The 72,089-nt window shown below is 46.9% G+C and overlaps 1 pseudogene; it reads right to left on the bottom strand.

Moving 5' to 3' along the window:
- Window positions 1-30,908: 30,908 nt before the first annotated feature.
- On the bottom strand, window positions 30,909-63,716 carry LOC136789546 (zinc finger CCCH domain-containing protein 11A-like; annotated as a pseudogene).
- Between the last annotated feature and the right edge of the window lie 8,373 nt (window positions 63,717-72,089).

Below are 72,089 nucleotides of genomic sequence, written 5' to 3'. Positions count from 1 at the left end.
TTTGGCTTGACATTCTCGTCTCTGAAGAGCTCTCTCACGACGGATTTCCTCCAGTGTTTTCACATGGATCTCTCCCTTTGGCTTAGCAGCCTTCCCTGTCATCATCAAGAAATGAGAAGCACCAACATTTAAAGAGAGTCCAACAATAGTTTAAGTCTCCAAAATTTGTCACAGTACTAAGGAAAACTAAGCCTGAGCGTTCCCAATAACGCATCTTAGGACAATAGCCTAACATTCTCCTCCTCCTCTGAGCCACTTGTTGTATTTTGAAGACCAGCCCTATCCAGAGAGAGTTGCTACACAGAAATGCTAGTTTACTTGATTACTTTTTCAGACTGCATTTCAAATTCCTGCTCCCGGCAGTGGCTCTATTCTAATTGTATATGATGGTTCACAGAAGCAGCTTAAAACCTTGACAAGGCACAAGCGGAAAATAAACACACACCTAGAGCCAGATTTCTGATAGTGGCTGTCAGAAGAGCTTCAGCACTCAAGCAAGAGGAATCAGTTCTTTGTTTTCATTTGAATTCCTTTTTAGGGCTGTATGGAAACGGTCTAAGTTCACGGAAAGGAAGAAGGAGAAAGTATATTTAATAGCCAGTTGTTACCTTTCGCAGTACTAGTCCGTTGAGAAGGTAATCCTAGCCTCTCCTTCACAGACTTGGGAACTTGAACTGCAAAACAGAAAAAGACCAAATTAGGGAGGCTGCATAAACGTCAACTTTGTCTTCACATTCGAAAACAAGGCAGGAAAGGTAACTTTGAATCCCGGCGATTAAGACCTCAGCCAACATGCAAAAAGAAACATCGCAGGAAAAGGACAAACAGAAAGCCTAAATACAAAACCCGTGAATCACATCCAGATGCCTGTTTAGTAGCTGTACCTCTCTTTGGTGCTTTGTCAGCATTTCCCGGAACCTCCACCTTCTTCCCCAGCCTTTCAGCAAGGCTGCGCTTCACCGGAAGGGCGCTTACATCAGCTTCAGACAGAGAAAACAAGGAATATTTTAAGAACATTTCTTTGCAGGAAGATTTGAGAACAGTCAACCACAAGCTTCTATTTTTCAAGCATATTTTCATAAAATTGCCTTTCAGCTGCTAAATGGTTTTTTTGCCATTTCTGCAGTCAACACAGATCTCCACTGCAACGCATTTTCCTCTCATACGTCAAAAATACTCTTCAATGCAGTCATATAGAGAAGGCGGCACCTAAATAACAGCTCATAAAAAGTTCTTACCCACGGAGGCTTTCCGTTTTCCTTGTTTCTCAGCAAGATCTAGTCGAACCACAGGTTCCTCCCCTAAAACAAAAGTAAAATTTTTCTATTTCATAGAAACCAGTAGCCAATAGAAATAGTATACTGTTAGCCCATGTCCAAAAAAAACCCAGCAAGGCACTGTTTTGACAGCTAAACCACACAAACTCATATTTCAACTATAATTAACTTAGAAAAAGTATCCATAGTCTCAGTGTTTGCCTCAAATTCCAGCTGAATGTAGTCGAGAATGAATCTGAGTCTGCTTGACAGCTATACTTTGTGCAGAACAGAGCTGCATAAGCAAGCAGAATATTATTAGGTACAAATGCTGAGAAATATTCCTTTCTAAGGTGAATGTCTATGAGTAGAAGTTCTTCTTCACTTCTTTCCCTTTCAAAGGAATTTGCACAACTCTAAACAATATAATTTATACACAGACTCCTATCGCACTACTGTCCACACGTGCCACTGTCAGCCTCTTTAAAGCTTCAGAAATTGCTTCTTACATAGCACTGTCCTCTAGAGCTCTTTCTTCTCGTTACTCTCCTGTTTTTCAGTTATCCCCCTATTTGCATACTGACACATTTTTTTCTTTCTCCTGCTACTGCACTTAACCTGAGCACCAAAGCTTTCCAGTACAACCAGGGACTTTCAGCATAAAAGCATGTTTTGAACAGAAGGCGGCAGCACCAGGAGGCTAACAGGGGTGAATTGCCTTCCTTCTTGCTTAACCTTCCAGTTTAGGAGTAATGAAATCAAAACAAAAGCATGAATTATTACCTTCCTCTGTAGACAGTGTCACAGTTCTCACCACTGTCCGGACATTTTCCTTTTCCGGAGCAGGAAAAATCATAGAATCGACGGGAGGAAGAGAAGATCTTGAAGGACCTTCTGCTCAGAGCAAGCAAAACATAAGGAAGTTTACCAAACAGAAAAAACTATCACGAAGAACAAAAAACTTTAATTATTCATTACTGTCAAACATACAGTGACCAGAGCATGCAAATAAGAGAGGTGACTAGTTTGCCTCTGGTTGCCCTTGGAATTCCCATCTAGAATACCAGCTGGCTGAGAATCAGGTTGCTCGATGCCCCCAGCTAAACATGGAAGTCTATCCCTCAAGCAGCTCCCAGCCACCATCACCTGCCATTCTGAAGCCAATCAAATTTCACTTCTTTGGCAAAATAGTTGGATTCACCAAAGCATAGCCAGCTACCCGGTATTACTGGAAGAGTTTTTTTTTGAAAGAAAAATCATCACACAGGATGAAGGTGAACAGGGTAAGGAAGCAGGGAATATTAACTCACCACCGTGTCTCTTAGTTTTTTCCTTCATTTTCTGCAATTTGATTTCTTCAAGTGTTTTTATTCCAAAATTCAGACCGTCCTCTGAAAACAGAAAACAGTTAATGAGACTAAGGCTTAGAGGCACTCACTGAGGACCACAGATCCTCAGGCTTCTTAGTGCTCAGGAACTTTCAGAAGTATTTAGAATAAAGCCTGTCAACACTCCTCACAAGTGAAACAACCATAGAATCAATGGCATTTTGCCCCTCCTTTCACCCTTCAGGGTAAAAACTGTAGTTTTAATTTTAATCCATTTACGTGATATTAGATCCCTCTATCGTTAGATATGGCTTTCAACAGTGGTTGCCAGGCTGCACGTGCAGCCATTTAAACTCCATGCTGTGACCCTGTTTTGTTCTCCAAAAGGAAAGAAAAGGAGTTCAACTTTCTGACCCAATGGGCACATGATGGTATCAGGGAGAAATGAGATCATGGAAATAACCGAGTCCATTCAGCACCCCTACATTCTGTTGTGTTTTTACGCCACATTGCTTTTGAGTTAATTGTCAAGTTCTCCTGCCGATTTATCCTACTACAGGTGCTGGAATACCTTGTTTAGCAGTAGTAGCACTGGCTTTCCGAGTGGAAATCATCCGTAATCCATTTTGGCCTTCCTCAGCTGGTTGCTGGACGGGAGTTTTAGTTTCTTCTCCTTCCGCAGAAAGCTGGTCTGAAGGGGAAAAATCTATTCAGTTATGCATAGGCCAGATTGTTCGTGATTATGTAGCTCATGCAATGACACTTCAGTCCATGGTTCCTATAAAAAAGTTGGGTTTTTTTTTTTTTTTTTTGTTTTTTTAATACAGCTACACTGACCTGATGAACTCGTAAGTAGACTACCCTAGGACAAAACATCTAGGACTCTAGATTCTCTCTGCAGCTTTAACTACTACACAACATATTACTCTTCAGACAAAAAAAAAGGAATTTCCTTCCTAGTTTCACATAGAGCTTTACACAACAGACCAGCTAAAGCCAAGAGTGGTTCTAAGCTTTCCTCCAACATTTCAGGTTCTGTCCACTGACTGCCAGACAAAGCCACCAGTGACCTGAGCGGACTGCCTGCCCTATCGCTAGTCAGACCTCAGGTCATCTGTGATTTATACATTCATTTACAGCACAAATTCCTTCCAAGAACCAAAGACTTACACAATCATTTACAGCACAAATTCCTTCCAAGAACCAAACCATGCTCACCATCATCATCTTCATCATCATCTGCAGCATTGATTACAACTGGAGGGTGTGTAGGGCTTGGGACATTTTCCGAGTTTTCCACTTTCATCACCCGCCTTAGCTATGGAGAGGGATTGGACTGGACAGAAAGTTTGTTTTGCTGCAGTGACATCTGAGCCACTTTCAAATCATCGTCCGCGGACTCAGGCGGACTTGGCAGTGTAGCTAGAGGAAGAGGAGGATCATCAGTAATATGGCAGTTTAAAACTTTGACCACAATGCACGAAGATGGTAGCTAAGGCAGATAACCTGCACAGGCAATGAATGCAGCATCTCCTTTTGCCCATCCCGCCACTGTTTACACCGTGAACAATGACTTGCCTTCAAACAACAACACATCTCCCTACCACCCAGCAGAAGACGAAACAACAGAAAGCAAACTGCAAGGCAAATATCACACAAAGCAGAGAGAAGCTGAGCATGAAAGCAGAAAACAAATACCAGCAGTACAGCAGCAGTACACTCGGTTTAGCTGACCACCTAGGACTGCAGACCTTTTCCTGCACTCACAAATGAACGGTTACCTGATGTCTCCTACACTATTGGCACCCACTAAGTAATATGCAAAATTAATTCTTCAATACTTAAAGAAAAAGGACCTAAACTCACTCTTGCTTGGTGGTAAGAAGACGCCATCGATGTAACGTCCCTTTGCGTGATGAAAAGCACAGTTGGCTTTCTGACAGCCTACTGGCTGCTTCTCCCAGTAGCAGGGAATCTCAGCGCGCTTTTTCTGAAGACAGAAAGAAAGACAAGCTCGTGATAACATGCACCTAAGGTTTGCAAAGAGATGCACAGTTCCAGGTCACGACAGCGATAGGGCTGTCACAATACAGTGCTGAAACATCATTCCAAAGGTCAGTTTATCACGGAAGTATAGTATTTCCGGGCATATTCACAAAGTTTGCAGAAGCTGTAACCACTATGCACGTTTAGCCTTGTCATCATTCAGTTTGAGAAGACAGGCACTCTCAGACATCAGTTTAGGGTGGGTTAAACTAATACACCTAGGATTATACTAGGATTATTCAGAGGGAAAAAGAACATCTTAAATTGCCTACGTTAACTCTATCCAGAACTACTTCTCGGAGACTTCGTTCTTCTGCACCTTTAACTTTCCCCACTGCTTCCTAGCCCAGGCAGCTAGAACAGCATTATCTGAAGGACTCCGGGACACAAGAGACCTGATAGATCATTATCAAGCCTGCTCTCAGGAGGCTAGTACAGCCTGTTTATTACCCCCCTGCTCCAGCAGGTTTTAGCAGTCTAGTTAGCGGTTATTCTGCATCTGTTGAGAAAATACTGTCGGCGTCTAATAAAAGAAAATCTTGCTAAGACATACCTAAGGCATTGATTTTATTTCCCTCTCCTTCCTCCCACCCCCTCCCCTGCTAACAGAAACCAGTGTAATTCCAAAGCAAAGGACTCTATCCTGCAAAAGCACAATCAGCACACCTACAGCACTGAAAAATGCTTTTGTTGATTTATTTTGAGAACACATCTTTAGGCACTCACATCGATTTCCATGTGTCTGAATCGGCAGACATTCCTGAAACAACGACCCTCCTGCCACAGCGTGCAGACTGTCTCGTTCCCCAGAGCAGCTTCACAGTGGCGGAAGGAACAGTTGTCTCCCTGTAACCAAAAGGAAACCAACAAGGAAAATATAGTACAGCCTCAAAAACGTCCATGCTACTGCTTCAGGTTGCTACGATTGAATTCAGAATCTATCTGGTTATCACGTTAACCAAAGACCAGTGTGCCTCCTCCTCCTACTCTACCCCTTCCTGAAAAAAATGAAAAAAAAAAAAAAAAAAAAAAAAACAAAGCAAAGCAAAGCAAAAGAAACCCAGCCATACCTTGGTACAGGTAGAATAGAAATAGAAGTAGCAATCGTCTCCTTGTTTAGACATGCCGACAAGTTCTGATAACAAGCTCGGGTTCTCTCCACAGGGACTTCCTCTGCTCTTGGAGAGAGCTGTCTTCACCCTTGCTTGGGCTGAAAGTCTTCCACTGGCTTGTGATCAGTGAAATCTTCTTTTTAAAAGTAACCCTAAAGAAAGTACCAACAAGTGAAAAATAATGAGTAACAAGCATTTTTCCAGCTTTCTTCTGTTCATCAAATTAGTCTCTTGAGGAGAGCAATGCCTTGAAATCAGCTGTTACAGGTACTAACACAATATTAAACTAAAGTTCTGTAAAGCTGCCAGGAGCTTTGTCAGCAAGTGTTCTCTTCCACGTCCTCAATAATATGCCTTGGAGCACATCCGGAAGCCTGAAAATGGAGTCACTTCTTCAAAAACCACCTGATCATACATGCAAGGCAATGATCAACTATGGCTACGAGTAACTTCTACAGAACGCAGTATGACGCATTAAATAGCACGTTCCAGTCACTGTGGGTCTTCGAGTTCACCTACCTGGACAACCTCAGCAAAGTTATCGATCTTCAAAGACTTCCAGTTAACTTCTCCTGGAGGCCGAACCAACACTGAATCCGTGAATTAATGATAAAGGGGTAGGAAGAATTTGCCTCCTCACTTTGCCAAGGGAGCCTCTCATCCACAATTCAAACATAGGATGTGCTTTTAAACAGCTTATAACTAATGGAGGAAGCAAGTCCATCTGAACACTCTCTCAGACTGGAGACAGCCAGGGTTAGTTAGCTCTTCAAAAAATAAAAACCAAAAAAAAAAAAACCACAAAACAAAACAAAAACAAAAAAACCCAGTGCATTTAGAGATGAACTCGTGATTCAAAGTGGCTGCAAAAATGAGGCTCCATCTTCCACAGCCAGAAAATTTGACTTTTTTTTTTTTTTTTAATTCAAAATTCAGTATGTTCCAATCTCTGGTCTTCAAGATTTCTTCACCTATTAAGAAAACACTAAAACCTTTCCCCGTCTTTATTACCTGTACAGCAAAAAACACACCAGTGCACAGAAATACACAAATGTGCATACGCATACACACATATGTGTTTAGACACACACACGAGGAGTGAGTGATAGAAAGTTAGCGAGAGCGACAGTGGAAATCAGAAGTTTTGCCTTTTTGACACAGAGAGCGCGTAAAAACTCTCTCATTTTGAGGGAACTAGAAAAAAATGGAGGATCTACCAAATATTTTGATGAGTATGCCTTCGAGGCCAATGCTTTATACCATGAGTGATCTGGGGGCCAGCACACAAATATGCATACATATGTATCACACAGTATCACAGATTTCTAGGTTGGAAGAGACCTCAAGATCATCGAGTCCAACCTCCGACCTAACACTAAGTACTCCACTAAACCATATCGCTAAGCTCTACATCTAAACGTCTTTTAAAGACCTCCAGGGATGCTGACTCCACCACCTCCCTGGGCAGCCCGTTCCAATGCTTAATAACCCTTTCGGTAAAGAAGTACTTCCTAACATCCAACCTAAAACTCCCCTGTCGCAACTTTCGCCCATTCCCCCTCGTCCTGTCACCAGGCACGTAGGAGAACAGACCAACCCCCACCTCTTTACAGCCTCCTTTAAGGTAACTGTAGAGAGCGATAAGGTCGCCCCTGAGCCTCCTCTTCTCCAGGCTGAACAAGCCCAGCTCCCTCAGCCGCTCCTCGTAAGACTTGTTCTCCAGACCCCTCACCAGCTTGGTCGCCCTTCTCTGGACTCGCTCGAGCACGTCCATGTCCTTCCTGTAGCGAGGGGCCCAAAACTGAACACAGTACTCAAGGTGCGGCCTCACCAGAGCCGAGTACAGGGGCACAATCACTTCCCTAGACCTGCTGGCCACACTGCTTCTTATACAGGCCAGGATGCTGTTGGCCTTCTTGGCCACCTGGGCACACTGCTGGCTCATATTCAGCCGACTGTCAACCAACACTCCCAGGTCCCTCTCGGCCAGGCAGCTTTCCAGCCACTCATCTCCCAGCCTGTAGCTCTGCTTGGGGTTGTTGCGCCCCAGGTGCAGGACCCGGCACTTGGCCTTGTTGAACTTCATACAGTTGACCTCAGCCCATCGCTCCAGCCTATCCAGATCAAATATGTACATGCCTACAGGATAAACATATCTATACACACAAGCGTGCACAGTATATGTCGTATGGTATCCATATGGAGAACAACTCGTAGCCCTGATCAGACACGTAGAGTTGCAATCAATTAACAGCAGGAAGACAGCAGATCAAGGATACAGCAAGCTTTGAGAGGCAGGGCAATGCTCACTTTGCCAGTGGCATGGCTGCATGATACCAAGAATTTTGAATTAGTTTGATTTTTTGGAAGCAATTTGTTTTCTTTCTGCGCTGTAGCAAATACCACAGGTTTGCCATCACGTGCTGTTCCCTAATCCATATATCCATCATCATCCATTGCTGCAAGATCATGAAAGGTTAGAAAAGATGACTTAGGTCCAATTTAACAGCCAATGATTTTTCAATGACCAGAGCTGCAACAGATTTTATTTAGCCACAAGCAGGTTTTTTTTTCTGATGTGAACTCAGATATTTTGATTTTTTTTTTAAGACACTAAATGTCATAAAACCTGCAACCAGACCAGATAAAGTTCAAATTAGAGTGATTCTGAAGCCTTTCATTAAAATGCTGCACATTTCTGTGCAAATTATTTCTGACTCTTCTGGACAAAAGCGGATGAAATAGTTCTTACAAATTCATAATAAAAGGTTGGAACCTTTTACTCACACAAACACTAGTGAATTTTCCAGGAAGTATTATTTTGGCAGGGAATTTTCCCAAATCTAAAGTAAAGAGGGGAAAAGTTGGGTTCCCGTATTAGTTGTTGGTTTTGACTGCTTGACAAAGGGAATAAAAACAGTAGTTAAGTGCAAGGTTTCCTTCTCTTCTTTAGTATTGAGAGGAATCGTCACTTCTGACCTTTAGCACCTTCAGAAACACACTTAGTGCCATGCAGATTCCTCTGCATCTACTTCTAAAAATTACTGGTGCTCCTTAGCATGGAAGTTGGACTTGAAATCTTTTCCAGACTGAGCTCTTTTGAATGCCCAAGGAGCTCATCATTTTGCTTGTTGCCTTCCATTTTCCTGAACAGACCCAGAACGCTGTTCAGGATATGAATGGATCTGGTCTAAGGAATGGGAAGAAAGCAAAAACCAAGGATACCTCACAGCCCTAAATGCCATAAAAAGCAGTCACATTTTAAAAAAGATCTCCAAAGCTTTTTTTTTTTTTTTAAACTGACATCTGCCAATATGGCGATCCAAGTGCTGAACAGAAACCAACTGAACTAGCCCCTGAAAGCCTGAATAAAAATGAGTAACTCTGGTGCACTCAGCAGGTCTGTAATAGAAGTTGGCAAGATTTTTAGATTTCTTTTTTCTCCAGGGTGCTAGTAAAGTTTTTGCGTTACGAGATTTTGAACTCTTTTTGTACAAAAGAATTACAGATGCACTACAGTCACGGTAGCTGGGGGTCTGGAAATACATGCCAACAAGTGTCATAAACTTTGCCTTTGCTGAAGGAAGATAACTAGTCCAAAGAAAACCTGCCTAGTTTGTTTTACAGGCTTGTCTTTCTCAGTATGGAACAAACTGACCTCCCTGGTCTAACTTTCCAGTTGGCTATTCTGCCTTTGTCCTGGAGAGAAGAGCAAGAAGGGAACAAAATATTTTTGCACTCCAAAAAATGCATTAGGGAAGGATTATCACACCTACCTAAGGGTAATTTCTTGTTTGTTTATAAAGCACAAAGTCTTTCTCTTGGACAGTCTCTGTTGCTGGCCTGTTTTGTGCCTTCCATTTATAATAAAGGTATTAAAGATGCTTACCCCGTTTTGGTGGTTTTTTATTTTTAGAACAGTGTAAGCAGACAGTCGGATGACAAGCAAGAAAGAACAGCATAAACTCCTTGTTGTGACCCTGCTTTTTAATCACCCAGCATCAGCCTTGCTGCAAAACAGTCTCCGCTGATTTACCTGCTTGTTAAAGCACCCCACAGGCTGCAAGTGTTGTGTGCTAGGTGTCAAATTATATTTAACGGTGCATAGGTAAACCATTCATCTTCCCATGGTCAAAGCACAGAACAGCCTCCTGCTAACACAGCTCATCCTTGCTGTAACTGCTTTTAAACCTATTTGTTGGTAAGAAAAGAGCTCAGTACACCACCTTCACAGGGCAAAAATTCACATGGAAGAGCAGAAAAACCCAGAAGTGCTTCCTGAACTTCACGTTACCAACAGCACCATCGGATTTAGATCCTTGCCTGGCATCCAGGATGCACGGCCTGCAAGCACTGCTGCGATGTGGAAGTGCCAAGGCAGGTTTTTGGCCTGCCCTAAAACACTTTTTTTTTTTTTTCTTTTACAAACAATACAAAGAGTGTGCCAGGTATGCTGTAATGCCCGTGTGCCAGGTCAATAGAGGATATCCAAACAACAGAGGCGCTTCTCCTAATTTCTGGCGTGAAAACACTTTCACAGCATTCTTTTCACGAAGAAACCCCTCTCTATCTTCTCCAATGCTCCAGGACCTGCTGCAGCTGCAGCGGCTGCGCTGGTACCAGCCGCATCTTTGACAAATCTTTTCAACGGTTCTGCTTTACCTCGGCACAGTTGAGGTCACTCCTCTTCCTCTTCCAGCTGAGGAAGCAGCTTGCGGGCTCTGCCACACGGTCGGTGCAGAAGCGAAAGCTGGGAACACAGCAGTCAAACTCTCACTGCTAACGAAGCCACCAGGGCAGAGGGCTGACACAGACCCGCCAGAGGCGAACCGTACCCGCTCTCCCTCCCGGCTGCAAGGCTCGCCACAGCAGCCCCGACCCCGAAGCGCTCACAATGCTTTGCTTGGTGATGTCACCGATGAGTCAGAGTCCCCAGATGAGCATCTGCCTTGCCACTCTTTAATGTTGGTGTTGTTTTTTGGTTGGTTGCTTGCTTGCTTTTGAAACTTATGTAGGTTATGGTAAACCTTCAGGTAAACCACAGATCAATGGGGAAGAAGTCCCACACGAGGGAAGGCCGTGCATTTCTTCCAGGCAATGGCGCATTCTTTAACATGCTGCATTCGACAAAGAAGCTCTCTCCATTTTGCGCAGTGGCAACAGGCACGACTGCAACACACGCACGTGTAGGCAGCACCTGCAGGTCCCAAACCGTTAACCAATTTTTAGATAGCACCAATTTTTTATGTAGTTGCTTTCCCTTCATCCATAACCCCTTTTTTCCTTTCTTTATATCGGGTGGCTCTCCTCCATTGTTCTGTCATTTTACTCCCCAGTGTCTGAGCAGGCACTGGGAATCGTTTCCAGAGGAAGGGTACTGCTGAAGCTACAACATTTACTCTCAGGGAAAAGAGAGTATGTGAAAGAATACATACTTCCTTTCTTTTTCCTGTTTTTTTTTTTTTTTAAATCTCTGAAATCAACGCTGCGGCCTGGCAGCAAATAACTATGGGAGTAAAGATGATTCCTCATCCTCACTGTAACGTTGTAGTTAATGTCATAAAGAAGCAATTTCCCCAGGCAGTGGCCATTTGAGATGGGAAGGGGCAGTAAGAGGAAGTTTTCCTTAGACTAGCTCTTCCCCCAGAACACCTCGCCATCCAGCAACAAATTCAATTCACCTGCTCCGCCTGATCAGTCAAACGCGCGTCCGACTCCAGCACACGTCACAGCGGTGGTTCTGACGTGGTTTGAGAATCACCTATCCGCAGAATATCTCGGGTTTGTACACTCAAATAACGCAGTCTTTTCCAAATAAGGCCCAGAGCTCACACTCCGAGTGCAGCCTAACAGCACCAGAGGGCCGGTAGGCTAAACATTCCCATCCTGGCAACAGGACTGACCCGGGCAACAGTAAGCATCCCTTCTGCACTTTCGTCGTGAACATCAACATAAGGAAACAGAGACCTCCTCGATCCAAGTTTGAAGAAACAAACACAAAGGTCACCCAAGCGGGTTGTTTTCAGCAAACTAACGGAGAAATTAAGGTGACAACCGCGTGCATCCAGAGTTAGTCAGATCCCGAAGGCAGTTCCTTTGGGAAACGCAGGAGCAGCGCGCCAGATGACGGCTACCTTACAGCGCACCCCTCAGAGGCACTGCTACGAAAGGAAGGCAGAAGGTTGGAACTCAAAATAACTCGCAAGGCGCCCGTTAAGGGGGAAGCTTTAATTTCCTGAGCAGAACCTCCCCCCTGAAGGCAGCCCAGGGACTCTTTGCTTCCCTAGGGAGACGGCAGGGACGGGGCAGGGCGGTGGGACGGGGGGACACAGGGCCAGATGGACGGCCAGACAGCCGGATGGATGGACAGACGGCCAGATGGACGGCCAGACGGCCCAAAAGGCCTGAGCAAGGGCTGAGGAGCGGGAGGGAAGGGCAGGGCGAGGGGAAGGGGAAGGGCGGCCCTGGGCCTGACAGGGCACCTTGGGCCTAACCCCGGGCAGCAGCTCCCCATCTCACAGGGCCCGCGGGGGGCTGCCTGTAACAGGAGATGCGGGCAGGTAAATTTTACAAGCACTGCATCACAAAAACCCTGCAACACCTGAACTATTCACTGGGACAGCCTCCTTCCTCACCTCCTGAAAGCTCCAGCTGGCAAACCAAGGACAAAATGAAAGGCAGATGTGGAGGACCTCGTAAGATACTGTTTTGTTCCCTACGTGCCCACTGCTGGTGACACGTAATGCCTCCTGTTCCCAAACGACATCGGCACGTTACATCTTTACTACATGCTGAAAGGAACTCAGCAACTTGAACACAACTTAGAATTACCCATCCCGGCAGCAGGCTGTCCAGCTGAAGCTGCTTTAGCCAATCAAGTGTGTCATGCTGCCCCTCAAAGGTTTCTTCCTGGGAACGTCTGCTGTGACACTCCTGACGTATTACTTCTCGGAATGGCAGAACTGCGCTGGGTAGGCCCCACAGCAAGACTCGTATTTCTGTCCTTCCCTTTCAGGAAAGGATCTCCCACCTTGAATTTATTAATTTTCATGATGATGATACACAAATTGAAGTTTTGAAAAACTGAATGCTGATTAACAGATTTCTAGCACAGCCTGTGCATCAAAATTCATTTCTCTCCATTTAGGTAATCTTAGTTTCTGAGTTACAGTTACAGTCAAAATTTTTCTTCTTCGATTTTTTTCTTTTTCTTTTTCTTTTTTTTTTTTTTTTGTGATCAGAAAAACGAGGGGACTGGCTGTCCCAAGTCAGCCGGGGAACTTCTCTTTGGTCGATGCATCAAGCAACTCAGCTCTCTTGGGGAAACTTAAATAGAAAAGACAGATCTCCAAACGGATAAAAAAAATAAATCAAATGATAAAAACCCAACCGACACATCTGATACCCCAGCTTATTGAACAGCACAAGGGTTTAATCTACAGGCTCTGTCCAAAGCAGCAAGAAGTGACAGATTTAATCCAAACCAGTTGCCCGCTCTCACTCTCTGATCTGGAGACGTTATTGGACAAGCATGCATAGCAGTAACACTTGTAAACACTGGGTTACTGCACCACAGCCCCAAATCCCTCACGGGCCCACTAAGATACTTTTACTGACTGATCCACAATAAACACTCCCAAAAAGATTCTCAACAAGCTAAACCCTGTTTAGAAAGAATCTGAGGAACCTGTCACTGCAGCAACAAAGGGCTGCAATTGTATGCAAAATCTCCAACACCCTCCTTAGCACCCTGCTAGCTCAAGGACTGTGTGGGGCTTCCGTGCCCTGAACGAGTCCACCCTGGCCACATAACGCAGATGTAATGGTCAAGAAAGCACATAGCGTTATCGAAACTTATCAGATCCACAGCAAAAAGAAAAGCCCACGCTTCTATATTTCTCCTCCTTCTCCATTCACAGAAGGAAGAGACTGAAAACAGGCAGATTTGTGGTTTACATTTACAGTTAATGTGAAAAATGGTTATTTGTGAAATACATCACGTATTGTTTCAAGCTACAAACAACTCGCTCCCACAAAGGAAAGACTTTTGACCTCAGCATGCAACCCCAGTTACAAATAACTTCCTATCTACCAGCGGGCCGCGTTCCCCTGGCACTCAGTCACTCCGCAGCACGGCAGCCACCTTTGTTCTAAGGATGGCAAATTCTACTTAGAAACGCTCTGTAGAAGAGTGATGTTGTCCCCTTTTAACACGATCCGGCCTGCAGCACAGAGAAGGGAAAGAGGGGATTAGAGAGAGCCCAGAACCTGAGAATAATCTCGTGTTTTCAGAAAGTGTTTCGTGTGGTTGAGCAGGGTTTTGCCCATCACGCAGAGTGCAGGCCGCCTGGTATTACACGTTTCAAAGACCAGAACTGGTCTCAGGCAGGGACAGATTCTCCTTCATTCAGCAAAATCAGCAGCTCAAAAATCATCAGGGACAGAGATGTAGCCAGGAATTGCTCACTGAACTTCAACAGCAAGGCTCGTCACACGGTTGGTACGTCTCAGTGCTGCTACCTAGAAGGCTCACCCGGGCAGGTTTCAGACCGCGCGTCACTCGGGTTGCACAGACACACGACACACCCAGCTGTTTCCTTGATTTTGTCTTGGAGTGAATCTCCTCTGCGTCGTCCAGCGCCAAATTCACGTACTCGTCAAAGCCCTAGAAATCGGCAACAGTGGCAATTAGTTCAGCAACAACACGAACCATCGTCAGCTGTGCTGACCCAGGCTGGACAACGAAGACTAATTGTTAGAGAAGCACGATTTCTTTTTTCCCTTGGGCTAGTTTTTCTTGACAAGAAAAAATAGGATTGTGAATGAGGGAAAACAAACTAACGATGTAACGTGGGGTCGTGCTGACACTCACGATGATGCAGCCTTCTATCCGCACGTTCACTTGCTCAGCCACACCTGGATCCTCGAGCTCTGCAGAACGAAGGAGGAGAGTAAATTGGAACACAAACACCGCGAGCAGTTTTGTTCTCTCTCGTGTGTTCAGAAATACCCGCTAACCATAGCCGCTAGAGCTCCCAAACACTCCAAGGAGCAACTCTCAGGGGCAGTTTCAATTAACAGTCTGACATTTTAGAGTCTTATATGACTGGGTGAATACTACACGTTTGCTGAAGGACACGTTTCCAGTCACAAGGGAACACTCCTGCACGCCCGGCTGCACGATCCCACTCCCGTTAACACGAGGGGGAAACGCCGGGCTGCGCAGCAGCTCCTTGTACCCACCAGCACGCCGCACAGCTCTCCATTCCCCACAAACCTGCCCCGAGCAATGGGTGGGAGCCGAAAACTCAGCGAGGGAGATCCCCGGACCCTCCCCGCTCCCCCCACCCCCCCAAATCCCCATCCCCATCCCCTCCCCGTCCTCTCCCCGCGCTACTCACGCTCTGCAGGTAGCGGAAGATGAGGTTCTGGGGCACTGCGTGAAGGGCTCAGCACGGGGACAAGAGCTCCAGGCCCGGGACAAGGCCTCAAGACAAGGCCTCAAACCCTGCAACGAGGCCCCAGGGCCCCGGGACAAGGCCTCAAGGCCCGGGCCGAGACCCCTGAGGCCCGGGCCGCCCCCCACCCGCTCCCCCGTCGCTCCCCAGCCGCAGGAAGGCTACGATGGGCTGCACCATCACCGTCTGCACCTTCTGGTCCTGCCCGCGGTACGCCATGGCTGCCGCCGCCTCGCTGCTCCCGCCGTCCCTGCTGGGACGCCTCCGGAAGCCCCTGAGGCCGGGCGGGAGCGTGCAAGGGACGCTGGGATGCTGGAGGAGCGTGGGGGGCCGCTCTAGCAGGCCGGGAGGACCGCGTCTCTATGGTCGCAGGCAGGAGTCCCTGCGCCAGCTTTATTGGTGAGCAGCGAGGCTGGGGGGGGGAGGGGGGCAAGACAGCCTTAAATAAAATACAAATATAAAAAGTGTTATAAATGGCTGAGTCCCAAATAGGATTACAATCAAAGTTTACAATTTATTAAACGAATAGAGGCAAGCAAGCAGCGCTGGGTGCGCCGGGAGTCTCTGCTCCCCCAGGACGCACACCTGTTACGTAAGGCGGCTGGTTTTGATGCTCCCAGGCTAATACATATTCATTACTACTTCGAGAAGAGGCAGGGTTATTAGAATTGGTTTCCGGAATCCGAAACCCCTCCCAGGGGCGCCTGCGTATCAGTCTCTGGTGGTCTCTCGGGGCTTGCTCGGGCTGAATGCTGGTTGTCTTCCTCTCAGGCTTTTGTCCTTCAATTGTCCTTCAGCTCCCCCTTCCTCCTCGTTTGGGAGCCTCTGCGCCGGATTTCAGAAACTCTAGCAACATCCCCTGCAGTAGTCAGCACTTTTCCCTAAAAACCCCTTTGTTCTCTTATCACCTAGACCCGGGCCTCGATGTTAACCCTTCAAATCCCTTAGTGACACGAATTGCTGGACCATTCCTTACAAAAGGAAGGATAAAATATGTAGAGGAGCAATGGCACACGCGAAAGCCCAGCGCCGCGGGCAGAGGCAGCGAAGGTTGACGGCAGAACAGTGCTCGGTTTGAACACGGAGAGGGAAAGCGAGGGGAAGGTGGCCGAAGCCGGCCGCAGTCTCTGAGCTCTCCTCCTCCTGATTGTTTTCTCTCAAAGCCATTTCTGTCTGTGTGCGGGCACCCGGAGCCGGCAGAAGTCCCCGTGAAGTCCTTCGGCAGGACGGAGGGCTGCGTGGGCTCCAGTGAGAGAGGGAGTTAGGAGAATCTTATCAAGTAGAGATAGAGCGCTGACAGCGTTAAACTAGGATGCTACTTAGCGTCTTTGCTAACTATGGTGCATTGTGCCAATTAACTAAAGCAAGAAGCCTTGGGCCCCTTACCAAGGTCAGTCTCCTAATAAGAGAGTGAGCCTGTCTTAAGAAACTGGGAGAAACTGGTCCTGCAGGTGGACAAGAGCCAAGGAGCAACTGAGTCTGTGCAAAGACAAGAGGTCAACTAGCGGTGACGAGGAAGAGTCATCAATCTTCATGCCCACGACCTCCCGTGCTGCCCAGCGCTGAATAAACATACCTACTTTACAATCTCACTGATTGTGGAGTCCCTTTTCCGCAAGTCGCCAGCAGCAGTTTCTTCCGCAGAGGTTTTCCCAGAGCCGCTTCAAAGCTTCCCTCGCGGAGCTGGGGCGTCGCAGGGGGTCGTCAAAGCACGCACGCGCACACACACACACGCACACACACACACACACACAGGCGTTGTTGTCCAAACAGAAAGTATTTACAACAAATTCGACAAGCGGTTTTCCTCTGCCAGCAGCAAATGCCTGAGGGCCCCTACAGCTTCACAAATCATAGCACAAAGAGCCTAAAGTTCCTCTAAAATTTAGGGAAATGATTCAAAATAGATCTGCTAGGGGAAAACGATCACTGGCGGCAGGGTACACAATACACGCGAGCCTCAGCTCTCCTCCGCAGGGTCAGTGCCCACGCCCAAGTGCGACGCTGATGGCACCCGAACATTTGCTGTAGCAGGCAGCAGAGCCAGCAGCTCAGGGGAGCAATTTTAAAAACCAGGAGGCACTTAAACCAACCCTTAATTGACCCAGTTACTGCAGGAGAGTCCCGACTACTCGCCCTGGAGTCCTACTGTCTCCAGCAAAAAGCACCAACCAAAGCTTGGGGGAACTTTGGTACAGCACAAGAGAAGGGAGTGGGGGTAGCGTAGCCGTATCGCAGAGCTGCTGCTTTTCACACCATTTTATCATCCCTGATAATTGAAAGTAAGGCCGGGTGGGCTGACCCCACCACCACCACTCCTGGCAGCATGTTTGGTCCACAACGCTAGAATAATTATTCTGCTCCCTCCCGCCCCTACAGCTTCATCATCTGAAAAGATTACAGTCAAAACAATGGCATACACAAATAAAAGTCAAGAGTTGACATAGTAACTCCGGGATTTGGGTATCAACTGTCCGAGAAATCAGAACACCCAGGCTTCACAATGTGCCCAACATCGAGCTGTGCCAAGGCGGGGGGGAAGGAAGAAGCTTTCCGTTTAAGCCTTCAGAGCATCGCTCCATCACTACGTCAATTCACAGCCACCGCAGCGTGCCGATGGACATCTTTCTGTGCCAAAAGAAACAAGTGCTTTGTCCTCTTGATATCAAAGGTAGCCACCTATAGTTACGGAACCATGCACAAGACCTTAACTCTGACCAGCAGGGAAACTTAGGACAACTGAGTGCAGATCCTGCCAATTTCTACCAGTTCCAACTGTGCTTTAAGTCTCATTGCAAAGCCTCAGTTAGAAAAAGGATCACCTCGGGGTATCCAACAAGAAGAAGAGTTTTTTTTTTTTTTTTTTTTTTTTTTTTTAATATACCATAGGACTATGCAGTTCAATCATCAATCATCTTGGAAAGCTCAAGGAGGAGGTCATCCTCATCCTTCCCTGGGTCCAAGTCGAGCTCGGCTTCCAGTATGCCGTCTGAGAGTTCCCAAAGTAGCGTCTCTAAATCCTCGTCTACAGATACGGGCGCGTTGCCTGTGGAACTCAGCCGGCGTGTCCTTGCTTCTTCTAGCTGGGAAGAAGCTGAAGTCGAGCTTGAGAACTCCATTGGCTCCACAGATTCTGCCTGGCTTCCAAGATGTGCTTCAGGTCTTGGCAGAGCAAGGAAGAGAACAATCAGTATATGCCATTTCTTAACGGGAAATCCCTTTTCTGCAAACCGGCTCTTAAAACCGTAGCCAACCCCTCCTGCACTTCAATCTTACCCAGGGATTGTTATTCAATTAACCCAGGTCTACATTTAGAGCCCAATATATTAGCAGGTACATTTTTCAGTTTGGGGGTTTCTCTGTGAAGCCAGAGCACCTGGAGTCTAGCAAAGATGGTTCAATTTTTGTAGCAAGAGGCACTTTGCCACCTTGCTTAATTTTCCTGTTAAAATGTTAAGAAGTCTCCATCTGCAAATATCTGTTTGCTAAGTTAGTCATTTTTCCCACGGCACACTCAGCAGAGTTTGCTCCCCACTACAGGAAGCTGATCTGCAGCCATCACTTCCCTCTGCTCTCCCTGCACTCTTGTCACCTTGTATGTTTGTTCGGGTGGCTTTCTTGAGGACCAAAAGGCAGAGGACACTACTCATCATTTATCACCTCACGAGGAAGTAGGAGAACTTCACCTCATCCTCATTTAGGTATTCAGACAGAGCAAGAAGTCACTGGAAAGCTGTACCGACTTGCAGCATTTAAAGAAAGTAAGTCTAATTAAGCATTCCTGCTAGCTGCTAGAAAGTCATTTCACGTGACTTATTCCTCTGATGGATTTGGGCTTTAATTATCTCAGAACCCTCCTTTTTTCCCCACGTGTGACAGAACTTATGTTTCACTGGGGATATACACCGATTGAGAAAAAGAACAAGTTGTGGTCATCACCTGTTTTGGGGATTTTCTTCAAGTCTGGTGGCTGGGACGTGCTCCAGCGTGGCTGGAACAGCCTAGAAAGCAGCAAAACAGTATTTAGGACTCATGGGTAAAAGATTCCTTACTAGCTTTTTCCTCCATGCTGCTTCTCCTCTGGCATTGCGGAGCCTTAGCCAAAATACAAAACCAAGGTGCTCCTGAAGAAAGTTAATATTCACTTGGAGGTTACTAATGATCTTGTGTCTTTTAAGAACACAGCATTAATGGACAAAATCCTCCACACCAGAGAAATCACAGAATCACAGAGGACTAAGTAAATAGTGCCATTAATCTAATAAATATGGAAGGGTACTACAAGAATTCTGTAGGCAGCTACTGGATTTAAAAGGAAACAGAAAGCCTGTAGAACTTTTGAGTTTTCCATCTTTTCTCCTAGAGGAGGGTGTAAATTTTACAAGGGATCCATTTCTGCATTAGCCCCTGTCCTTACCATAGCTGCTTTTTTGGCTGGAGGTCCCATTGTGTCAGCGTCAGAGGCAGTCCGTGGCTTCACAGCTGCTACAGCAGAGGGAAAACTGCCAGGTGCCTTACGTTTCAGTGCCTTCTTCTTGGGGGAAGCGACTTTCCCATCCCAAGGCTTCGCAAACATGTTAAAGTTGGCTAGAGTAAAAGGAAGAGAGAACTGATACAGTCTTGCTCTGCCTCATGAAAAATCCACGTTCTCTTCCTCATTTCCACGGCCCGTCTACACAGTTAACTGTATTTGGCCAGCAGAAGTACACTGCCATTGCCTGGATTCTCAGCAATATCTTCCACATAGTAAACTCCGTCTACCAACAATCCATACAAAGGAACAAAGGAACTGAATAGCTACAGTAAATCATAATCCAGGACGAGGGAAACTCAGACACAGAGCGATCCCAAGTGCAAGCAATACTCTAAGACGTTGTATGAAGTCTAGTAAGATTCACAAATGTTGACAGCTTTTGTATTTAAAGTCTTGCTCCCTCTAGGAAAGGAAAAGCAGCAGGTATAGTAAGACAAGAGAGTGTATGCAACTGTTGTACCAGCTTCCTCTCCCCTGCAGTGATGTCCCACAAAATCTATTAAGTTGTTCTACAAAATCCAAATTTGTAGAGTCATATTCTAGTCTCCCATTCCTGACCTAGCATCTGGCTGGCAGGAGAAGAAACGAAAGAAAGCTGGGTACTTGTTTTCTTTGTGTGTTTATTTCCTCGTGTCCCATGAGACAGAGAGAAAGGCTACAATGTGCAGTGCATGCAGCCTTTAAGCCCTCCTTATCTCCCTCACACAATCTCATTTTACAAAGTTGATATAATCTTAACAACGAGGCCTTTGATCCTCTGTCATTTTTGACAGAAACTGGCCCCCCACATTAAGACGCTGATGCATGCTTTACAAACACATACACGTGTCAAGTTAAGCAACACATGCCAAAGAGGAAGGTGAACTTGAACTCAACGCAGGGAGGACTTCATACCATAAACAGATGGCAGAAAAAAACAGAATACCAAAATTAGACTAAAAAGCCCCTCAATGTGTTAATTTTCTAGTGGGAAATACAGAATACCATCACGTAATTAACGAAAACAGACATGGTTGCACGTTCTGGCCCTTCTTTGCCTTTGAACTTTGTAGCCTTAAACTCTTTTATCCTCCGCATTGAAGGAAAAAGCAAAGCAGATCCTGAGCAAACGGAACTTGCTCAATATGGGAAGCACCTCACCGAGGCAGGTATTAAAGCATCTTATTACCTGATAGCTTTGTGTTCCATAACGATTTCTGCCCGGCTGGGGCAGGTCCAGGTTGTGCTGGGGGAGCTGGCACATTTCCTCCACTCTGCTGCATCCGCAGAGCTTTCTCGCGCTTTATTTCTTCCAGGGTTTTAACACGCACTTCTCCTTCTGGCTTGGCTTTACCTGCCGGCTCCTTCGACTGCACTTTGCTGGGCCCGGAAAGAGTGAGCACGCTCTGCTTCTTGGGCTCACCCTCAATTTTTGCCCCTGCGCTGGGATCTTTGGTTTTACCATGCCATTCAGCCTGGGCTTTGGCTTGACATTCTCGTCTCTGAAGAGCTCTCTCACGACGGATTTCCTCCAGTGTTTTCACATGGATCTCTCCCTTTGGCTTAGCAGCCTTCCCTGTCATCATCAAGAAATGAGAAGCACCAACATTTAAAGAGAGTCCAACAATAGTTTAAGTCTCCAAAATTTGTCACAGTACTAAGGAAAACTAAGCCTGAGCGTTCCCAATAACGCATCTTAGGACAATAGCCTAACATTCTCCTCCTCCTCTGAGCCACTTGTTGTATTTTGAAGACCAGCCCTATCCAGAGAGAGTTGCTACACAGAAATGCTAGTTTACTTGATTACTTTTTCAGACTGCATTTCAAATTCCTGCTCCCGGCAGTGGCTCTATTCTAATTGTATATGATGGTTCACAGAAGCAGCTTAAAACCTTGACAAGGCACAAGCGGAAAATAAACACACACCTAGAGCCAGATTTCTGATAGTGGCTGTCAGAAGAGCTTCAGCACTCAAGCAAGAGGAATCAGTTCTTTGTTTTCATTTGAATTCCTTTTTAGGGCTGTATGGAAACGGTCTAAGTTCACGGAAAGGAAGAAGGAGAAAGTATATTTAATAGCCAGTTGTTACCTTTCGCAGTACTAGTCCGTTGAGAAGGTAATCCTAGCCTCTCCTTCACAGACTTGGGAACTTGAACTGCAAAACAGAAAAAGACCAAATTAGGGAGGCTGCATAAACGTCAACTTTGTCTTCACATTCGAAAACAAGGCAGGAAAGGTAACTTTGAATCCCGGCGATTAAGACCTCAGCCAACATGCAAAAAGAAACATCGCAGGAAAAGGACAAACAGAAAGCCTAAATACAAAACCCGTGAATCACATCCAGATGCCTGTTTAGTAGCTGTACCTCTCTTTGGTGCTTTGTCAGCATTTCCCGGAACCTCCACCTTCTTCCCCAGCCTTTCAGCAAGGCTGCGCTTCACCGGAAGGGCGCTTACATCAGCTTCAGACAGAGAAAACAAGGAATATTTTAAGAACATTTCTTTGCAGGAAGATTTGAGAACAGTCAACCACAAGCTTCTATTTTTCAAGCATATTTTCATAAAATTGCCTTTCAGCTGCTAAATGGTTTTTTTGCCATTTCTGCAGTCAACACAGATCTCCACTGCAACGCATTTTCCTCTCATACGTCAAAAATACTCTTCAATGCAGTCATATAGAGAAGGCGGCACCTAAATAACAGCTCATAAAAAGTTCTTACCCACGGAGGCTTTCCGTTTTCCTTGTTTCTCAGCAAGATCTAGTCGAACCACAGGTTCCTCCCCTAAAACAAAAGTAAAATTTTTCTATTTCATAGAAACCAGTAGCCAATAGAAATAGTATACTGTTAGCCCATGTCCAAAAAAAACCCAGCAAGGCACTGTTTTGACAGCTAAACCACACAAACTCATATTTCAACTATAATTAACTTAGAAAAAGTATCCATAGTCTCAGTGTTTGCCTCAAATTCCAGCTGAATGTAGTCGAGAATGAATCTGAGTCTGCTTGACAGCTATACTTTGTGCAGAACAGAGCTGCATAAGCAAGCAGAATATTATTAGGTACAAATGCTGAGAAATATTCCTTTCTAAGGTGAATGTCTATGAGTAGAAGTTCTTCTTCACTTCTTTCCCTTTCAAAGGAATTTGCACAACTCTAAACAATATAATTTATACACAGACTCCTATCGCACTACTGTCCACACGTGCCACTGTCAGCCTCTTTAAAGCTTCAGAAATTGCTTCTTACATAGCACTGTCCTCTAGAGCTCTTTCTTCTCGTTACTCTCCTGTTTTTCAGTTATCCCCCTATTTGCATACTGACACATTTTTTTCTTTCTCCTGCTACTGCACTTAACCTGAGCACCAAAGCTTTCCAGTACAACCAGGGACTTTCAGCATAAAAGCATGTTTTGAACAGAAGGCGGCAGCACCAGGAGGCTAACAGGGGTGAATTGCCTTCCTTCTTGCTTAACCTTCCAGTTTAGGAGTAATGAAATCAAAACAAAAGCATGAATTATTACCTTCCTCTGTAGACAGTGTCACAGTTCTCACCACTGTCCGGACATTTTCCTTTTCCGGAGCAGGAAAAATCATAGAATCGACGGGAGGAAGAGAAGATCTTGAAGGACCTTCTGCTCAGAGCAAGCAAAACATAAGGAAGTTTACCAAACAGAAAAAACTATCACGAAGAACAAAAAACTTTAATTATTCATTACTGTCAAACATACAGTGACCAGAGCATGCAAATAAGAGAGGTGACTAGTTTGCCTCTGGTTGCCCTTGGAATTCCCATCTAGAATACCAGCTGGCTGAGAATCAGGTTGCTCGATGCCCCCAGCTAAACATGGAAGTCTATCCCTCAAGCAGCTCCCAGCCACCATCACCTGCCATTCTGAAGCCAATCAAATTTCACTTCTTTGGCAAAATAGTTGGATTCACCAAAGCATAGCCAGCTACCCGGTATTACTGGAAGAGTTTTTTTTTGAAAGAAAAATCATCACACAGGATGAAGGTGAACAGGGTAAGGAAGCAGGGAATATTAACTCACCACCGTGTCTCTTAGTTTTTTCCTTCATTTTCTGCAATTTGATTTCTTCAAGTGTTTTTATTCCAAAATTCAGACCGTCCTCTGAAAACAGAAAACAGTTAATGAGACTAAGGCTTAGAGGCACTCACTGAGGACCACAGATCCTCAGGCTTCTTAGTGCTCAGGAACTTTCAGAAGTATTTAGAATAAAGCCTGTCAACACTCCTCACAAGTGAAACAACCATAGAATCAATGGCATTTTGCCCCTCCTTTCACCCTTCAGGGTAAAAACTGTAGTTTTAATTTTAATCCATTTACGTGATATTAGATCCCTCTATCGTTAGATATGGCTTTCAACAGTGGTTGCCAGGCTGCACGTGCAGCCATTTAAACTCCATGCTGTGACCCTGTTTTGTTCTCCAAAAGGAAAGAAAAGGAGTTCAACTTTCTGACCCAATGGGCACATGATGGTATCAGAGAGAAATGAGATCATGGAAATAACCGAGTCCATTCAGCACCCCTACATTCTGTTGTGTTTTTACGCCACATTGCTTTTGAGTTAATTGTCAAGTTCTCCTGCCGATTTATCCTACTACAGGTGCTGGAATACCTTGTTTAGCAGTAGTAGCACTGGCTTTCCGAGTGGAAATCATCCGTAATCCATTTTGGCCTTCCTCAGCTGGTTGCTGGACGGGAGTTTTAGTTTCTTCTCCTTCCGCAGAAAGCTGGTCTGAAGGGGAAAAATCTATTCAGTTATGCATAGGCCAGATTGTTCGTGATTATGTAGCTCATGCAATGACACTTCAGTCCATGGCTCCTATAAAAAAGTTGGGTTTTTTTTTTTTTTTTGTTTTTTTTTTTTTAATACAGCTACACTGACCTGATGAACTCGTAAGTAGACTACCCTAGGACAAAACATCTAGGACTCTAGATTCTCTCTGCAGCTTTAACTACTACACAACATATTACTCTTCAGACAAAAAAAAAGGAATTTCCTTCCTAGTTTCACATAGAGCTTTACACAACAGACCAGCTAAAGCCAAGAGTGGTTCTAAGCTTTCCTCCAACATTTCAGGTTCTGTCCACTGACTGCCAGACAAAGCCACCAGTGACCTGAGCGGACTGCCTGCCCTATCGCTAGTCAGACCTCAGGTCATCTGTGATTTATACATTCATTTACAGCACAAATTCCTTCCAAGAACCAAAGACTTACACAATCATTTACAGCACAAATTCCTTCCAAGAACCAAACCATGCTCACCATCATCATCTTCATCATCATCTGCAGCATTGATTACAACTGGAGGGTGTGTAGGGCTTGGGACATTTTCCGAGTTTTCCACTTTCATCACCCGCCTTAGCTATGGAGAGGGATTGGACTGGACAGAAAGTTTGTTTTGCTGCAGTGACATCTGAGCCACTTTCAAATCATCGTCCGCGGACTCAGGCGGACTTGGCAGTGTAGCTAGAGGAAGAGGAGGATCATCAGTAATATGGCAGTTTAAAACTTTGACCACAATGCACGAAGATGGTAGCTAAGGCAGATAACCTGCACAGGCAATGAATGCAGCATCTCCTTTTGCCCATCCCGCCACTGTTTACACCGTGAACAATGACTTGCCTTCAAACAACAACACATCTCCCTACCACCCAGCAGAAGACGAAACAACAGAAAGCAAACTGCAAGGCAAATATCACACAAAGCAGAGAGAAGCTGAGCATGAAAGCAGAAAACAAATACCAGCAGTACAGCAGCAGTACACTCGGTTTAGCTGACCACCTAGGACTGCAGACCTTTTCCTGCACTCACAAATGAACGGTTACCTGATGTCTCCTACACTATTGGCACCCACTAAGTAATATGCAAAATTAATTCTTCAATACTTAAAGAAAAAGGACCTAAACTCACTCTTGCTTGGTGGTAAGAAGACGCCATCGATGTGACGTCCCTTTGCGTGATGAAAAGCACAGTTGGCTTTCTGACAGCCTACTGGCTGCTTCTCCCAGTAGCAGGGAATCTCAGCGCGCTTTTTCTGAAGACAGAAAGAAAGACAAGCTCGTGATAACATGCACCTAAGGTTTGCAAAGAGATGCACAGTTCCAGGTCACGACAGCGATAGGGCTGTCACAATACAGTGCTGAAACATCATTCCAAAGGTCAGTTTATCACGGAAGTATAGTATTTCCGGGCATATTCACAAAGTTTGCAGAAGCTGTAACCACTATGCACGTTTAGCCTTGTCATCATTCAGTTTGAGAAGACAGGCACTCTCAGACATCAGTTTAGGGTGGGTTAAACTAATACACCTAGGATTATACTAGGATTATTCAGAGGGAAAAAGAACATCTTAAATTGCCTACGTTAACTCTATCCAGAACTACTTCTCGGAGACTTCGTTCTTCTGCACCTTTAACTTTCCCCACTGCTTCCTAGCCCAGGCAGCTAGAACAGCATTATCTGAAGGACTCCGGGACACAAGAGACCTGATAGATCATTATCAAGCCTGCTCTCAGGAGGCTAGTACAGCCTGTTTATTACCCCCCTGCTCCAGCAGGTTTTAGCAGTCTAGTTAGCGGTTATTCTGCATCTGTTGAGAAAATACTGTCGGCGTCTAATAAAAGAAAATCTTGCTAAGACATACCTAAGGCATTGATTTTATTTCCCTCTCCTTCCTCCCACCCCCTCCCCTGCTAACAGAAACCAGTGTAATTCCAAAGCAAAGGACTCTATCCTGCAAAAGCACAATCAGCACACCTACAGCACTGAAAAATGCTTTTGTTGATTTATTTTGAGAACACATCTTTAGGCACTCACATCGATTTCCATGTGTCTGAATCGGCAGACATTCCTGAAACAACGACCTTCCTGCCACAGCGTGCAGACTGTCTCGTTCCCCAGAGCAGCTTCACAGTGGCGGAAGGAACAGTTGTCTCCCTGTAACCAAAAGGAAAACAACAAGGAAAATATAGTACAGCCTCAAAAACGTCCATGCTACTGCTTCAGGTTGCTACGATTGAATTCAGAATCTATCTGGTTATCACGTTAACCAAAGACCAGTGTGCCTCCTCCTCCTACTCTACCACTTCCTGAAAAAAATGAAAAAAAAAAAAAACAAAAAAAAAACAAAGCAAAGCAAAGCAAAAGAAACCCAGCCATACCTTGGCACAGGTAGAATAGAAATAGAAGTAGCAATCGTCTCCTTGTTTAGACATGCCGACAAGTTCTGATAACAAGCTCGGGTTCTCTCCACAGGGACTTCCTCTGCTCTTGGAGAGAGCTGTCTTCACCCTTGCTTGGGCTGAAAGTCTTCCACTGGCTTGTGATCAGTGAAATCTTCTTTTTAAAAGTAACCCTAAAGAAAGTACCAACAAGTGAAAAATAATGAGTAACAAGCATTTTTCCAGCTTTCTTCTGTTCATCAAATTAGTCTCTTGAGGAGAGCAATGCCTTGAAATCAGCTGTTACGGGTACTAACACAATATTAAACTAAAGTTCTGTAAAGCTGCCAGGAGCTTTGTCAGCAAGTGTTCTCTTCCACGTCCTCAATAATATGCCTTGGAGCACATCCGGAAGCCTGAAAATGGAGTCACTTCTTCAAAAACCACCTGATCATACATGCAAGGCAATGATCAACTATGGCTACGAGTAACTTCTACAGAACGCAGTATGACGCATTAAATAGCACGTTCCAGTCACTGTGGGTCTTCGAGTTCACCTACCTGGACAACCTCAGCAAAGTTATCGATCTTCAAAGACTTCCAGTTAACTTCTCCTGGAGGCCGAACCAACACTGAATCCGTGAATTAATGATAAAGGGGTAGGAAGAATTTGCCTCCTCACTTTGCCAAGGGAGCCTCTCATCCACAATTCAAACATAGGATGTGCTTTTAAACAGCTTATAACTAATGGAGGAAGCAAGTCCATCTGAACACTCTCTCAGACTGGAGACAGCCAGGGTTAGTTAGCTCTTCAAAAAATAAAAACAAAAAAAAAAAAAAACCACAAAACAAAACAAAAACAAAAAAAACCAGTGCATTTAGAGATGAACTCGTGATTCAAAGTGGCTGCAAAAATGAGGCTCCATCTTCCACAGCCAGAAAATTTGACTTTTTTTTTTTTTTTTAATTCAAAATTCAGTATGTTCCAATCTCTGGTCTTCAAGATTTCTTCACCTATTAAGAAAACACTAAAACCTTTCCCCGTCTTTATTACCTGTACAGCAAAAAACACACCAGTGCACAGAAATACACAAATGTGCATACGCATACACACATATGTGTTTAGACACACACACACGAGGAGTGAGTGATAGAAAGTTAGCGAGAGCGACAGTGGAAATCAGAAGTTTTGCCTTTTTGACACAGAGAGCGCGTAAAAACTCTCTCATTTTGAGGGAACTAGAAAAAAAAGGAGGATCTACCAAATATTTTGATGAGTATGCCTTCGAGGCCAATGCTTTATACCATGAGTGATCTGGGGGCCAGCACACAAATATGCATACATATGTATCACACAGTATCACAGATTTCTAGGTTGGAAGAGACCTCAAGATCATCGAGTCCAACCTCCGACCTAACACTAAGTACTCCACTAAACCATATCGCTAAGCTCTACATCTAAACGTCTTTTAAAGACCTCCAGGGATGCTGACTCCACCACCTCCCTGGGCAGCCCGTTCCAATGCTTAATAACCCTTTCGGTAAAGAAGTACTTCCTAACATCCAACCTAAAACTCCCCTGTCGCAACTTTCGCCCATTCCCCCTCGTCCTGTCACCAGGCACGTAGGAGAACAGACCAACCCCCACCTCTTTACAGCCTCCTTTAAGGTAACTGTAGAGAGCGATAAGGTCGCCCCTGAGCCTCCTCTTCTCCAGGCTGAACAAGCCCAGCTCCCTCAGCCGCTCCTCGTAAGACTTGTTCTCCAGACCCCTCACCAGCTTGGTCGCCCTTCTCTGGACTCGCTCGAGCACGTCCATGTCCTTCCTGTAGCGAGGGGCCCAAAACTGAACACAGTACTCAAGGTGCGGCCTCACCAGAGCCGAGTACAGGGGCACAATCACTTCCCTAGACCTGCTGGCCACACTGCTTCTTATACAGGCCAGGATGCTGTTGGCCTTCTTGGCCACCTGGGCACACTGCTGGCTCATATTCAGCCGACTGTCAACCAACACTCCCAGGTCCCTCTCGGCCAGGCAGCTTTCCAGCCACTCATCTCCCAGCCTGTAGCTCTGCTTGGGGTTGTTGCGCCCCAGGTGCAGGACCCGGCACTTGGCCTTGTTGAACTTCATACAGTTGACCTCAGCCCATCGCTCCAGCCTATCCAGATCAAATATGTACATGCCTACAGGATAAACATATCTATACACACAAGCGTGCACAGTATATGTCGTATGGTATCCATATGGAGAACAACTCGTAGCCCTGATCAGACACGTAGAGTTGCAATCAATTAACAGCAGGAAGACAGCAGATCAAGGATACAGCAAGCTTTGAGAGGCAGGGCAATGCTCACTTTGCCAGTGGCATGGCTGCATGATACCAAGAATTTTGAATTAGTTTGATTTTTTGGAAGCAATTTGTTTTCTTTCTGCGCTGTAGCAAATACCACAGGTTTGCCATCACGTGCTGTTCCCTAATCCATATATCCATCATCATCCATTGCTGCAAGATCATGAAAGGTTAGAAAAGATGACTTAGGTCCAATTTAACAGCCAATGATTTTTCAATGACCAGAGCTGCAACAGATTTTATTTAGCCACAAGCAGGTTTTTTTTTCTGATGTGAACTCAGATATTTTGATTTTTTTTTTAAGACACTAAATGTCATAAAACCTGCAACCAGACCAGATAAAGTTCAAATTAGAGTGATTCTGAAGCCTTTCATTAAAATGCTGCACATTTCTGTGCAAATTATTTCTGACTCTTCTGGACAAAAGCGGATGAAATAGTTCTTACAAATTAATAATAAAAGGTTGGAACCTTTTACTCACACAAACACTAGTGAATTTTCCAGGAAGTATTATTTTGGCAGGGAATTTTCCCAAATCTAAAGTAAAGAGGGGAAAAGTTGGGTTCCCGTATTAGTTGTTGGTTTTGACTGCTTGACAAAGGGAATAAAAACAGTAGTTAAGTGCAAGGTTTCCTTCTCTTCTTTAGTATTGAGAGGAATCGTCACTTCTGACCTTTAGCACCTTCAGAAACACACTTAGTGCCATGCAGATTCCTCTGCATCTACTTCTAAAAATTACTGGTGCTCCTTAGCATGGAAGTTGGACTTGAAATCTTTTCCAGACTGAGCTCTTTTGAATGCCCAAGGAGCTCATCATTTTGCTTGTTGCCTTCCATTTTCCTGAACAGACCCAGAACGCTGTTCAGGATATGAATGGATCTGGTCTAAGGAATGGGAAGAAAGCAAAAACCAAGGATACCTCACAGCCCTAAATGCCATAAAAAGCAGTCACATTTTAAAAAAGATCTCCAAAGCTTTTTTTTTTTTTTTAAACTGACATCTGCCAATATGGCGATCCAAGTGCTGAACAGAAACCAACTGAACTAGCCCCTGAAAGCCTGAATAAAAATGAGTAACTCTGGTGCACTCAGCAGGTCTGTAATAGAAGTTGGCAAGATTTTTAGATTTCTTTTTTCTCCAGGGTGCTAGTAAAGTTTTTGCGTTACGAGATTTTGAACTCTTTTTGTACAAAAGAATTACAGATGCACTACAGTCACGGTAGCTGGGGGTCTGGAAATACATGCCAACAAGTGTCATAAACTTTGCCTTTGCTGAAGGAAGATAACTAGTCCAAAGAAAACCTGCCTAGTTTGTTTTACAGGCTTGTCTTTCTCAGTATGGAACAAACTGACCTCCCTGGTCTAACTTTCCAGTTGGCTATTCTGCCTTTGTCCTGGAGAGAAGAGCAAGAAGGGAACAAAATATTTTTGCACTCCAAAAAATGCATTAGGGAAGGATTATCACACCTACCTAAGGGTAATTTCTTGTTTGTTTATAAAGCACAAAGTCTTTCTCTTGGACAGTCTCTGTTGCTGGCCTGTTTTGTGCCTTCCATTTATAATAAAGGTATTAAAGATGCTTACCCCGTTTTGGTGGTTTTTTATTTTTAGAACAGTGTAAGCAGACAGTCGGATGACAAGCAAGAAAGAACAGCATAAACTCCTTGTTGTGACCCTGCTTTTTAATCACCCAGCATCAGCCTTGCTGCAAAACAGTCTCCGCTGATTTACCTGCTTGTTAAAGCACCCCACAGGCTGCAAGTGTTGTGTGCTAGGTGTCAAATTATATTTAACGGTGCATAGGTAAACCATTCATCTTCCCATGGTCAAAGCACAGAACAGCCTCCTGCTAACACAGCTCATCCTTGCTGTAACTGCTTTTAAACCTATTTGTTGGTAAGAAAAGAGCTCAGTACACCACCTTCACAGGGCAAAAATTCACATGGAAGAGCAGAAAAACCCAGAAGTGCTTCCTGAACTTCACGTTACCAACAGCACCATCGGATTTAGATCCTTGCCTGGCATCCAGGATGCACGGCCTGCAAGCACTGCTGCGATGTGGAAGTGCCAAGGCAGGTTTTTGGCCTGCCCTAAAACACTTTTTTTTTTTTTTCTTTTACAAACAATACAAAGAGTGTGCCAGGTATGCTGTAATGCCCGTGTGCCAGGTCAATAGAGGATATCCAAACAACAGAGGCGCTTCTCCTAATTTCTGGCGTGAAAACACTTTCACAGCATTCTTTTCACGAAGAAACCCCTCTCTATCTTCTCCAATGCTCCAGGACCTGCTGCAGCTGCAGCGGCTGCGCTGGTACCAGCCGCATCTTTGACAAATCTTTTCAACGGTTCTGCTTTACCTCGGCACAGTTGAGGTCACTCCTCTTCCTCTTCCAGCTGAGGAAGCAGCTTGCGGGCTCTGCCACACGGTCGGTGCAGAAGCGAAAGCTGGGAACACAGCAGTCAAACTCTCACTGCTAACGAAGCCACCAGGGCAGAGGGCTGACACAGACCCGCCAGAGGCGAACCGTACCCGCTCTCCCTCCCGGCTGCAAGGCTCGCCACAGCAGCCCCGACCCCGAAGCGCTCACAATGCTTTGCTTGGTGATGTCACCGATGAGTCAGAGTCCCCAGATGAGCATCTGCCTTGCCACTCTTTAATGTTGGTGTTGTTTTTTGGTTGGTTGCTTGCTTGCTTTTGAAACTTATGTAGGTTATGGTAAACCTTCAGGTAAACCACAGATCAATGGGGAAGAAGTCCCACACGAGGGAAGGCCGTGCATTTCTTCCAGGCAATGGCGCATTCTTTAACATGCTGCATTCGACAAAGAAGCTCTCTCCATTTTGCGCAGTGGCAACAGGCACGACTGCAACACACGCACGTGTAGGCAGCACCTGCAGGTCCCAAACCGTTAACCAATTTTTAGATAGCACCAATTTTTTATGTAGTTGCTTTCCCTTCATCCATAACCCCTTTTTTCCTTTCTTTATATCGGGTGGCTCTCCTCCATTGTTCTGTCATTTTACTCCCCAGTGTCTGAGCAGGCACTGGGAATCGTTTCCAGAGGAAGGGTACTGCTGAAGCTACAACATTTACTCTCAGGGAAAAGAGAGTATGTGAAAGAATACATACTTCCTTTCTTTTTCCTGTTTTTTTTTTTTTTTAAATCTCTGAAATCAACGCTGCGGCCTGGCAGCAAATAACTATGGGAGTAAAGATGATTCCTCATCCTCACTGTAACGTTGTAGTTAATGTCATAAAGAAGCAATTTCCCCAGGCAGTGGCCATTTGAGATGGGAAGGGGCAGTAAGAGGAAGTTTTCCTTAGACTAGCTCTTCCCCCAGAACACCTCGCCATCCAGCAACAAATTCAATTCACCTGCTCCGCCTGATCAGTCAAACGCGCGTCCGACTCCAGCACACGTCACAGCGGTGGTTCTGACGTGGTTTGAGAATCACCTATCCGCAGAATATCTCGGGTTTGTACACTCAAATAACGCAGTCTTTTCCAAATAAGGCCCAGAGCTCACACTCCGAGTGCAGCCTAACAGCACCAGAGGGCCGGTAGGCTAAACATTCCCATCCTGGCAACAGGACTGACCCGGGCAACAGTAAGCATCCCTTCTGCACTTTCGTCGTGAACATCAACATAAGGAAACAGAGACCTCCTCGATCCAAGTTTGAAGAAACAAACACAAAGGTCACCCAAGCGGGTTGTTTTCAGCAAACTAACGGAGAAATTAAGGTGACAACCGCGTGCATCCAGAGTTAGTCAGATCCCGAAGGCAGTTCCTTTGGGAAACGCAGGAGCAGCGCGCCAGATGACGGCTACCTTACAGCGCACCCCTCAGAGGCACTGCTACGAAAGGAAGGCAGAAGGTTGGAACTCAAAATAACTCGCAAGGCGCCCGTTAAGGGGGAAGCTTTAATTTCCTGAGCAGAACCTCCCCCCTGAAGGCAGCCCAGGGACTCTTTGCTTCCCTAGGGAGACGGCAGGGACGGGGCAGGGCGGTGGGACGGGGGGACACAGGGCCAGATGGACGGCCAGACAGCCGGATGGATGGACAGACGGCCAGATGGACGGCCAGACGGCCCAAAAGGCCTGAGCAAGGGCTGAGGAGCGGGAGGGAAGGGCAGGGCGAGGGGAAGGGGAAGGGCGGCCCTGGGCCTGACAGGGCACCTTGGGCCTAACCCCGGGCAGCAGCTCCCCATCTCACAGGGCCCGCGGGGGGCTGCCTGTAACAGGAGATGCGGGCAGGTAAATTTTACAAGCACTGCATCACAAAAACCCTGCAACACCTGAACTATTCACTGGGACAGCCTCCTTCCTCACCTCCTGAAAGCTCCAGCTGGCAAACCAAGGACAAAATGAAAGGCAGATGTGGAGGACCTCGTAAGATACTGTTTTGTTCCCTACGTGCCCACTGCTGGTGACACGTAATGCCTCCTGTTCCCAAACGACATCGGCACGTTACATCTTTACTACATGCTGAAAGGAACTCAGCAACTTGAACACAACTTAGAATTACCCATCCCGGCAGCAGGCTGTCCAGCTGAAGCTGCTTTAGCCAATCAAGTGTGTCATGCTGCCCCTCAAAGGTTTCTTCCTGGGAACGTCTGCTGTGACACTCCTGACGTATTACTTCTCGGAATGGCAGAACTGCGCTGGGTAGGCCCCACAGCAAGACTCGTATTTCTGTCCTTCCCTTTCAGGAAAGGATCTCCCACCTTGAATTTATTAATTTTCATGATGATGATACACAAATTGAAGTTTTGAAAAACTGAATGCTGATTAACAGATTTCTAGCACAGCCTGTGCATCAAAATTCATTTCTCTCCATTTAGGTAATCTTAGTTTCTGAGTTACAGTTACAGTCAAAATTTTTCTTCTTCGATTTTTTTCTTTTTCTTTTTTTTTTTTTTTTTTTTTGTGATCAGAAAAACGAGGGGACTGGCTGTCCCAAGTCAGCCGGGGAACTTCTCTTTGGTCGATGCATCAAGCAACTCAGCTCTCTTGGGGAAACTTAAATAGAAAAGACAGATCTCCAAACGGATAAAAAAAATAAATCAAATGATAAAAACCCAACCGACACATCTGATACCCCAGCTTATTGAACAGCACAAGGGTTTAATCTACAGGCTCTGTCCAAAGCAGCAAGAAGTGACAGATTTAATCCAAACCAGTTGCCCGCTCTCACTCTCTGATCTGGAGACGTTATTGGACAAGCATGCATAGCAGTAACACTTGTAAACACTGGGTTACTGCACCACAGCCCCAAATCCCTCACGGGCCCACTAAGATACTTTTACTGACTGATCCACAATAAACACTCCCAAAAAGATTCTCAACAAGCTAAACCCTGTTTAGAAAGAATCTGAGGAACCTGTCACTGCAGCAACAAAGGGCTGCAATTGTATGCAAAATCTCCAACACCCTCCTTAGCACCCTGCTAGCTCAAGGACTGTGTGGGGCTTCCGTGCCCTGAACGAGTCCACCCTGGCCACATAACGCAGATGTAATGGTCAAGAAAGCACATAGCGTTATCGAAACTTATCAGATCCACAGCAAAAAGAAAAGCCCACGCTTCTATATTTCTCCTCCTTCTCCATTCACAGAAGGAAGAGACTGAAAACAGGCAGATTTGTGGTTTACATTTACAGTTAATGTGAAAAATGGCTATTTGTGAAATACATCACGTATTGTTTCAAGCTACAAACAACTCGCTCCCACAAAGGAAAGACTTTTGACCTCAGCATGCAACCCCAGTTACAAATAACTTCCTATCTACCAGCGGGCCGCGTTCCCCTGGCACTCAGTCACTCCGCAGCACGGCAGCCACCTTTGTTCTAAGGATGGCAAATTCTACTTAGAAACGCTCTGTAGAAGAGTGATGTTGTCCCCTTTTAACACGATCCGGCCTGCAGCACAGAGAAGGGAAAGAGGGGATTAGAGAGAGCCCAGAACCTGAGAATAATCTCGTGTTTTCAGAAAGTGTTTCGTGTGGTTGAGCAGGGTTTTGCCCATCATGCAGAGTGCAGGCCGCCTGGTATTACACGTTTCAAAGACCAGAACTGGTCTCAGGCAGGGACAGATTCTCCTTCATTCAGCAAAATCAGCAGCTCAAAAATCATCAGGGACAGAGATGTAGCCAGGAATTGCTCACTGAACTTCAACAGCAAGGCTCGTCACACGGTTGGTACGTCTCAGTGCTGCTACCTAGAAGGCTCACCCGGGCAGGTTTCAGACCGCGCGTCACTCGGGTTGCACAGACACACGACACACCCAGCTGTTTCCTTGATTTTGTCTTGGAGTGAATCTCCTCTGCGTCGTCCAGCGCCAAATTCACGTACTCGTCAAAGCCCTAGAAATCGGCAACAGTGGCAATTAGTTCAGCAACAACACGAACCATCGTCAGCTGTGCTGACCCAGGCTGGACAACGAAGACTAATTGTTAGAGAAGCACGATTTCTTTTTTCCCTTGGGCTAGTTTTTCTTGACAAGAAAAAATAGGATTGTGAATGAGGGAAAACAAACTAACGATGTAACGTGGGGTCGTGCTGACACTCACGATGATGCAGCCTTCTATCCGCACGTTCACTTGCTCAGCCACACCTGGATCCTCGAGCTCTGCAGAACGAAGGAGGAGAGTAAATTGGAACACAAACACCGCGAGCAGTTTTGTTCTCTCTCGTGTGTTCAGAAATACCCGCTAACCATAGCCGCTAGAGCTCCCAAACACTCCAAGGAGCAACTCTCAGGGGCAGTTTCAATTAACAGTCTGACATTTTAGAGTCTTATATGACTGGGTGAATACTACACGTTTGCTGAAGGACACGTTTCCAGTCACAAGGGAACACTCCTGCACGCCCGGCTGCACGATCCCACTCCCGTTAACACGAGGGGGAAACGCCGGGCTGCGCAGCAGCTCCTTGTACCCACCAGCACGCCGCACAGCTCTCCATTCCCCACAAACCTGCCCCGAGCAATGGGTGGGAGCCGAAAACTCAGCGAGGGAGATCCCCGGACCCTCCCCGCTCCCCCCACCCCCCCCAAATCCCCATCCCCATCCCCTCCCCGTCCTCTCCCCGCGCTACTCACGCTCTGCAGGTAGCGGAAGATGAGGTTCTGGGGCACTGCGTGAAGGGCTCAGCACGGGGACAAGAGCTCCAGGCCCGGGACAAGGCCTCAAGACAAGGCCTCAAACCCTGCAACGAGGCCCCAGGGCCCCGGGACAAGGCCTCAAGGCCCGGGCCGAGACCCCTGAGGCCCGGGCCGCCCCCCACCCGCTCCCCCGTCGCTCCCCAGCCGCAGGAAGGCTACGATGGGCTGCACCATCACCGTCTGCACCTTCTGGTCCTGCCCGCGGTACGCCATGGCTGCCGCCGCCTCGCTGCTCCCGCCGCCCCTGCTGGGACGCCTCCGGAAGCCCCTGAGGCCGGGCGGGAGCGCGCAAGGGACGCTGGGATGCTGGAGGAGCGTGGGGGGCCGCTCTAGCAGGCCGGGAGGACCGCGTCTCTATGGTCGCAGGCAGGAGTCCCTGCGCTAGCTTTATTGGTGAGCAGCGAGGCTGGGGGGGGGAGGGGGGCAAGACAGCCTTAAATAAAATACAAATATAAAAAGTGTTATAAATGGCTGTTATAAATCCAAATAGGATTACAATCAAAGTTTACAATTTATTAAACGAATAGAGGCAAGCAAGCAGCGCTGGGTGCGCCGGGAGTCTCTGCTCCCCCAGGACGCACACCTGTTACGTAAGGCGGCTGGTTTTGATGCTCCCAGGCTAATACATATTCATTACTACTTCGAGAAGAGGCAGGGTTATTAGAATTGGTTTCCGGAATCCGAAACCCCTCCCAGGGGCGCCTGCGTATCAGTCTCTGGTGGTCTCTCGGGGCTTGCTCGGGCTGAATGCTGGTTGTCTTCCTCTCAGGCTTTTGTCCTTCAATTGTCCTTCAGCTCCCCCTTCCTCCTCGTTTGGGAGCCTCTGCGCCGGATTTCAGAAACTCTAGCAACATCCCCTGCAGTAGTCAGCACTTTTCCCTAAAAACCCCTTTGTTCTCTTATCACCTAGACCCGGGCCTCGATGTTAACCCTTCAAATCCCTTAGTGACACGAATTGCTGGACCATTCCTTACAAAAGGAAGGATAAAATATGTAGAGGAGCAATGGCACACGCGAAAGCCCAGCGCCGCGGGCAGAGGCAGCGAAGGTTGACGGCAGAACAGTGCTCGGTTTGAACACGGAGAGGGAAAGCGAGGGGAAGGTGGCCGAAGCCGGCCGCAGTCTCTGAGCTCTCCTCCTCCTGATTGTTTTCTCTCAAAGCCATTTCTGTCTGTGTGCGGGCACCCGGAGCCGGCAGAAGTCCCCGTGAAGTCCTTCGGCAGGACGGAGGGCTGCGTGGGCTCCAGTGAGAGAGGGAGTTAGGAGAATCTTATCAAGTAGAGATAGAGCGCTGACGGCATTAAACTAGGATGCTACTTAGTGTCTTTGCTAACTATGGTGCATTGTGCCAATTAACTAAAGCAAGAAGCCTTGGGCCCCTTACCAAGGTCAGTCTCCTAATAAGAGAGCGAGCCTATCTTAAGAAACTGGGAGAAACTGGTCCTGCAGGTGGACAAGAGCCAAGGAGCAACTGAGTCTGTGCAAAGACAAGAGGTCAACTAGCGGTGACGAGGAAGAGTCATCAATCTTCATGCCCACGACCTCCCGTGCTGCCCAGCGCTGAATAAACATACCTACTTTACAATCTCACTGATTGTGGAGTCCCTTTTCCGCAAGTCGCCAGCAGCAGTTTCTTCCGCAGAGGTTTTCCCAGAGCCGCTTCAAAGCTTCCCTCGCGGAGCTGGGGCGTCGCAGGGGGTCGTCAAAGCACGCACGCGCGCACACACACACACACGCACACACACACACACACAGGCGTTGTTGTCCAAACAGAAAGTATTTACAACAAATTCGACAAGCGGTTTTCCTCTGCCAGCAGCAAATGCCTGAGGGCCCCTACAGCTTCACAAATCATAGCACAAAGAGCCTAAAGTTCCTCTAAAATTTAGGGAAATGATTCAAAATAGATCTGCTAGGGGAAAACGATCACTGGCGGCAGGGTACACAATACACGCGAGTCTCAGCTCTCCTCCGCAGGGTCAGTGCCCACGCCCAAGTGCGACGCTGATGGCACCCGAACATTTGCTGTAGCAGGCAGCAGAGCCAGCAGCTCAGGGGAGCAATTTTAAAAACCAGGAGGCACTTAAACCAACCCTTAATTGACCCAGTTACTGCAGGAGAGTCCCGACTACTCGCCCTGGAGTCCTACTGTCACCAGCAAAAAGCACCAACCAAAGCTTGGGGGAACTTTGGTACAGCACAAGAGAAGGGAGTGGGGGTAGCGTAGCCGTATCGCAGAGCTGCTGCTTTTCACACCATTTTACCATCCCTGATAATTGAAAGTAAGGCCGGGTGGGCTGACCCCACCACCACCACTCCTGGCAGCATGTTTGGTCCACAACGCTAGAATAATTATTTTGCTCCCTCCCGCCCCTACAGCTTCATCATCTGAAAAGATTACAGTCAAAACAATGGCATACACAAATAAAAGTCAAGAGTTGACATAGTAACTCCGAGATTTGGGTATCAACTGTCCGAGAAATCAGAACACCCAGGCTTCACAATGTGCCCAACATCGAGCTGTGCCAAGGGGGGGCGGAAGGAAGAAGCTTTCCGTTTAAGCCTTCAGAGCATCGCTCCGTCACTACGTCAATTCACAGCCACCACAGCGTGCCGATGGACATCTTTCTGTGCCAAAAGAAACAAGTGCTTTGTCCTCTTGATATCAAAGGTAGCCACCTATAGTTACGGAACCATGCACAAGACCTTAACTCTGACCAGCAGGAAAACTTAGGACAACTGAGTGCAGATCCTGCCAATTTCTACCAGTTCCAACTGTGCTTTAAGTCTCATTGCAAAGCCTCAGTTAGAAAAAGGATCACCTCGGGGTATCCAACAAGAAGAAGAGTTTTGTTTTTTTTTTTTTTTAATATACAATAGGACTATGCAGTTCAATCATCAATCATCTTGGAAAGCTCAAGGAGGAGGTCATCCTCATCCTTCCCTGGGTCCAAGTCGAGCTCGGCTTCCAGTATGCCGTCTGAGAGTTCCCAAAGTAGCATCTCTAAATCCTCGTCTACAGATACGGGCGCGTTGCCTGTGGAACTCAGCCGGCGTGTCCTTGCTTCTTCTAGCTGGGAAGAAGCTGAAGTCGAGCTTGAGAACTCCATTGGCTCCACGGATTCTGCCTGGCTTCCAAGATGTGCTTCAGGTCTTGGCAGAGCAAGGAAGAGAACAATCAGTATATGCCATTTCTTAACGGGAAATCCCTTTTCTGCAAACCGGCTCTTAAAACCGTAGCCAACCCCTCCTGCACTTCAATCTTACCCAGGGATTGTTATTCAATTAACCCAGGGCTACATTTAGAGCCCAATATATTAGCAGGTACATTTTTCAGTTTGGGGGTTTCTCTGTGAAGCCAGAGCACCCGGAGTCTAGCAAAGATGGGAAACCAACATGGCCTCCCGGAAGCCCAGTGTCCGAGAACTACATCTCCCGGCATGCTCTGGGAAAACAATATGGACTCCCGGAAACCCGGTGGCCAAGAACTACATTTCCCAGCACTCCCCAGAAAATTGAGCCTCGCAGCGTGCCGTAGGACGCCATTTTTTGCTCTGTTACATTACCGGGTTCGTGTTTATGGAGGGTTTTCCCGCCGTTTTGGGGGGTTTCCCCTCAATTTCGGGTTTTCAGCTCTCCATTTCAGAGTTCTTCCCCGCAATTTTGGGGTTCCTTCCCCTAATTTGGTGCTTCGCCCCCCCCCACTTTTGGGGTTCCCCCTCCATTTTGGGGATTCCCCCCAATTCCAAGCCCCCCACAATTTTGGAGGCCCCCACCATCCTTTCTTGGCCTGCCACCCTAATATTAAGGTTCTTTCCCCCAATGTTGGGGTTCTCACCACATGTTTGAGGTTCCTTCCCTTAATTTGGGGCTTAGCTCCCCGGGATCTGGGACTTTAACCCCAATTTTGGGGGTCCCCCCCAAGTTTGGGGATTCCTCCCCAGGTCTGGGGGGGGGTCCACATTCAATTCTGGAATTTCACACTTCCATTTAAGTCTTCTTCCCCCCAATTTGGGGGTTCACCCACCCAATTTTGGGGGTTCCTCCCCTAATTTGGGGGGACCCGACCAATTTTGGGGGTCCCCCCCAATTGTAGAGTCCCCCACCCTCCTTTTTTGGGTTCCCCCCTAATATTAAAGAGTTCTTCCGCCCAATTTTGGGGGACCCCACAATTTTGACGTTCCTTCCCCTAACTTGGGGCTTCAACCCTTCGATTTTGGGGGGGGCTCCCCCCCTCTTATTTTGGCCTTCCGCCCTAATATTAGGCCTAACCCCTAAGAACCTTGACCCCTAAGCCTATGGCAACCACGGATCTAACCCTAACCCCTACCCCAACAAACCCTAGAAACCCTAACCCTAAAAACCCTTGCAGCCCTAACCCGATAAAATTTACCACACTAAACCCCTGAAGACTGTTCTGGGGGGTCCACATTCAATTCTGGAATTTCACACTTCCATTTAAGTGTTCTGCCCCCCCAATATGGGGGTTCGCCCACCCAATTTTGGGGGTTCCTCCCCTAATTGGGGGGACACAACCAATTTTGGGGGGGACACAACCAATTTGGGGGGGGACACAACCAATTTGGGGGGTCCCCCCAATTTTAGAGTCCCCCACCCTCCTTTTTTGGGTTTCCCCCAAATATTAAGAGCTCTTCCGCCCAATTTTGGGGGACCCCACAATTTTGACGTTTCTTCCCCTAAATTGGGGCTTCGACCCTTCAATTTTGGGGGGGGCTCCCCCCTTAGTTTGGCCTTCCACCCTAATATTGGGCCTTACCCCTAAGAACCCTGACCCCTAACACTACGGCTCCCACGGATCTAACCCTAACCCCTACCCCAAAAAAACCTAGAAACCCTAACCCTAAAAACCCTTACAGTCCTAACCCGATAAAATTTACCACACTAGACCTACGCCTAAAAGCCCTAACCCTAAAAATTAAGACCCTCTAAACCCTAACCCAAAACGTAAAGATTCTCAAAGCCCTAACGCTGGAGACCCTAACCTTAAAAAAAAAAAATAAGACCTTAAAACCCTAACCCTAAATACCTGACCATAACTAAAACCCTAAGACCCTAACCCTAAAAACCCTATCAACACTAAAACCACAAAATACTTTAAAACCTTAACACACTAACCCCCAAACCCTAACCCTTATAACTCCAACCCTAACAACCTTAAAATCCTAACCCTAAACCCTGGAAACCCTAACCCTGAAACCCAACCCTAGTGCCTTAGCCCTGAAACCTTAAAACCCTAACACCTTATTAGAAACACTCTGTAACCAATACCATAGGCTCAGGCAAGTATCTCAGTGAGGTAGCATTTTTATTCACGATTGCAATGGCAGGCGTCCCACAAGCCACCTACTAGTTCCATAACACAGTTTATATAATTTTTTTTTTCCTCTCGGTGACCAGGACCCTCCCCAGTTTCCCCATTGACTGGGTAATCCATGTTCACAATCTATCCAGTGCTTCACAGAAAATACACAGCTGCTGGCCTGTTACTAGTCAATTTTATTTTTTTCTTGACTGTTTTCCTCTTTGAGGTGGTAATGTTTCTTACACCGTGATTTCCACCCAATTGCTCTAAGGATTCTGGTTGTCTGCATTTTACAAGGTTGTCTGTTAAGCTTTCTTATCACTGCAAGCATATATCAATACCACCTTCCTTCCCTCTAAACGATGTAACTCTGTGCAAAAACATTTTTATTCCCACAACCTTGATCCCCTTACCCTAAAATCCTTATTCTCTTTAACCCTAACAACTCTAACCACAACCCTAACCCTTCATATCAACCCCCCGACGCTAATGACACTGACTAATGATCCAAACCCCAAACCCCAGGCAACCAACAAAGAAACAGACACAAAGCTGAAAACTACAAAAAAGGCAAAACCCTGGATACAGACCCCAAATCACAAACACGCTACCAAAATGCTACAGAAAAGCCCCAGACGCAGGCCCCAAGCACTACAGCTAGGCCCCAGAAGCTCTAGACACATCCCAAAGCCAAAATGCAATCCCCAAACACTACAGAAAAGCCCCCAAACACCAGACACAGGCTGCAGAAGTCTACAAGCAGGCCCCAGCCACACCCGGATGCAGACCCCAACTGTCCACAAGCAGCTCCCAACCCACCCCCCCCATGAACTGGACCCCCCCCCCCCCACCACCACCCAGATGCATGCCCCAGGCCCCAGGCCTCAGCCCCAGCCCCCACACCCCAGACTCAGGCCCCAAAGGTGTACAACCAGCTCCCAACTGCCCCCCTCAAAGGGAGGCCCCAAAGCCTGCCAGAGGACCCTAGAGCGTACAAGCAGCTCCCAACCCCCCGGCACAGGCCCCAACCCCCCCCCAGACACAGGCCCCAAAGGTGTACAAGCAACTCCCCATCCTCCCCAGAGGCACGCCCCAAAGGTGTACAAACAGCCCCAACCCCCCAAGACCCAGACCCCTACAGCGTAGAAGCAGCTCCCAACCCCATGCCCCCAAGGCACATGCCCCAACCCCTCCCCCAAGGCAGGCCCTAACAGTGTACAAGCAGCTCCCACCCCCCCCCAGACGCAGGCCCCAAAGGTGTACAAGCAGGCCCCTACAGTATACAAGCAGCTCACAACCACCCCCCCAAAGGCAGGCCCCAACCCCCTCCAGATGCAAGCCCGAAAGGTTAAAACCAGCTCCAACCCCCCAACCCCCCCCGCCCCGCGCAGACGCAGGCCCCAAAGGTGTACAAGCAGTTCCCAACCCCTCCAAGGCAGGCCCCAAAAGTGTACAGGCAGGCCCCTACAGTGTAGAAACGCTCCAACCCCCCTCCTTCCACCTCGAGGGAGGCCCTCCCCCCAGTATACACGAAGCTCCCAACCCCCTCTCAGAGGAATGCCTAAAAAAGTATACAAGCAGCTCCTAACACCCCCCCCCCCCCCCCCCCCCCCCCCAAAAGAGGCAGTCCCCAAAGGTGTACAAGCAGGCCCTCAAATCCCTTAGGTGTACAAGCAGGCCCTTCAAATCCCTTAGCCCCTGCGCCAGCTTTATTGGCGAGCAGCGAGGCTGGGGGGGGGAGGGGGGCAAGACAGCCTTAAATAAAATACAAATATAAAAAGTGTTATAAATGGCTGTTATAAATCCAAATAGGATTACAATCAAAGTTTACAATTTATTAAACGAATAGAGGCAAGCAAGCAGCGCTGGGTGCGCCGGGAGTCTCTGCTCCCCCAGGACGCACACCTGTTACGTAAGGCGGCTGGTTTTGATGCTCCCAGGCTAATACATATTCATTACTACTTCGAGAAGAGGCAGGGTTATTAGAATTGGTTTCCGGAATCCGAAACCCCTCCCAGGGGCGCCTGCGTACCAGTCTCTGGTGGTCTCTCGGGGCTTGCTCGGGCTCAATGCTGGTTGTCTTCCTCTCAGGCTTTTGTCCTTCAATTGTCCTTCAGCTCCCCCTTCCTCCTCGTTTGGGAGCCTCTGCGCCGGATTTCAGAAACTCTAGCAACATCCCCTGCAGTAGTCAGCACTTTTCCCTAAAAACCCCTTTGTTCTCTTATCACCTAGACCCGGGCCTCGATGTTAACCCTTCAAATCCCTTAGTGACACGAATTGCTGGACCATTCCTTACAAAAGGAAGGATAAAATATGTAGAGGAGCAATGGCACACGCGAAAGCCCAGCGCCGCGGGCAGAGGCAGCGAAGGTTGACGGCAGAACAGTGCTCGGTTTGAACACGGAGAGGGAAAGCGAGGGGAAGGTGGCCGAAGCCGGCCGCAGTCTCTGAGCTCTCCTCCTCCTGATTGTTTTCTCTCAAAGCCATTTCTGTCTGTGTGCGGGCACCCGGAGCCGGCAGAAGTCCCCGTGAAGTCCTTCGGCAGGACGGAGGGCTGCGTGGGCTCCAGTGAGAGAGGGAGTTAGGAGAATCTTATCAAGTAGAGATAGAGCGCTGACAGCGTTAAACTAGGATGCTACTTAGCGTCTTTGCTAACTATGGTGCATTGTGCCAATTAACTAAAGCAAGAAGCCTTGGGCCCCTTACCAAGGTCAGTCTCCTAATAAGAGAGCGAGCCTATCTTAAGAAACTGGGAGAAACTGGTCCTGCAGGTGGACAAGAGCCAAGGAGCAACTGAGTCTGTGCAAAGACAAGAGGTCAACTAGCGGTGACGAGGAAGAGTCATCAATCTTCATGCCCACGACCTCCCGTGCTGCCCAGCGCTGAATAAACATACCTACTTTACAATCTCACTGATTGTGGAGTCCCTTTTCCGCAAGTCACTAGCAGCGGTTTCTTCCGCAGAGGTTTTCCCAGAGCCGCTTCAAAGCTTCCCTCGCGGAGCTGGGGCGTCGCAGGGGGTCGTCAAAGCACGCACGCGCACACACACACACACACACACACACACACACACAGGCGTTGTTGTCCAAACAGAAAGTATTTACAACAAATTCGACAAGCGGTTTTCCTCTGCCAGCAGCAAATGCCTGAGGGCCCCTACAGCTTCACAAATCATAGCACAAAGAGCCTAAAGTTCCTCTAAAATTTAGGGAAATGATTCAAAATAGATCTGCTAGGGGAAAACGATCACTGGCGGCAGGGTACACAATACACGCGAGTCTCAGCTCTCCTCCGCAGGGTCAGTGCCCACGCCCAAGTGCGACGCTGATGGCACCCGAACATTTGCTGTAGCAGGCAGCAGAGCCAGCAGCTCAGGGGAGCAATTTTAAAAACCAGGAGGCACTTAAACCAACCCTTAATTGACCCAGTTACTGCAGGAGAGTCCCGACTACTCGCCCTGGAGTCCTACTGTCACCAGCAAAAAGCACCAACCAAAGCTTGGGGGAACTTTGGTACAGCACAAGAGAAGGGAGTGGGGGTAGCGTAGCCGTATCGCAGAGCTGCTGCTTTTCACACCATTTTACCATCCCTGATAATTGAAAGTAAGGCCGGGTGGGCTGACCCCACCACCACCACTCCTGGCAGCATGTTTGGTCCACAACGCTAGAATAATTATTCTGCTCCCTCCCGCCCCTACAGCTTCATCATCTGAAAAGATTACAGTCAAAACAATGGCATACACAAATAAAAGTCAAGAGTTGACATAGTAACTCCGGGATTTGGGTATCAACTGTCCGAGAAATCAGAACACCCAGGCTTCACAATGTGCCCAACATCGAGCTGTGCCAAGGGGGGGCGGAAGGAAGAAGCTTTCCGTTTAAGCCTTCAGAGCATCGCTCCGTCACTACGTCAATTCACAGCCACCGCAGCGTGCCGATGGACATCTTTCTGTGCCAAAAGAAACAAGTGCTTTGTCCTCTTGATATCAAAGGTAGCCACCTATAGTTACGGAACCATGCACAAGACCTTAACTCTGACCAGCAGGAAAACTTAGGACAACTGAGTGCAGATCCTGCCAATTTCTACCAGTTCCAACTGTGCTTTAAGTCTCATTGCAAAGCCTCAGTTAGAAAAAGGATCACCTCGGGGTATCCAACAAGAAGAAGAGTTTTTTTTTTTTTTTTTTTTTTTTTTTTTTTTTTTTTTTTTTTCAATATACAATAGGACTATGCAGTTCAATCATCAATCATCTTGGAAAGCTCAAGGAGGAGGTCATCCTCATCCTTCCCTGGGTCCAAGTCGAGCTCGGCTTCCAGTATGCCGTCTGAGAGTTCCCAAAGTAGCGTCTCTAAATCCTCGTCTACAGATACGGGCGCGTTGCCTGTGGAACTCAGCCGGCGTGTCCTTGCTTCTTCTAGCTGGGAAGAAGCTGAAGTCGAGCTTGAGAACTCCATTGGCTCCACGGATTCTGCCTGGCTTCCAAGATGTGCTTCAGGTCTTGGCAGAGCAAGGAAGAGAACAATCAGTATATGCCATTTCTTAACGGGAAATCCCTTTTCTGCAAACCGGCTCTTGAAACCGTAGCCAACCCCTCCTGCACTTCAATCTTACCCAGGGATTGTTATTCAATTAACCCAGGTCTACATTTAGAGCCCAATATATTAGCAGGTACATTTTTCAGTTTGGGGGTTTCTCTGTGAAGCCAGAGCACCTGGAGTCTAGCAAAGATGGTTCAATTTTTGTAGCAAGAGGCACTTTGCCACCTTGCTTAATTTTCCTGTTAAAATGTTAAGAAGTCTCCATCTGCAAATATCTGTTTGCTAAGTTAGTCATTTTTCCCACGGCACACTCAGCAGAGTTTGCTCCCCACTACAGGAAGCTGATCTGCAGCCATCACTTCCCTCTGCTCTCCCTGCACTCTTGTCACCTTGTATGTTTGTTCGGGTGGCTTTCTTGAGGACCAAAAGGCAGAGGACACTACTCATCATTTATCACCTCACGAGGAAGTAGGAGAACTTCACCTCATCCTCATTTAGGTATTCAGACAGAGCAAGAAGTCACTGGAAAGCTGTACCGACTTGCAGCATTTAAAGAAAGTAAGTCTAATTAAGCATTCCTGCTAGCTGCTAGAAAGTCATTTCACGTGACTTATTCCTCTGATGGATTTGGGCTTTAATTATCTCAGAACCCTCCTTTTTTCCCCACGTGTGACAGAACTTATGTTTCACTGGGGATATACACCGATTGAGAAAAAGAACAAGTTGTGGTCATCACCTGTTTTGGGGATTTTCTTCAAGTCTGGTGGCTGGGACGTGCTCCAGCGTGGCTGGAACAGCCTAGAAAGCAGCAAAACAGTATTTAGGACTCATGGGTAAAAGATTCCTTACTAGCTTTTTCCTCCATGCTGCTTCTCCTCTGGCATTGCGGAGCCTTAGCCAAAATACAAAACCAAGGTGCTCCTGAAGAAAGTTAATATTCACTTGGAGGTTACTAATGATCTTGTGTCTTTTAAGAACACAGCATTAATGGACAAAATCCTCCACACCAGAGAAATCACAGAATCACAGAGGACTAAGTAAATAGTGCCATTAATCTAATAAATATGGAAGGGTACTACAAGAATTCTGTAGGCAGCTACTGGATTTAAAAGGAAACAGAAAGCCTGTAGAACTTTTGAGTTTTCCATCTTTTCTCCTAGAGGAGGGTGTAAATTTTACAAGGGATCCATTTCTGCATTAGCCCCTGTCCTTACCATAGCTGCTTTTTTGGCTGGAGGTCCCATTGTGTCAGCGTCAGAGGCAGTCCGTGGCTTCACAGCTGCTACAGCAGAGGGAAAACTGCCAGGTGCCTTACGTTTCAGTGCCTTCTTCTTGGGGGAAGCGACTTTCCCATCCCAAGGCTTCGCAAACATGTTAAAGTTGGCTAGAGTAAAAGGAAGAGAGAACTGATACAGTCTTGCTCTGCCTCATGAAAAATCCACGTTCTCTTCCTCATTTCCACGGCCCGTCTACACAGTTAACTGTATTTGGCCAGCAGAAGTACACTGCCATTGCCTGGATTCTCAGCAATATCTTCCACATAGTAAACTCCGTCTACCAACAATCCATACAAAGGAACAAAGGAACTGAATAGCTACAGTAAATCATAATCCAGGACGAGGGAAACTCAGACACAGAGCGATCCCAAGTGCAAGCAATACTCTAAGACGTTGTATGAAGTCTAGTAAGATTCACAAATGTTGACAGCTTTTGTATTTAAAGTCTTGCTCCCTCTAGGAAAGGAAAAGCAGCAGGTATAGTAAGACAAGAGAGTGTATGCAACTGTTGTACCAGCTTCCTCTCCCCTGCAGTGATGTCCCACAAAATCTATTAAGTTGTTCTACAAAATCCAAATTTGTAGAGTCATATTCTAGTCTCCCATTCCTGACCTAACATCTGGCTGGCAGGAGAAGAAACGAAAGAAAGCTGGGTACTTGTTTTCTTTGTGTGTTTATTTCCTCGTGTCCCATGAGACAGAGAGAAAGGCTACAATGTGCAGTGCATGCAGCCTTTAAGCCCTCCTTATCTCCCTCACACAATCTCATTTTACAAAGTTGATATAATCTTAACAACGAGGCCTTTGATCCTCTGTCATTTTTGACAGAAACTGGCCCCCCACATTAAGACGCTGATGCATGCTTTACAAACACATACACGTGTCAAGTTAAGCAACACATGCCAAAGAGGAAGGTGAACTTGAACTCAACGCAGGGAGGACTTCATACCATAAACAGATGGCAGAAAAAAACAGAATACCAAAATTAGACTAAAAAGCCCCTCAGTGTGTTAATTTTCTAGTGGGAAATACAGAATACCATCACGTAATTAACGAAAACAGACATGGTTGCACGTTCTGGCCCTTCTTTGCCTTTGAACTTTGTAGCCTTAAACTCTTTTATCCTCCGCATTGAAGGAAAAAGCAAAGCAGATCCTGAGCAAACGGAACTTGCTCAATATGGGAAGCACCTCACCGAGGCAGGTATTAAAGCATCTTATTACCTGATAGCTTTGTGTTCCATAACGATTTCTGCCCGGCTGGGGCAGGTCCAGGTTGTGCTGGGGGAGCTGGCACATTTCCTCCACTCTGCTGCATCCGCAGAGCTTTCTCGCGCTTTATTTCTTCCAGGGTTTTAACACGCACTTCTCCTTCTGGCTTGGCTTTACCTGCCGGCTCCTTCGACTGCACTTTGCTGGGCCCGGAAAGAGTGAGCACGCTCTGCTTCTTGGGCTCACCCTGAATTTTTGCCCCTGCGCTGGGATCTTTGGTTTTACCATGCCATTCAGCCTGGGCTTTGGCTTGACATTCTCGTCTCTGAAGAGCTCTCTCACGACGGATTTCCTCCAGTGTTTTCACATGGATCTCTCCCTTTGGCTTAGCAGCCTTCCCTGTCATCATCAAGAAATGAGAAGCACCAACATTTAAAGAGAGTCCAACAATAGTTTAAGTCTCCAAAATTTGTCACAGTACTAAGGAAAACTAAGCCTGAGCGTTCCCAATAACGCATCTTAGGACAATAGCCTAACATTCTCCTCCTCCTCTGAGCCACTTGTTGTATTTTGAAGACCAGCCCTATCCAGAGAGAGTTGCTACACAGAAATGCTAGTTTACTTGATTACTTTTTCAGACTGCATTTCAAATTCCTGCTCCCGGCAGTGGCTCTATTCTAATTGTATATGATGGTTCACAGAAGCAGCTTAAAACCTTGACAAGGCACAAGCGGAAAATAAACACACACCTAGAGCCAGATTTCTGATAGTGGCTGTCAGAAGAGCTTCAGCACTCAAGCAAGAGGAATCAGTTCTTTGTTTTCATTTGAATTCCTTTTTAGGGCTGTATGAAAACGGTCTAAGTTCACGGAAAGGAAGAAGGAGAAAGTATATTTAATAGCCAGTTGTTACCTTTCGCAGTACTAGTCCGTTGAGAAGGTAATCCTAGCCTCTCCTTCACAGACTTGGGAACTTGAACTGCAAAACAGAAAAAGACCAAATTAGGGAGGCTGCATAAACGTCAACTTTGTCTTCACATTCGAAAACAAGGCAGGAAAGGTAACTTTGAATCCCGGCGATTAAGACCTCAGCCAACATGCAAAAAGAAACATCGCAGGAAAAGGACAAACAGAAAGCCTAAATACAAAACCCGTGAATCACATCCAGATGCCTGTTTAGTAGCTGTACCTCTCTTTGGTGCTTTGTCAGCATTTCCCGGAACCTCCACCTTCTTCCCCAGCCTTTCAGCAAGGCTGCGCTTCACCGGAAGGGCGCTTACATCAGCTTCAGACAGAGAAAACAAGGAATATTTTAAGAACATTTCTTTGCAGGAAGATTTGAGAACAGTCAACCACAAGCTTCTATTTTTCAAGCATATTTTCATAAAATTGCCTTTCAGCTGCTAAATGGTTTTTTTGCCATTTCTGCAGTCAACACAGATCTCCACTGCAACGCATTTTCCTCTCATACGCCAAAAATACTCTTCAATGCAGTCATATAGAGAAGGCGGCACCTAAATAACAGCTCATAAAAAGTTCTTACCCACGGAGGCTTTCCGTTTTCCTTGTTTCTCAGCAAGATCTAGTCGAACCACAGGTTCCTCCCCTAAAACAAAAGTAAAATTTTTCTATTTCATAGAAACCAGTAGCCAATAGAAATAGTATACTGTTAGCCCATGTCCAAAAAAAACCCAGCAAGGCACTGTTTTGACAGCTAAACCACACAAACTCATATTTCAACTATAATTAACTTAGAAAAAGTATCCATAGTCTCAGTGTTTGCCTCAAATTCCAGCTGAATGTAGTCGAGAATGAATCTGAGTCTGCTTGACAGCTATACTTTGTGCAGAACAGAGCTGCATAAGCAAGCAGAATATTATTAGGTACAAATGCTGAGAAATATTCCTTTCTAAGGTGAATGTCTATGAGTAGAAGTTCTTCTTCACTTCTTTCCCTTTCAAAGGAATTTGCACAACTCTAAACAATATAATTTATACACAGACTCCTATCGCACTACTGTCCACACGTGCCACTGTCAGCCTCTTTAAAGCTTCAGAAATTGCTTCTTACATAGCACTGTCCTCTAGAGCTCTTTCTTCTCGTTACTCTCCTGTTTTTCAGTTATCCCCCTATTTGCATACTGACACATTTTTTTCTTTCTCCTGCTACTGCACTTAACCTGAGCACCAAAGCTTTCCAGTACAACCAGGGACTTTCAGCATAAAAGCATGTTTTGAACAGAAGGCGGCAGCACCAGGAGGCTAACAGGGGTGAATTGCCTTCCTTCTTGCTTAACCTTCCAGTTTAGGAGTAATGAAATCAAAACAAAAGCATGAATTATTACCTTCCTCTGTAGACAGTGTCACAGTTCTCACCACTGTCCGGACATTTTCCTTTTCCGGAGCAGGAAAAATCATAGAATCGACGGGAGGAAGAGAAGATCTTGAAGGACCTTCTGCTCAGAGCAAGCAAAACATAAGGAAGTTTACCAAACAGAAAAAACTATCACGAAGAACAAAAAACTTTAATTATTCATTACTGTCAAACATACAGTGACCAGAGCATGCAAATAAGAGAGGTGACTAGTTTGCCTCTGGTTGCCCTTGGAATTCCCATCTAGAATACCAGCTGGCTGAGAATCAGGTTGCTCGATGCCCCCAGCTAAACATGGAAGTCTATCCCTCAAGCAGCTCCCAGCCACCATCACCTGCCATTCTGAAGCCAATCAAATTTCACTTCTTTGGCAAAATAGTTGGATTCACCAAAGCATAGCCAGCTACCCGGTATTACTGGAAGAGTTTTTTTTTGAAAGAAAAATCATCACACAGGATGAAGGTGAACAGGGTAAGGAAGCAGGGAATATTAACTCACCACCGTGTCTCTTAGTTTTTTCCTTCATTTTCTGCAATTTGATTTCTTCAAGTGTTTTTATTCCAAAATTCAGACCGTCCTCTGAAAACAGAAAACAGTTAATGAGACTAAGGCTTAGAGGCACTCACTGAGGACCACAGATCCTCAGGCTTCTTAGTGCTCAGGAACTTTCAGAAGTATTTAGAATAAAGCCTGTCAACACTCCTCACAAGTGAAACAACCATAGAATCAATGGCATTTTGCCCCTCCTTTCACCCTTCAGGGTAAAAACTGTAGTTTTAATTTTAATCCATTTACGTGATATTAGATCCCTCTATCGTTAGATATGGCTTTCAACAGTGGTTGCCAGGCTGCACGTGCAGCCATTTAAACTCCATGCTGTGACCCTGTTTTGTTCTCCAAAAGGAAAGAAAAGGAGTTCAACTTTCTGACCCAATGGGCACATGATGGTATCAGGGAGAAATGAGATCATGGAAATAACCGAGTCCATTCAGCACCCCTACATTCTGTTGTGTTTTTACGCCACATTGCTTTTGAGTTAATTGTCAAGTTCTCCTGCCGATTTATCCTACTACAGGTGCTGGAATACCTTGTTTAGCAGTAGTAGCACTGGCTTTCCGAGTGGAAATCATCCGTAATCCATTTTGGCCTTCCTCAGCTGGTTGCTGGACGGGAGTTTTAGTTTCTTCTCCTTCCGCAGAAAGCTGGTCTGAAGGGGAAAAATCTATTCAGTTATGCATAGGCCAGATTGTTCGTGATTATGTAGCTCATGCAATGACACTTCAGTCCATGGTTCCTATAAAAAAGTTGGGTTTTTTTTTTTTTTTTTTTTTTTTTTTTTTAATACAGCTACACTGACCTGATGAACTCGTAAGTAGACTACCCTAGGACAAAACATCTAGGACTCTAGATTCTCTCTGCAGCTTTAACTACTACACAACATATTACTCTTCAGACAAAAAAAAAGGAATTTCCTTCCTAGTTTCACATAGAGCTTTACACAACAGACCAGCTAAAGCCAAGAGTGGTTCTAAGCTTTCCTCCAACATTTCAGGTTCTGTCCACTGACTGCCAGACAAAGCCACCAGTGACCTGAGCGGACTGCCTGCCCTATCGCTAGTCAGACCTCAGGTCATCTGTGATTTATACATTCATTTACAGCACAAATTCCTTCCAAGAACCAAAGACTTACACAATCATTTACAGCACAAATTCCTTCCAAGAACCAAACCATGCTCACCATCATCATCTTCATCATCATCTGCAGCATTGATTACAACTGGAGGGTGTGTAGGGCTTGGGACATTTTCCGAGTTTTCCACTTTCATCACCCGCCTTAGCTATGGAGAGGGATTGGACTGGACAGAAAGTTTGTTTTGCTGCAGTGACATCTGAGCCACTTTCAAATCATCGTCCGCGGACTCAGGCGGACTTGGCAGTGTAGCTAGAGGAAGAGGAGGATCATCAGTAATATGGCAGTTTAAAACTTTGACCACAATGCACGAAGATGGTAGCTAAGGCAGATAACCTGCACAGGCAATGAATGCAGCATCTCCTTTTGCCCATCCCGCCACTGTTTACACCGTGAACAATGACTTGCCTTCAAACAACAACACATCTCCCTACCACCCAGCAGAAGACGAAACAACAGAAAGCAAACTGCAAGGCAAATATCACACAAAGCAGAGAGAAGCTGAGCATGAAAGCAGAAAACAAATACCAGCAGTACAGCAGCAGTACACTCGGTTTAGCTGACCACCTAGGACTGCAGACCTTTTCCTGCACTCACAAATGAACGGTTACCTGATGTCTCCTACACTATTGGCACCCACTAAGTAATATGCAAAATTAATTCTTCAATACTTAAAGAAAAAGGACCTAAACTCACTCTTGCTTGGTGGTAAGAAGACGCCATCGATGTAACGTCCCTTTGCGTGATGAAAAGCACAGTTGGCTTTCTGACAGCCTACTGGCTGCTTCTCCCAGTAGCAGGGAATCTCAGCGCGCTTTTTCTGAAGACAGAAAGAAAGACAAGCTCGTGATAACATGCACCTAAGGTTTGCAAAGAGATGCACAGTTCCAGGTCACGACAGCGATAGGGCTGTCACAATACAGTGCTGAAACATCATTCCAAAGGTCAGTTTATCACGGAAGTATAGTATTTCCGGGCATATTCACAAAGTTTGCAGAAGCTGTAACCACTATGCACGTTTAGCCTTGTCATCATTCAGTTTGAGAAGACAGGCACTCTCAGACATCAGTTTAGGGTGGGTTAAACTAATACACCTAGGATTATACTAGGATTATTCAGAGGGAAAAAGAACATCTTAAATTGCCTACGTTAACTCTATCCAGAACTACTTCTCGGAGACTTCGTTCTTCTGCACCTTTAACTTTCCCCACTGCTTCCTAGCCCAGGCAGCTAGAACAGCATTATCTGAAGGACTCCGGGACACAAGAGACCTGATAGATCATTATCAAGCCTGCTCTCAGGAGGCTAGTACAGCCTGTTTATTACCCCCCTGCTCCAGCAGGTTTTAGCAGTCTAGTTAGCGGTTATTCTGCATCTGTTGAGAAAATACTGTCGGCGTCTAATAAAAGAAAATCTTGCTAAGACATACCTAAGGCATTGATTTTATTTCCCTCTCCTTCCTCCCACCCCCTCCCCTGCTAACAGAAACCAGTGTAATTCCAAAGCAAAGGACTCTATCCTGCAAAAGCACAATCAGCACACCTACAGCACTGAAAAATGCTTTTGTTGATTTATTTTGAGAACACATCTTTAGGCACTCACATCGATTTCCATGTGTCTGAATCGGCAGACATTCCTGAAACAACGACCCTCCTGCCACAGCGTGCAGACTGTCTCGTTCCCCAGAGCAGCTTCACAGTGGCGGAAGGAACAGTTGTCTCCCTGTAACCAAAAGGAAACCAACAAGGAAAATATAGTACAGCCTCAAAAACGTCCATGCTACTGCTTCAGGTTGCTACGATTGAATTCAGAATCTATCTGGTTATCACGTTAACCAAAGACCAGTGTGCCTCCTCCTCCTACTCTACCCCTTCCTGAAAAAAATGAAAAAAAAAAAAAAAACCAAAAAAAAACAAAGCAAAGCAAAGCAAAAGAAACCCAGCCATACCTTGGTACAGGTAGAATAGAAATAGAAGTAGCAATCGTCTCCTTGTTTAGACATGCCGACAAGTTCTGATAACAAGCTCGGGTTCTCTCCACAGGGACTTCCTCTGCTCTTGGAGAGAGCTGTCTTCACCCTTGCTTGGGCTGAAAGTCTTCCACTGGCTTGTGATCAGTGAAATCTTCTTTTTAAAAGTAACCCTAAAGAAAGTACCAACAAGTGAAAAATAATGAGTAACAAGCATTTTTCCAGCTTTCTTCTGTTCATCAAATTAGTCTCTTGAGGAGAGCAATGCCTTGAAATCAGCTGTTACGGGAACTAACACAATATTAAACTAAAGTTCTGTAAAGCTGCCAGGAGCTTTGTCAGCAAGTGTTCTCTTCCACGTCCTCAATAATATGCCTTGGAGCACATCCGGAAGCCTGAAAATGGAGTCACTTCTTCAAAAACCACCTGATCATACATGCAAGGCAATGATCAACTATGGCTACGAGTAACTTCTACAGAACGCAGTATGACGCATTAAATAGCACGTTCCAGTCACTGTGGGTCTTCGAGTTCACCTACCTGGACAACCTCAGCAAAGTTATCGATCTTCAAAGACTTCCAGTTAACTTCTCCTGGAGGCCGAACCAACACTGAATCCGTGAATTAATGATAAAGGGGTAGGAAGAATTTGCCTCCTCACTTTGCCAAGGGAGCCTCTCATCCACAATTCAAACATAGGATGTGCTTTTAAACAGCTTATAACTAATGGAGGAAGCAAGTCCATCTGAACACTCTCTCAGACTGGAGACAGCCAGGGTTAGTTAGCTCTTCAAAAAATAAAAACCAAAAAAAAAAAAACCACAAAACAAAACAAAAACAAAAAAACCCAGTGCATTTAGAGATGAACTCGTGATTCAAAGTGGCTGCAAAAATGAGGCTCCATCTTCCACAGCCAGAAAATTTGACTTTTTTTTTTTTTTTTAATTCAAAATTCAGTATGTTCCAATCTCTGGTCTTCAAGATTTCTTCACCTATTAAGAAAACACTAAAACCTTTCCCCGTCTTTATTACCTGTACAGCAAAAAACACACCAGTGCACAGAAATACACAAATGTGCATACGCATACACACATATGTGTTTAGACACACACACACGAGGAGTGAGTGATAGAAAGTTAGCGAGAGCGACAGTGGAAATCAGAAGTTTTGCCTTTTTGACACAGAGAGCGCGTAAAAACTCTCTCATTTTGAGGGAACTAGAAAAAAAAGGAGGATCTACCAAATATTTTGATGAGTATGCCTTCGAGGCCAATGCTTTATACCATGAGTGATCTGGGGGCCAGCACACAAATATGCATACATATGTATCACACAGTATCACAGATTTCTAGGTTGGAAGAGACCTCAAGATCATCGAGTCCAACCTCCGACCTATCCAGATCAAATATGTACATGCCTACAGGATAAACATATCTATACACACAAGCGTGCACAGTATATGTCGTATGGTATCCATATGGAGAACAACTCGTAGCCCTGATCAGACACGTAGAGTTGCAATCAATTAACAGCAGGAAGACAGCAGATCAAGGATACAGCAAGCTTTGAGAGGCAGGGCAATGCTCACTTTGCCAGTGGCATGGCTGCATGATACCAAGAATTTTGAATTAGTTTGATTTTTTGGAAGCAATTTGTTTTCTTTCTGCGCTGTAGCAAATACCACAGGTTTGCCATCACGTGCTGTTCCCTAATCCATATATCCATCATCATCCATTGCTGCAAGATCATGAAAGGTTAGAAAAGATGACTTAGGTCCAATTTAACAGCCAATGATTTTTCAATGACCAGAGCTGCAACAGATTTTATTTAGCCACAAGCAGGTTTTTTTTTCTGATGTGAAGTCAGATATTTTGATTTTTTTTTTAAGACACTAAATGTCATAAAACCTGCAACCAGACCAGATAAAGTTCAAATTAGAGTGATTCTGAAGCCTTTCATTAAAATGCTGCACATTTCTGTGCAAATTATTTCTGACTCTTCTGGACAAAAGCGGATGAAATAGTTCTTACAAATTAATAATAAAAGGTTGGAACCTTTTACTCACACAAACACTAGTGAATTTTCCAGGAAGTATTATTTTGGCAGGGAATTTTCCCAAATCTAAAGTAAAGAGGGGAAAAGTTGGGTTCCCGTATTAGTTGTTGGTTTTGACTGCTTGACAAAGGGAATAAAAACAGTAGTTAAGTGCAAGGTTTCCTTCTCTTCTTTAGTATTGAGAGGAATCGTCACTTCTGACCTTTAGCACCTTCAGAAACACACTTAGTGCCATGCAGATTCCTCTGCATCTACTTCTAAAAATTACTGGTGCTCCTTAGCATGGAAGTTGGACTTGAAATCTTTTCCAGACTGAGCTCTTTTGAATGCCCAAGGAGCTCATCATTTTGCTTGTTGCCTTCCATTTTCCTGAACAGACCCAGAACGCTGTTCAGGATATGAATGGATCTGGTCTAAGGAATGGGAAGAAAGCAAAAACCAAGGATACCTCACAGCCCTAAATGCCATAAAAAGCAGTCACATTTTAAAAAAGATCTCCAAAGCTTTTTTTTTTTTTTTTAAACTGACATCTGCCAATATGGCGATCCAAGTGCTGAACAGAAACCAACTGAACTAGCCCCTGAAAGCCTGAATAAAAATGAGTAACTCTGGTGCACTCAGCAGGTCTGTAATAGAAGTTGGCAAGATTTTTAGATTTCTTTTTTCTCCAGGGTGCTAGTAAAGTTTTTGCGTTACGAGATTTTGAACTCTTTTTGTACAAAAGAATTACAGATGCACTACAGTCACGGTAGCTGGGGGTCTGGAAATACATGCCAACAAGTGTCATAAACTTTGCCTTTGCTGAAGGAAGATAACTAGTCCAAAGAAAACCTGCCTAGTTTGTTTTACAGGCTTGTCTTTCTCAGTATGGAACAAACTGACCTCCCTGGTCTAACTTTCCAGTTGGCTATTCTGCCTTTGTCCTGGAGAGAAGAGCAAGAAGGGAACAAAATATTTTTGCACTCCAAAAAATGCATTAGGGAAGGATTATCACACCTACCTAAGGGTAATTTCTTGTTTGTTTATAAAGCACAAAGTCTTTCTCTTGGACAGTCTCTGTTGCTGGCCTGTTTTGTGCCTTCCATTTATAATAAAGGTATTAAAGATGCTTACCCCGTTTTGGTGGTTTTTTATTTTAAGAACAGTGTAAGCAGACAGTCGGATGACAAGCAAGAAAGAACAGCATAAATCCTTGTTGTGACCCTGCTTTTTAATCACCCAGCATCAGCCTTGCTGCAAAACAGTCTCCGCTGATTTACCTGCTTGTTAAAGCACCCCACAGGCTGCAAGTGTTGTGTGCTAGGTGTCAAATTATATTTAACGGTGCATAGGTAAACCATTCATCTTCCCATGGTCAAAGCACAGAACAGCCTCCTGCTAACACAGCTCATCCTTGCTGTAACTGCTTTTAAACCTATTTGTTGGTAAGAAAAGAGCTCAGTACACCACCTTCACAGGGCAAAAATTCACATGGAAGAGCAGAAAAACCCAGAAGTGCTTCCTGAACTTCACGTTACCAACAGCACCATCGGATTTAGATCCTTGCCTGGCATCCAGGATGCACGGCCTGCAAGCACTGCTGCGATGTGGAAGTGCCAAGGCAGGTTTTTGGCCTGCCCTAAAACACTTTTTTTTTTTTTTTCTTTTACAAACAATACAAAGAGTGTGCCAGGTATGCTGTAATGCCCGTGTGCCAGGTCAATAGAGGATATCCAAACAACAGAGGCGCTTCTCCTAATTTCTGGCGTGAAAACACTTTCACAGCATTCTTTTCACGAAGAAACCCCTCTCTATCTTCTCCAATGCTCCAGGACCTGCTGCAGCTGCAGCGGCTGCGCTGGTACCAGCCGCATCTTTGACAAATCTTTTCAACGGTTCTGCTTTACCTCGGCACAGTTGAGGTCACTCCTCTTCCTCTTCCAGCTGAGGAAGCAGCTTGCGGGCTCTGCCACACGGTCGGTGCAGAAGCGAAAGCTGGGAACACAGCAGTCAAACTCTCACTGCTAACGAAGCCACCAGGGCAGAGGGCTGACACAGACCCGCCAGAGGCGAACCGTACCCGCTCTCCCTCCCGGCTGCGAGGCTCGCCACAGCAGCCCCGACCCGAAGCGCTCACAATGCTTTGCTTGGTGATGTCACCGATGAGTCAGAGTCCCCAGATGAGCATCTGCCTTGCCACTCTTTAATGTTGGTGTTGTTTTTTGGTTGGTTGCTTGCTTGCTTTTGAAACTTATGTAGGTTATGGTAAACCTTCAGGTAAACCACAGATCAATGGGGAAGAAGTCCCACACGAGGGATGGCGCATTCTTTAACGTGCTGCATTCGACAAAGAAGCTCTCTCCATTTTGCGCAGTGGCAACAGGCACGACTGCAACACACGCACGTGTAGGCAGCACCTGCAGGTCCCAAACCGTTAACCAATTTTTAGATAGCACCAATTTTTTATGTAGTTGCTTTCCCTTCATCCATAACCCCTTTTTTCCTTTCTTTATATCGGGTGGCTCTCCTCCATTGTTCTGTCATTTTACTCCCCAGTGTCTGAGCAGGCACTGGGAATCGTTTCCAGAGGAAGGGTACTGCTGAAGCTACAACATTTACTCTCAGGGAAAAGAGAGTATGTGAAAGAATACATACTTCCTTTCTTTTTCCTGTTTTTTTTTTTTTTTAAATCTCTGAAATCAACGCTGCGGCCTGGCAGCAAATAACTATGGGAGTAAAGATGATTCCTCATCCTCACTGTAACGTTGTAGTTAATGTCATAAAGAAGCAATTTCCCCAGGCAGTGGCCATTTGAGATGGGAAGGGGCAGTAAGAGGAAGTTTTCCTTAGACTAGCTCTTCCCCCAGAACACCTCGCCATCCAGCAACAAATTCAATTCACCTGCTCCGCCTGATCAGTCAAATGCGCGTCCGACTCCAGCACACGTCACAGCGGTGGTTCTGACGTGGTTTGAGAATCACCTATCCGCAGAATATCTCGGGTTTGTACACTCAAATAACGCAGTCTTTTCCAAATAAGGCCCAGAGCTCACACTCCGAGTGCAGCCTAACAGCACCAGAGGGCCGGTAGGCTAAACATTCCCATCCTGGCAACAGGACTGACCCGGGCAACAGTAAGCATCCCTTCTGCACTTTCGTCGTGAACATCAACATAAGGAAACAGAGACCTCCTCGATCCAAGTTTGAAGAAACAAACACAAAGGTCACCCAAGCGGGTTGTTTTCAGCAAACTAACGGAGAAATTAAGGTGACAACCGCGTGCATCCAGAGTTAGTCAGATCCCGAAGGCAGTTCCTTTGGGAAACGCAGGAGCAGCGCGCCAGATGACGGCTACCTTACAGCGCACCCCTCAGAGGCACTGCTACGAAAGGAAGGCAGAAGGTTGGAACTCAAAATAACTCGCAAGGCGCCCGTTAAGGGGGAAGCTTTAATTTCCTGAGCAGAACCTCCCCCCTGAAGGCAGCCCAGGGACTCTTTGCTTCCCTAGGGAGACGGCAGGGACGGGGCAGGGCGGTGGGACGGGGGGACACAGGGCCAGATGGACGGCCAGACAGCCGGATGGATGGACAGACGGCCAGATGGACGGCCAGACGGCCCAAAAGGCCTGAGCAAGGGCTGAGGAGCGGGAGGGAAGGGCAGGGCGAGGGGAAGGGGAAGGGCGGCCCTGGGCCTGACAGGGCACCTTGGGCCTAACCCCGGGCAGCAGCTCCCCATCTCACAGGGCCCGCGGGGGGCTGCCTGTAACAGGAGATGCGGGCAGGTAAATTTTACAAGCACTGCATCACAAATACCCTGCAACACCTGAACTATTCACTGGGACAGCCTCCTTCCTCACCTCCTGAAAGCTCCAGCTGGCAAACCAAGGACAAAATGAAAGGCAGATGTGGAGGACCTCGTAAGATACTGTTTTGTTCCCTACGTGCCCACTGCTGGTGACACGTAATGCCTCCTGTTCCCAAACGACATCGGCACGTTACATCTTTACTACATGCTGAAAGGAACTCAGCAACTTGAACACAACTTAGAATTACCCATCCCGGCAGCAGGCTGTCCAGCTGAAGCTGCTTTAGCCAATCAAGTGTGTCATGCTGCCCCTCAAAGGTTTCTTCCTGGGAACGTCTGCTGTGACACTCCTGACGTATTACTTCTCGGAATGGCAGAACTGCGCTGGGTAGGCCCCACAGCAAGACTCGTATTTCTGTCCTTCCCTTTCAGGAAAGGATCTCCCACCTTGAATTTATTAATTTTCATGATGATGATACACAAATTGAAGTTTTGAAAAACTGAATGCTGATTAACAGATTTCTAGCACAGCCTGTGCATCAAAATTCATTTCTCTCCATTTAGGTAATCTTAGTTTCTGAGTTACAGTTACAGTCAAAATTTTTCTTCTTCGATTTTTTTCTTTTTCTTTTTTTTTTTTTTTTTTTTTTTGTGATCAGAAAAACGAGGGGACTGGCTGTCCCAAGTCAGCCGGGGAACTTCTCTTTGGTCGATGCATCAAGCAACTCAGCTCTCTTGGGGAAACTTAAATAGAAAAGACAGATCTCCAAACGGATAAAAAAAATAAATCAAATGATAAAAACCCAACCGACACATCTGATACCCCAGCTTATTGAACAGCACAAGGGTTTAATCTACAGGCTCTGTCCAAAGCAGCAAGAAGTGACAGATTTAATCCAAACCAGTTGCCCGCTCTCACTCTCTGATCTGGAGACGTTATTGGACAAGCATGCATAGCAGTAACACTTGTAAACACTGGGTTACTGCACCACAGCCCCAAATCCCTCACGGGCCCACTAAGATACTTTTACTGACTGATCCACAATAAACACTCCCAAAAAGATTCTCAACAAGCTAAACCCTGTTTAGAAAGAATCTGAGGAACCTGTCACTGCAGCAACAAAGGGCTGCAATTGTATGCAAAATCTCCAACACCCTCCTTAGCACCCTGCTAGCTCAAGGACTGTGTGGGGCTTCCGTGCCCTGAACGAGTCCACCCTGGCCACATAATGCAGATGTAATGGTCAAGAAAGCACATAGCGTTATCGAAACTTATCAGATCCACAGCAAAAAGAAAAGCCCACGCTTCTATATTTCTCCTCCTTCTCCATTCACAGAAGGAAGAGACTGAAAACAAGCAGATTTGTGTTTACATTTACAGTTAATGTGAAAAATGGTTATTTGTGAAATACATCACGTATTGTTTCAAGCTACAAACAACTCGCTCCCACAAAGGAAAGACTTTTGACCTCAGCATGCAACCCCAGTTACAAATAACTTCCTATCTACCAGCGGGCCGCGTTCCCCTGGCACTCAGTCACTCCGCAGCACGGCAGCCACCTTTGTTCTAAGGATGGCAAATTCTACTTAGAAACGCTCTGTAGAAGAGTGATGTTGTCCCCTTTTAACACGATCCGGCCTGCAGCACAGAGAAGGGAAAGAGGGGATTAGAGAGAGCCCAGAACCTGAGAATAATCTCGTGTTTTCAGAAAGTGTTTCGTGTGGTTGAGCAGGGTTTTGCCCATCACGCAGAGTGCAGGCCGCCTGGTATTACACGTTTCAAAGACCAGAACTGGTCTCAGGCAGGGACAGATTCTCCTTCATTCAGCAAAATCAGCAGCTCAAAAATCATCAGGGACAGAGATGTAGCCAGGAATTGCTCACTGAACTTCAACAGCAAGGCTCGTCACACGGTTGGTACGTCTCAGTGCTGCTACCTAGAAGGCTCACCCGGGCAGGTTTCAGACCGCGCGTCACTCGGGTTGCACAGACACACGACACACCCAGCTGTTTCCTTGATTTTGTCTTGGAGTGAATCTCCTCTGCGTCGTCCAGCGCCAAATTCACGTACTCGTCAAAGCCCTAGAAATCGGCAACAGTGGCAATTAGTTCAGCAACAACACGAACCATCGTCAGCTTTGCTGACCCAGGCTGGACAACGAAGACTAATTGTTAGAGAAGCACGATTTCTTTTTTCCCTTGGGCTAGTTTTTCTTGACAAGAAAAAATAGGATTGTGAATGAGGGAAAACAAACTAACGATGTAACGTGGGGTCGTGCTGACACTCACGATGATGCAGCCTTCTATCCGCACGTTCACTTGCTCAGCCACACCTGGATCCTCGAGCTCTGCAGAACGAAGGAGGAGAGTAAATTGGAACACAAACACCGCGAGCAGTTTTGTTCTCTCTCGTGTGTTCAGAAATACCCGCTAACCATAGCCGCTAGAGCTCCCAAACACTCCAAGGAGCAACTCTCAGGGGCAGTTTCAATTAACAGTCTGACATTTTAGAGTCTTATATGACTGGGTGAATACTACACGTTTGCTGAAGGACACGTTTCCAGTCACAAGGGAACACTCCTGCACGCCCGGCTGCACGATCCCACTCCCGTTAACACGAGGGGGAAACGCCGGGCTGCGCAGCAGCTCCTTGTACCCACCAGCACGCCGCACAGCTCTCCATTCCCCACAAACCTGCCCCGAGCAATGGGTGGGAGCCGAAAACTCAGCGAGGGAGATCCCCGGACCCTCCCCGCTCCCCCCACCCCCCCAAATCCCCATCCCCATCCCCTCCCCGTCCTCTCCCCGCGCTACTCACGCTCTGCAGGTAGCGGAAGATGAGGTTCTGGGGCACTGCGTGAAGGGCTCAGCACGGGGACAAGAGCTCCAGGCCCGGGACAAGGCCTCAAGACAAGGCCTCAAACCCTGCAACGAGGCCCCAGGGCCCCGGGACAAGGCCTCAAGGCCCGGGCCGAGACCCCTGAGGCCCGGGCCGCCCCCCACCCGCTCCCCCGTCGCTCCCCAGCCGCAGGAAGGCTACGATGGGCTGCACCATCACCGTCTGCACCTTCTGGTCCTGCCCGCGGTACGCCATGGCTGCCGCCGCCTCGCTGCTCCCGCCGTCCCTGCTGGGACGCCTCCGGAAGCCCCTGAGGCCGGGCGGGAGCGTGCAAGGGACGCTGGGATGCTGGAGGAGCGTGGGGGGCCGCTCTAGCAGGCCGGGCGGACCGCGTCTCTATGGTCGCAGGCAGGAGTCCCTGCGCCAGCTTTATTGGTGAGCAGCGAGGCTGGGGGGGGGAGGGGGGCAAGACAGCCTTAAATAAAATACAAATATAAAAAGTGTTATAAATGGCTGAGTCCCAAATAGGATTACAATCAAAGTTTACAATTTATTAAACGAATAGAGGCAAGCAAGCAGCGCTGGGTGCGCCGGGAGTCTCTGCTCCCCCAGGACGCACACCTGTTACTTAAGGCGGCTGGTTTTGATGCTCCCAGGCTAATACATATTCATTACTACTTCGAGAAGAGGCAGGGTTATTAGAATTGGTTTCCGGAATCCGAAACCCCTCCCAGGGGCGCCTGCGTATCAGTCTCTGGTGGTCTCTCGGGGCTTGCTCGGGCTGAATGCTGGTTGTCTTCCTCTCAGGCTTTTGTCCTTCAATTGTCCTTCAGCTCCCCCTTCCTCCTCGTTTGGGAGCCTCTGCGCCGGATTTCAGAAACTCTAGCAACATCCCCTGCAGTAGTCAGCACTTTTCCCTAAAAACCCCTTTGTTCTCTTATCACCTAGACCCGGGCCTCGATGTTAACCCTTCAAATCCCTTAGTGACACGAATTGCTGGACCATTCCTTACAAAAGGAAGGATAAAATATGTAGAGGAGCAATGGCACACGCGAAAGCCCAGCGCCGCGGGCAGAGGCAGCGAAGGTTGACGGCAGAACAGTGCTCGGTTTGAACACGGAGAGGGAAAGCGAGGGGAAGGTGGCCGAAGCCGGCCGCAGTCTCTGAGCTCTCCTCCTCCTGATTGTTTTCTCTCAAAGCCATTTCTGTCTGTGTGCGGGCACCCGGAGCCGGCAGAAGTCCCCGTGAAGTCCTTCGGCAGGACGGAGGGCTGCGTGGGCTCCAGTGAGAGAGGGAGTTAGGAGAATCTTATCAAGTAGAGATAGAGCGCTGACGGCATTAAACTAGGATGCTACTTAGCGTCTTTGCTAACTATGGTGCATTGTGCCAATTAACTAAAGCAAGAAGCCTTGGGCCCCTTACCAAGGTCAGTCTCCTAATAAGAGAGTGAGCCTGTCTTAAGAAACTGGGAGAAACTGGTCCTGCAGGTGGACAAGAGCCAAGGAGCAACTGAGTCTGTGCAAAGACAAGAGGTCAACTAGCGGTGACGAGGAAGAGTCATCAATCTTCATGCCCACGACCTCCCGTGCTGCCCAGCGCTGAATAAACATACCTACTTTACAATCTCACTGATTGTGGAGTCCCTTTTCCGCAAGTCACTAGCAGCGGTTTCTTCCGCAGAGGTTTTCCCAGAGCCGCTTCAAAGCTTCCCTCGCGGAGCTGGGGCGTCGCAGGGGGTCGTCAAAGCACGCACGCGCACACACACACACACACGCACACACACACACACACAGGCGTTGTTGTCCAAACAGAAAGTATTTACAACAAATTCGACAAGCGGTTTTCCTCTGCCAGCAGCAAATGCCTGAGGGCCCCTACAGCTTCACAAATCATAGCACAAAGAGCCTAAAGTTCCTCTAAAATTTAGGGAAATGATTCAAAATAGATCTGCTAGGGGAAAACGATCACTGGCGGCAGGGTACACAATACACGCGAGTCTCAGCTCTCCTCCGCAGGGTCAGTGCCCACGCCCAAGTGCGACGCTGATGGCACCCGAACATTTGCTGTAGCAGGCAGCAGAGCCAGCAGCTCAGGGGAGCAATTTTAAAAACCAGGAGGCACTTAAACCAACCCTTAATTGACCCAGTTACTGCAGGAGAGTCCCGACTACTCGCCCTGGAGTCCTACTGTCACCAGCAAAAAGCACCAACCAAAGCTTGGGGGAACTTTGGTACAGCACAAGAGAAGGGAGTGGGGGTAGCGTAGCCGTATCGCAGAGCTGCTGCTTTTCACACCATTTTACCATCCCTGATAATTGAAAGTAAGGCCGGGTGGGCTGACCCCACCACCACCACTCCTGGCAGCATGTTTGGTCCACAACGCTAGAATAATTATTTTGCTCCCTCCCGCCCCTACAGCTTCATCATCTGAAAAGATTACAGTCAAAACAATGGCATACACAAATAAAAGTCAAGAGTTGACATAGTAACTCCGGGATTTGGGTATCAACTGTCCGAGAAATCAGAACACCCAGGCTTCACAATGTGCCCAACATCGAGCTGTGCCAAGGGGGGGCGGAAGGAAGAAGCTTTCCGTTTAAGCCTTCAGAGCATCGCTCCGTCACTACGTCAATTCACAGCCACCACAGCGTGCCGATGGACATCTTTCTGTGCCAAAAGAAACAAGTGCTTTGTCCTCTTGATATCAAAGGTAGCCACCTATAGTTACGGAACCATGCACAAGACCTTAACTCTGACCAGCAGGAAAACTTAGGACAACTGAGTGCAGATCCTGCCAATTTCTACCAGTTCCAACTGTGCTTTAAGTCTCATTGCAAAGCCTCAGTTAGAAAAAGGATCACCTCGGGGTATCCAACAAGAAGAAGAGTTGTTTTCTTTTTTTTTTTTTTTTTTTTTTTTTTTTTTTTTTTCAATATACCATAGGACTATGCAGTTCAATCATCAATCATCTTGGAAAGCTCAAGGAGGAGGTCATCCTCATCCTTCCCTGGGTCCAAGTCGAGCTCGGCTTCCAGTATGCCGTCTGAGAGTTCCCAAAGTAGCATCTCTAAATCCTCGTCTACAGATACGGGCGCGTTGCCTGTGGAACTCAGCCGGCGTGTCCTTGCTTCTTCTAGCTGGGAAGAAGCTGAAGTCGAGCTTGAGAACTCCATTGGCTCCACGGATTCTGCCTGGCTTCCAAGATGTGCTTCAGGTCTTGGCAGAGCAAGGAAGAGAACAATCAGTATATGCCATTTCTTAACGGGAAATCCCTTTTCTGCAAACCGGCTCTTAAAACCGTAGCCAACCCCTCCTGCACTTCAATCTTACCCAGGGATTGTTATTCAATTAACCCAGGGCTACATTTAGAGCCCAATATATTAGCAGGTACATTTTTCAGTTTGGGGGTTTCTCTGTGAAGCCAGAGCACCCGGAGTCTAGCAAAGATGGGAAACCAACATGGCCTCCCGGAAGCCCAGTGTCCGAGAACTACATCTCCCGGCATGCTCTGGGAAAACAATATGGACTCCCGGAAACCCGGTGGCCAAGAACTACATTTCCCAGCACTCCCCAGAAAATTGAGCCTCGCAGCGTGCCGTAGGACGCCATTTTTTGCTCTGTTACATTACCGGTTTCGTGTTTATGGAGGGTTTTCCCGCCGTTTTGGGGGGTTTCCCCTCAATTTCGGGTTTTCAGCTCTCCATTTCAGAGTTCTTCCCCGCAATTTTGGGGTTCCTTCCCCTAATTTGGTGCTTCGCCCCCCGCCCACTTTTGGGGTTCCCCCTCCATTTTGGGGATTCCCCCCAATTCCAAGCCCCCCACAATTTTGGAGGCCCCCACCATCCTTTCTTGGCCTGCCACCCTAATATTAAGGTTCTTTCCCCCAATGTTGGGGTTCTCACCACATGTTTGAGGTTCCTTCCCTTAATTTGGGGCTTAGCTCCCCGGGATCTGGGGCTTTAACCCCAATTTTGGGGGTCCCCCCCAAGTTTGGGGATTCCTCCCCAGGTCTGGGGGGGGGTCCACATTCAATTCTGGAATTTCACACTTCCATTTAAGTCTTCTTCCCCCCAATTTGGGGGTTCACCCACCCAATTTTGGGGGTTCCTCCCCTAATTTGGGGGGACCCGACCAATTTTGGGGGTCCCCCCCAATTGTAGAGTCCCCCACCCTCCTTTTTTGGGTTCCCCCCTAATATTAAAGAGTTCTTCCGCCCAATTTTGGGGGACCCCACAATTTGGCCGTTCCTTCCCCTAACTTTGGGCTTCAACCCTTCGATTTTGGGGGGGGCTCCCCCCCTCTTATTTTGGCCTTCCGCCCTAATATTAGGCCTAACCCCTAAGAACCTTGACCCCTAAGCCTATGGCAACCACGGATCTAACCCTAACCCCTACCCCAACAAACCCTAGAAACCCTAACCCTAAAAACCCTTGCAGCCCTAACCCGATAAAATTTACCACACTAAACCCCTGAAGACTGTTCTGGGGGGTCCACATTCAATTCTGGAATTTCACACTTCCATTTAAGTGTTCTTCCCCCCCAATATGGGGGTCCGCCCACCCAATTTTGGGGGTTCCTCCCCTAATTGGGGGGGACACAACCAATTTTGGGGGGGACACAACCAATTTTGGGGGGGACACAACCAATTCTAGAGTCCCCCACCCTCCTTTTTTGGGTTTCCCCCAATATTAAGAGCTCTTCCGCTCAATTTTGGGGGACCCCACAATTTTGACGTTCCTTCCCCTAACTTTGGGCTTCAACCCTTCAATTTTGGGTGGGCTCCTCCCCTCTTATTTTGGCCTTCCGCCCTAATATTAGGCCTAACCCCTAAGAACCTTGACCCCTAAGCCTATGGCAACCACGGATCTAACCCTAACCCCTACCCCAACAAACCCTAGAAACCCTAACCCTAAAAACCCTTACAGCCCTAACCCGATAAAATTTACCACACTAAACCCCTGAAGACTGTTCTGGGGGGTCCACATCCAATTCTGGAATTTCACACTTCCATTTAAGTCTTCTTCCCCCCAATTTGGGGGTTCGCCCACCCAATTTTGGGGGTTCCTCCCCTAATTTGGGGGGGACACAACCGATTTTAGAGTCCCCCACCCTCCTTTTTTGGGTTCCCCCCTAATATTAAAAGTTCTTCCGCCCAATTTTGGGGGACCCCACAATTTTGACGTTCCTTCCCCTAACTTGGGGCTTCAACCCTTCAATTTTGGGGGGGGCTCCCACCCTCTTATTTTGGCCTTCCGCCCTAATATTAGGCCTAACCCCTAAGAACCTTGACCCCTAACGCTATGGCAACCACGGATCTAAGCCTAACCCCTACCCCAACAAACCCTAGAAACCCTAACCCTAAAAACCCTTACAGCCCTAACCCGATAAAATTTACCACACTAAACCCCTGAAGACTGTTCTGGGGGGTCCACATTCAATTCTGGAATTTCACACTTCCGTTTAAGTGTTCTGCCCCCCCAATATGGGGGTTCGCCCACCCAATTTTGGGGGTTCCTCCCCTAATTGGGGGGGACACAACCAATTTGGGGGGGGACACAACCAATTTGGGGGGGGACACAACCAATTTGGGGGGTCCCCCCAATTTTAGAGTCCCCCACCCTCCTTTTTTGGGTTTCCCCCAATATTAAGAGCTCTTCCGCCCAATTTTGGGGGACCCCACAATTTTGACGTTTCTTCCCCTAAATTGGGGCTTCGACCCTTCAATTTTGGGGGGGGCTCCCCCCTTAGTTTGGCCTTCCACCCTAATATTGGGCCTTACCCCTAAGAACCCTGACCCCTAACACTACGGCTCCCACGGATCTAACCCTAACCCCTACCCCAAAAAAACCTAGAAACCCTAACCCTAAAAACCCTTACAGTCCTAACCCGATAAAATTTACCACACTAGACCTACGCCTAAAAGCCCTAACCCTAAAAATTAAGACCCTCTAAACCCTAACCCAAAACGTAAAGATTCTCAAAGCCCTAACGCTGGAGACCCTAACCTTAAAAAAAAAAAATAAGACCTTAAAACCCTAACCCTAAATACCTGACCATAACTAAAACCCTAAGACCCTAACCCTAAAAACCCTATCAACACTAAAACCACAAAATACTTTAAAACCTTAACACACTAACCCCCAAACCCTAACCCTTATAACTCCAACCCTAACAACCTTAAAATCCTAACCCTAAACCCTGGAAACCCTAACCCTGAAACCCAACCCTAGTGCCTTAGCCCTGAAACCTTAAAACCCTAACACCTTATTAGAAACACTCTGTAACCAATACCATAGGCTCAGGCAAGTATCTCAGTGAGGTAGCATTTTTATTCACGATTGCAATGGCAGGCGTCCCACAAGCCACCTACTAGTTCCATAACACAGTTTATATAATTTTTTTTTTCCTCTCGGTGACCAGGACCCTCCCCAGTTTCCCCATTGACTGGGTAATCCATGTTCACAATCTATCCAGTGCTTCACAGAAAATACACAGCTGCTGGCCTGTTACTAGTCAATTTTATTTTTTTCTTGACTGTTTTCCTCTTTGAGGTGGTAATGTTTCTTACACCGTGATTTCCACCCAATTGCTCTAAGGATTCTGGTTGTCTGCATTTTACAAGGTTGTCTGTTAAGCTTTCTTATCACTGCAAGCATATATCAATACCACCTTCCTTCCCTCTAAACGATGTAACTCTGTGCAAAAACATTTTTATTCCCACAACCTTGATCCCCTTACCCTAAAATCCTTATTCTCTTTAACCCTAACAACTCTAACCACAACCCTAACCCTTCATATCAACCCCCCGACGCTAATGACACTGACTAATGATCCAAACCCCAAACCCCAGGCAACCAACAAAGAAACAGACACAAAGCTGAAAACTACAAAAAAGGCAAAACCCTGGATACAGACCCCAAATCACAAACACGCTACCAAAATGCTACAGAAAAGCCCCAGACGCAGGCCCCAAGCACTACAGCTAGGCCCCAGAAGCTCTAGACACATCCCAAAGCCAAAATGCAATCCCCAAACACTACAGAAAAGCCCCCAAACACCAGACACAGGCTGCAGAAGTCTACAAGCAGGCCCCAGCCACACCCGGATGCAGACCCCAACTGTCCACAAGCAGCTCCCAACCCACCCCCCCCATGAACTGGACCCCCCACCACCACCACCCAGATGCATGCCCCAGGCCCCAGGCCTCAGCCCCAGCCCCCACACCCCAGACTCAGGCCCCAAAGGTGTACAACCAGCTCCCAACTGCCCCCCTCAAAGGGAGGCCCCAAAGCCTGCCAGAGGACCCTAGAGCGTACAAGCAGCTCCCAACCCCCCCGGCACAGGCCCCAACCCCCCCCCAGACACAGGCCCCAAAGGTGTACAAGCAACTCCCCATCCTCCCCAGAGGCACGCCCCAAAGGTGTACAAACAGCCCCAACCCCCCAAGACCCAGACCCCTACAGCGTAGAAGCAGCTCCCAACCCCATGCCCCCAAGGCACATGCCCCAACCCCTCCCCCAAGGCAGGCCCTAACAGTGTACAAGCAGCTCCCACCCCCCCCCCAGACGCAGGCCCCAAAGGTGTACAAGCAGGCCCCTACAGTATACAAGCAGCTCACAACCACCCCCCCAAAGGCAGGCCCCAACCCCCTCCAGATGCAAGCCCGAAAGGTTAAAACCAGCTCCAACCCCCCAACCCCCCCCGCCCCGCGCAGACGCAGGCCCCAAAGGTGTACAAGCAGTTCCCAACCCCTCCAAGGCAGGCCCCAAAAGTGTACAGGCAGGCCCCTACAGTGTAGAAACGCTCCAACCCCCCTCCCCTTCCACCTCGAGGGAGGCCCTCCCCCCCCAGTATACACGAAGCTCCCAACCCCCTCTCAGAGGAATGCCTAAAAAAGTATACAAGCAGCTCCTAACACCCCCCCCCCCCCCAAAAGAGGCAGTCCCCAAAGGTGTACAAGCAGGCCCTCAAATCCCTTAGGTGTACAAGCAGGCCCTTCAAATCCCTTAGCCCCTGCGCCAGCTTTATTGGCGAGCAGCGAGGCTGGGGGGGGGAGGGGGGCAAGACAGCCTTAAATAAAATACAAATATAAAAAGTGTTATAAATGGCTGTTATAAATCCAAATAGGATTACAATCAAAGTTTACAATTTATTAAACGAATAGAGGCAAGCAAGCAGCGCTGGGTGCGCCGGGAGTCTCTGCTCCCCCAGGACGCACACCTGTTACGTAAGGCGGCTGGTTTTGATGCTCCCAGGCTAATACATATTCATTACTACTTCGAGAAGAGGCAGGGTTATTAGAATTGGTTTCCGGAATCCGAAACCCCTCCCAGGGGCGCCTGCGTACCAGTCTCTGGTGGTCTCTCGGGGCTTGCTCGGGCTCAATGCTGGTTGTCTTCCTCTCAGGCTTTTGTCCTTCAATTGTCCTTCAGCTCCCCCTTCCTCCTCGTTTGGGAGCCTCTGCGCCGGATTTCAGAAACTCTAGCAACATCCCCTGCAGTAGTCAGCACTTTTCCCTAAAAACCCCTTTGTTCTCTTATCACCTAGACCCGGGCCTCGATGTTAACCCTTCAAATCCCTTAGTGACACGAATTGCTGGACCATTCCTTACAAAAGGAAGGATAAAAT

This window comes from Anser cygnoides, unplaced genomic scaffold (assembly GCF_040182565.1).
Source record: "Anser cygnoides isolate HZ-2024a breed goose unplaced genomic scaffold, Taihu_goose_T2T_genome scaffold_54_1, whole genome shotgun sequence".
NCBI lineage: Eukaryota > Metazoa > Chordata > Aves > Anseriformes > Anatidae > Anser > Anser cygnoides.
The sequence above is the reverse complement of the archived record's forward strand: the minus strand, read 5'-3'. Positions and strand labels throughout refer to the sequence as shown.